The sequence below is a fragment of the Xyrauchen texanus genome, chromosome 36, assembly GCF_025860055.1.
Source record: "Xyrauchen texanus isolate HMW12.3.18 chromosome 36, RBS_HiC_50CHRs, whole genome shotgun sequence".
Taxonomy (NCBI): domain Eukaryota; kingdom Metazoa; phylum Chordata; class Actinopteri; order Cypriniformes; family Catostomidae; genus Xyrauchen; species Xyrauchen texanus.
In genome coordinates, this window is record NC_068311.1 from 13,037,866 (window position 1) to 13,109,954 (window position 72,089).

Sequence of the window (72,089 nt, forward strand, 5' to 3'; positions counted from 1 at the left end):
CTCCATAGTCCTCTGTTAGCGTTCGTGTTCCCTGTCATTGTTTTCACCTGCCCTCATTAGTTTGCCGTTTGCTTCTGTTAATCACCTTATTATCTTGTTTGAGTTCTGTTCTTTCATTGGCCCCTTTTCCCATGTTTGTGTATTTATACCCCGTGTCTTTGTTCAGTCTTCGTCGATCGTTGTTTGATGTCAACCCGGTGTGTGTTTCCTCCTCGAGTCCCCTGTTTTGCTCACGTCGTGTGTAGTTTACTATTTTATGTTTAATTTCCCCATCGTGGGTTGTTCCTTTGTGTTTTCCTGTTTTGGTTCGTCTAATAAAGTTCAAGCTGCGTTTGGATCCGCATTTCCTCGTCTGCCTCGTTACTCAAGCATAACAGAACGATCGACCCACCCATGGATCCAGCAGTCCAACGTGCAAACTACCATCTGCTCTGCTTAAAGCAAGAGGACCGCCCCATTGAAGACCACATCCACGATTTCCTGAACCTGGCGAGTGTCTCAGACTTCCCGGACTCAGCCATGGTGGCCTTCTTTAGGGGCAATCTGAACGCGGCGCTGAGGGAGCGGTTGCCACAGGCAACGCACGGCTGGACGCTCTCCGCCTCTCAAGCCTCTTGAGCCTCCCAGGGCACCACCCCTCAAGGCACTCGAGTCGTCCAGGGCTCCGCCTCTCAAGCCCCTCGAGCCTTCCAGGGCTCCGCCTCCCAAGTCACTCGAGCCTCCCGAGCCTTCCTGGGCTCCACCTCTCGAGCTTCCCGAGCCTCCCAGGGCCCCGCCTCTCAAGATTCTCGAGCCTTTCAGAGCTCCGCCTCTCGAACCTCTCGAGCCACTCAGGGCTCCTCCTCTCGAGTCTTCCAGGGCTCCGCCTCCAGAACCTCCCGAGCCTCATACGGCTCCGCCTCCTTTGGCTCCGCCTCCCGAGCCTCCTTCGGCTCTGCTACCAGAGACTCCAGAGCCTTCTAGAGCTCCGCCTCTAGAGCATTCCATGGCTCCGCCTCCCGAGCCTCCCACGGCTCCGCCTCCCGAGCCTCCCACGGCTCTGCCCCCAGAGACCCCAGAGCCTACCAGGTCTTCGCCTCTGAAACCTCCTACGGCGCCACCTCCCTCGGCTCCGTCTCCTGAGCCTCCCTCGGCTCCACCTCCAGAGCCTTCCAGGTCTCCGCCTCTAGAGCCTCCTACGGCACCACCTTCCTCGGCACCGCCTCCCGAGCCTGCCTCGGCCCGGCCTCCGGGGCCTCCCTCGGCTCCATCTCCTGAGCCTCCCTCAGCTCCGCCTCCTGAGCCTCCCTCGACTCCGCCTCCTGAGACCCCAGAGCTTTCCATGGTTCCGCCTCCCTTGGCTCCGCCTCCTGGATCTCTCTCGGCTCTGCCTCCTGGGCCTCCCGAGTCATCCTCGGCTCCGCCTTCCTCAGCTCCGCCTCCGGAGCCTCCAGAGCCCCCCTCAGCTCCGCCTCATGAGCTTCCAGAGCCTCCCTCAGCTCCGCCTCCTGAGCCTCCCTCAGCTTTGTCTCCAGAGCCCCTCTGGAGCTCTGCCTCCAGGACCTGTCCCTGTCCGATGGCCTCCTCCCAGGCCCCCTGAACCGGCCCCTGCTCTACGGCCATCTCCCAGACCACCTAAACCTGTCCCTGCCCGGTCTACGCCTCCCAGACCACCTAAACCTGTCCCTGCCCGGTTGATACCTCCCTGGCCTCCTAAGCCTATCCCTACCCTGTGGACGCCCCCCAGGCCACCTGACCCGGTTCCCTTCACACACACCCAGAGACTGCTTGCTTGCCCTCTCGGCCTCCCTGGTCTGCCAGACTGCCCTCTCGGCCTCCCTGGTCTGCCTGTCTGCCCTTTGTGCCCCCGTGGACTGCCTAATTGTCCCTTGTGCCTCCTTGGTCTTTTCTAGCCCCTCTCTCCGTGAACATTTGTTTATTTTTTCTATTCTTTTGTTTCTTAGGACCATCTGGAATCCGGTCCTTTTGAGGGGGGGGGCTATGTCACGTTCCTGTGTTGTCTGCCCCGTGTTGTCTGTTTCACATGCCACCTTTCACGTTCCATGTCACGTTTCCTTGTTGTCTGCCCCGTGTTTTCCGTTTCACCCTTCACGGATCACACTCCATGTCATGTTTTCCTTGTTGTCCGCCCAGAGTCTCACTGTCCTTGTAGAAAACTACAATTCCCACAATTCCCGGCCTCCCTCACTGACTGCACACATCATTGTTCTCACCTGTGTCTCGTTTAGTCTTTATTGTGTCCTTGTGTATTTAAACCCTGTTTGTTCCTCCATTCCCTTGTCGGTTGTTGTATGTTGATATGTTGTTCTTGTTCGCTCGAGGTTCCTTTTTCATTGTGGATGTTTTGCTGTCTGTTTTACCCGCTGTGTGTTCTTTTGTATTTGAGTTAGTTTTTCCCCTCGTGGACTTTTCTTTGTGTTTTGCTTATTTGTTATTTTGAAATAAACCGCAATTGGATCCTTACCACCCATCTGCCTTCTCCTGCTTCCCGCACTCACAACAGAACAACCGACCACACAAATGGATCCAGCGGTCCAGCAGGCCAACTACCAGCTGCTTTGTTTGAAGCAAGGGGACCGACCGGTAGAAGACCACGTCCGGGACTTCCTTGAGCTGGCAAACATCTCCGACTTCCCGGACTCATCCTTGGTGGTTTTCTTCTGGGGTAACCTGGATCCCTCGCTGAAGGAGCGGCTGCCCCCGGCAACGCGTGGCTGGACCCTGCAGGAGATCGTGGAGGAGACTTTGCTGGTCAGCGGCTCGCCACTCACTGTGGGCGTGGCATAGGAGGACCCAACCTCACCTTCCGCAGTGGAGACTTCCCACTCGCCCATGGCTCTTCCCATCACGCCTGCCCCACCTGCCAGCGAGCAAACCCCCACACCAGTCGTTTCCCATGAGCCTGCACGGCCCACTTCGTCTGCCCGGAGGAGGAAGAGAAGACGGGCTTACCCTGTTTTACCTGCTGTGTGTTCTTTTGTATTTGAGTTAGTTTTTCCCCTCGTGGACTTTTCTTTGTGTTTTGCTTATTTGTTATTTTGAAATAAACCACAATTGGATCCTTACCACCCATCTGCCTTCTCCTGCTTCCCGCACTCACAACAATATGATAAATATTTTGTTACGTAGTCAAATAAAGAAAAGCCCCCATCGCCATTATTTACAGCAGGTGTTCTCACACTTCTATAGAATGAGATCTACTTTTTCATCATGTTAATGCAGCAAGATCTACATGTACAATAAAGGCTATACATTATCACCTTACCAACATTACAGTAATCGGTAATGACATTTTATGATTCTCAATACCGAAGAATGGAAGAATGCTTTCAAGTTTCGGGTAGCGTTAAGGGGTACACTCGGCTCTTAGGGAGTGGGGACCTTAATTTAAAAAGTTAAACCTTAATAAAAAGTAATTATTCAAGACTAGTAAACAATCAGTAATAAAATAACAATTAAAAAAAAAAAACAATGAATAGAAATTGATTAAAAAGAACAGAAACAAAAATACCAATTAAGAAAATGCAGTACTTTTTTAACAGCTTTAAAAGATTTTAACACCAGTATGAAGTATTCAAGTAAACATTCTGAATGAAATGCAACATAAACTACTACTGGTCTTTACTGTATGATTATAATACAGTAATAATTTCCAAAGCTACTAAAGTTACCAAGTCAAGAGCAGTGTCCTCTTTCTCGTTTTCTTGTTTGATTATTATACAAACACACTAGATGGCAGCAGGTCTATTGACTTACATTTACTTACATATACTTACTTTCTTAGTCCAACATTTTAATACAAATACGCAGTTTTTTTACATTCACTTTAGACACCACATGATTTTGCCGGAATTTAGACATTTATTTGTCTGTTCAGGAGTGCATTAGTGTGAGCATTTTCAGCACACATAGGCCGCCTGCCAATCAAACAGGGTGCAGCTGTTACTAGATCGCTAGCAAATTATAAAATTACATGCTCTGGATTATTTTCAGCAGCAGAATAAGAATATGATCTTTCTAATAAGTGACAAAGTGTCTGCTTGTCCAGTCGGGCAAATAAAATTCTCTTTTAAATGCCCCTTCAAAAATTCACTAGTCCCGGACAAGCGTTAATGTCGAGCCCTGATTAAAGAATGAGGATGACTTGGGAGCACAACCGGGATAAAAGCAAGCTCTCTCTGTTCCGCATCTCTTTTCTTGGTTTGGAGTTAGACTCAGTCTCAATGTTAGTGCGCCTCACAACAGAGCACGTGCAGTCAGTGCTCACGTGCCTCGCTCGCTTCAAGCCAGGCACAGCGGTTCCTCTCAAACAGTTCCAGAGGCTCCTGGGGCATATGGCATCCTCGGCCATGGTCGCGCCGCTCGGGTTGATGCATATGAGACCGCTTCAGCACTGGCTCGAGTCCCGAGATGGGTATGGCACTGCGGCACATACCGTGTGTCACCCCTTCCTACCGTCAGACTTTCAACCCTTGGACAGACCTCTGTTTTCTGCGGACAGGAGTCCCCCTACAGCAGGTATCCAGATGTGTCGTGGTCACCACAGATGCCTCTCAACTGGGTTGGGCGCCATGTGCTACGGGCCCCCAGTGAGCCTTCTTGCACTGGTGCTGTGCAAGGTCAGGGAGGACGAGGAACAGGTCTCCTTATTGGCCCACCCGGACCTGGTTCTCAGATCTTACGCTCCTCGCGACAGCACCTCCCTGGCAAATTCCCCTGAGGAAGGACCTTCTTTCTCAGGGAAGAGGCACCCTATGGCACCCACACCCAGACCTCTGGAACCTACATGTCTGGCCCCTGGATGGGACATGGAAGACTTAAGTGGTCTACCACCTGCAGTCATAGACACGATCAACCAAGCCAGAGCTCCCTCTACCAGGCAGCTGTATGCCCTCAAATGGTGCCTGTTCGCAATTGGTGTTCTTCCAGATCTGAAGACCCGCAGAGGTGCGCAGTTCAGTCAGTGCTTTCATTCCTGCAGGAGAGGCTGGAGGGGAGGCTGTCCCTTGCCACCTTGAAGGTGTATGTTGCTGCTATTGCAGCCCACCACAACGCAGTAGATGGCAAGTCCCTTGGTAAGCACGATTCAGTCTCTTCCCCCGGTCACTTCACGCAACCCATAGACGTGGCACTGACTGCATGAATGCCAATTTCTGAGTTTATTTTCATTACTCACTTAAATTATTATTTTAAATTTAATAAAGGATGCTTTAAAAATATAATGACAGGGTGTTTCATTGCAAAACGGAATGCGGCATAATAATCGTTTTATCTTGATTATCTTGTTTTCATAATAGTTGGAAGCCATAATAGTAATTGAAAATAAAATTCTATAAAAAATGTATTTGCCTGTGTAACGAACCCCGCTCCTCTAGTTCGCTCCGCTTCCTCGAGCTCTCACGCTCGCTCCCAATCACCAGAGTATTAGTTTCACCCGCACTCGTCCCAATCACTCGATTATTAGTTTCACCTGCACTGTTTGTTTTCCCCTATTTATACGCTGCCCTTTCGTCTCACTCGTGTTGGTTATTGTTTAGTTTACCCCTTCGCTTTGCCAGCTCTAGTGATCCCCTAGCTCCCCTGTCTATTCAACTCGATTGTCTTACTTGTTATACTGATTCTGATTTCCCCGGCTTCGACCTTATGCTTTCCTCGACCACTCTTTTGTAGATTTGCCCCGTTGCCATATCCTGATTCCCCGGCTTCGACCTTACGCTCCCCTCGACCACTCTCTTCTGGATTTGCCCTATTTGTACTTTTGCTTTGCCTGCAATAAACGCAGTTTGACTATACATTGTGACTGTCTCTTCTTGTGCGGGTCACAGAATAACCAACCGTACAGAAGACAGTCACAATGGAATCCATTGAGGATCTCCGCAGCTCGCTAGAGCGGATTTGCACGGCGCTTTCTGCCCAAGGATCTACGGTTGGGAAACACGACCAAGCGCTCACGGCCCAGGGACAGCAAATACAGGAGATACTGCATACGGTACGTACCATTTCTGATCAGTTTCAACCTGTTCCACCTGTGTCTGTCCCTGTACCCGTTGATGTTCCCACCGCATTTCCCAGCGCCGCGAGCTTTCAACCCCCCGAGCGGTTTGACGGTTCGTCGGAAGCTTGTCAGGGTTTTTTAATGCAATGTACTGTTTATATGACGTATCACCCCCTTTTAAGCACTGACAGTGAGAGAGTACATTTTTTAATCTCACTGCTCTCGGGGAAGGCACGGCAATGGGCCACTGCATTGTGGACTGCCGAGAGCCCCATTTTGACGTCATATGATCAGTTTTGTCACCAGATTGCCGTGGTTTTTAATCACCCGGCAGCTGGTAGGGATGTAGGCAGCCGCCTCGTGTTTTTGAAACAGACGTCACGCACAGCCGCTGCCTATGCACTTGCCGCGGGTAGCGGCAAGTGCACCCTTTTTCGCACCCTTGCCGCGGGTAGCGGGTGGAGCAACCCCGCTTTGTTAACTGTATACCGCCTGGGTTTGAATGACCAGCTCCAAATGGAATTGGCATGTCGAGGAGAATCGCTGTCGCTGGAGAACTATATTCAGCTCTCCATCACAGTGGATATCCTGCTTCGCGACCGTGCTTGTCGGAGCCCCTCTGTCGTCCAAGAGCCTGCTACGGGTCTCCACTCGCCTAAACTCGTTTCTCCCGAGTGCTCTTCCAAATCCGAACCTATGCAACTTGGTCGTGCCCCCCTAACTCAGGCGGAATGAACTAGGCGATTGACACAGAACCTCTGCCTATACTGTGGCACCCCGGGCCACCGGATTACCTCATGCCCGGCCGGTCCCCAGCGTTCCCACTCCAAAAGCCAGGTGAGAACGTCAGTCATTCTCAACATTACCCAGAAACAAGTCTGCCTCCCAGTAATGTTGAGTTTTAACAAGGTCTCCTTTTCTACCCCAGCCCTAGTTGATTCCGGGGCAGCGGGAATTTTTTAGACGATGGCTTGGTCCAAAAACTGTCCATCCCACTCAGTCCGGTCGTGCCACCTCTCAGAGTTAATTCTCTAGATGGGGCACCCCTCGGATCGGGTCTCATTTCCTTTCGGACCGTGCCATTGTCCCTCCAAGTGGGTTTGTTTCACACTGAGCTCATCCAGTTTTTTATTGTGAAATCACCTAGAGACCCTGTGGTTTTGGGCCACCCCTGGTTGGCGCTTCATGACCCCCACATTTCCTGGCGCATGGGGGAGCTGTTGCGCTGGACCGACCACTGTTTGTCACATTGTATTTCCCTTCCGGTGTTCTCCACCTCCGTAGAGAGCCCCGAAGTGAAGTCTCCTGTCTCCATCCCTCCTGAGTACTCCTCCTACGCTGATGTGTTCGAGAAGACCCAGGTTAGTCTCCCCCCACATCGTAGTGTGGACTGCGCCATCGATCGCCTTCCGGGGTCCCCACTCCCTAAGAGCCGAGTGTACCCCTTAACGCTACCCGAAACCAAAGCCATGGAGGACTACATCGACGAGGCGCTCAGTCTAGGCATCATTCGGCCGTCCACCTCCCCGGTGGCGTCCGGCTTCTTTTTCGTGGGCAAGAAGGACGCCGGGCTTCGCCCCTGCATTGATTACCGGGCCCTAAATAAGGCTACGGTGAAGTTCGCCTACCCCCTGCCTCTCATCCATCCGTCCCTCGAGCAGGTCAGTAAGGCTAAGATCTTTACTAAGCTCGACCTCAGGAGTGCGTACAACCTTGTACGCATCCGCAAGGGAGACGAGTGGAAGACTGCGTTCATCACCACCAGGGGGCACTACGAGTACTTGGTGATGCCATACGGCCTCGCCAACTCCCCCTCGGTGTCCCAGTCATTCATGAACAACGTCTCCGGGACATGCTAGACCTCTTCCTCGTCGTCTACATAGACGACCTTTTAATTTACTCCACCACACTCTCTGAACACACCGTTCACGTCTCGAAGGTATTACAGAGACTGCGAGAACATGACCTGTTTGTGAAGGCAGAGAAGTGTGCCTTTCACCGCCCCTCCGTCTCCTCTTGGGCTACGTCCTGTCTGCGGGAACTATGGAGATGGAGACCGACAAGGTTGCCGCAGTCCTATCTTGGCCCGAGCCTAGTACGCTCAAGGAGCTCCAACAGTTCCTGGGTTTCGCCAACTATTACCGGCGTTTTATCAGAGACTTTGGCAAGATCGCCGCACCTCTCACGTCTCTTACACGAGGCAACCCGAAGTTCCTCACCTGGAACGCACCCGCCCAGCAGGCCTTCCAGGCCCTAAAGGAGGCCTTCACGACCTCCCCAGTTCTTCAGCAACCCGATTCCACTCTCCCATTCGTGGTAGAGGTGGATGCCTCAGAGGTAGGGGTGGGAGCTGTACTCTCCCAACCACACGGGACTCCCGCTAAGCTGTACCCTTGTGCGTTCTACTCCCATAAGCTGTCCTCCCCCGAACAGAACTATGACGTCGGGAATAGAGAGCTGCTGGCCATCAAGCTAGCCCTGGAGGAATGGCGCCATTGGCTGGACGGCTCTAGGTTCCCTTTTGTCGTTTTCACCGATCATAAGAACCTAGAGTACCTTCGCTCAGCCAAGAGGTTGAACCCTCGACAGGCCAGGTGGGCGATGTTCTTCACCCGGTTTAACTTTTTGGTTACTTTTCATCCGGGCTCCCAGAACATCAAGGTTGACGCACTCTCTCGTCTCTTCAACCATGGCTCGGAACCCCCAGGGTCGGAGACAATTCTCCCCACGTCGTGCGTCGTTGCACCCGTTCGGTGGGAACTGACAGAGGCCATCCTGCAGGCTCAAGGCGACGAGCCCGCGCCTCTTCAACCCCCCCCAACAAGATGTATGTACCCACCACTATTCACCCTCAGCTTATGCAGTGGGTTCATACTTCCCTTTGTTCTGGCCACCCGGGGATTACCCGTTCTACCGAGCTACTCGCTAGGAGATTTTGGTGGCCCTCACTCAAGGACGACGTCCACGACTATGTCCTCTCGTGTCCAGTCTGTGCCCAGTCCAAAACACCTCGTCACCTCCCTGCAGGACTCCTCCAGCCGTTGCCTGTGCCTGACCGCCCGTGGTCCCACATTGCCATGGACTTTATTACCGACTTGCCCCCCTCCGACGGCCGGACCGAGATCCTGGTTGTCATAGACCACTTCTCTAAGATGTGCCGCCTAATTCCCCTACCCGGGTTACCTAACGCGACACAACTGGCCGACCACATGATTACCCACATCTTCCGAAACTTCGGTACTCCCGAGGAGATCACCTCAGATCGGGGTACCCAGTTCACGTCTCGCTTCTGGCGGGCCTTCAGTGACAGACTGGGTATCCAACTCAACTTCTCCTCGGGATACCACCCCCAGACCAATGGCCAGACCGAGCGTCTCAACCAGGAGATAGGCAGGTACCTGAGAGCCTACTGCGCCCGGAACCAAGGCAGCTGGCACACCTACCTCCCCTGGGCCGAATACACCCAGAACAGCCTGGTCAGCTCCTCAACTCGTCTTACCCCTTTCCAATGCGTCCTGGGCTACCAACCACCCCTTTTCCCGTGGGAAGCTGATCCCAGCGACGTTCCGGCGGTGGATGCCTGGGCCCAGAGGTGTGCCCAGGTCTGGAGAGCCACCCAGGACCGGATACAACGCTCCACCCAGGCCCAGAAGTCTAAGGCAGATCGCCGACGCCGTCCTGCCCCCTGTTCCATCCGGGCCAAAGGGTTTGGCTCTCGACCCGAGACATCTGCCTCCGTCTCCCGTCGAAGAAACTCAGCCCTAAGTATGTCGGCCCTTTTAAAATAATAAAAAGAATAAACCCTGTCACTTACAAATTACTTTTGCCACCCCGCAACAAAATTTGTCCTGTGTTTCATGTTTCCCTTTTAAAGCCGGTGCACTATAGTCCCATGTTTCCGCCCACGGCAGCCCAGACACCCCCTCCACCACTCGATGTCGGAGGTCAACCCGCCTATATGGTCCAGGCCCTGCTAGACTCCCGACGTCGGGGTGGCGAGCTGCAGTACCTGGTCGACTGGGAGGGCTACGGACCTGAGGAACAGTCGTGGGTACGGTCAAGAGGTGTCCTGGATCAAGCTCTCAAGCTAGACTACCATCGCCAGCATCCCGATCGTCCCGCACCGCTTCCCAGAGGTCGCCGCCCGGAGCCGTCCGTAGCAGAGGGGGGAGTACTGTAACGAACCCCGCTCCTCTAGTTCGCTCCGCTTCCTCGAGCTCACACGCTCGCTCCCAATCACCCCCCTCTGGCTCTCACGCTCGCTCCCAATCACCAGAGTATTAGTTTCACCCGCACTCGTCCCAATCACTCGACCACTCTTTTGTAGATTTGCACCGTTACCATATCCTGATTCCCCGGCTTCGACCTTACGCTCCCCTCGACCACTCTCTTCTGGATTTGCCCTATTTGTACTTTTGCTTTGCCTGCAATAAACGCAGTTTGACTATACATTGTGACTGTCTCTTCTTGTGCGGGTCACAGCCTGCCCTAACATAGACTCATGAAGGCTCTAGAGACCTAAAAAAAAATTTTTATATTATATATATACTTTATAAATAAAAAACAAAGTAATACAGGCAGTGGCCCTGCGATGGATTGGCGACCTGTCCAGGGTGTCCCCCGCCTTTCGCCCAATGTTAGCTGGGATAGGCTCCAGCCCCCCGCGACCCTGTACACAGGATAAGCGGTTGACGATGGATGGATGGATGGATATATATACTTTATAAATAAAAAACAAAGTAATACAGGCAGTGGCCCTGCGATGGATTGGCGACCTGTCCAGGGTGTCCCCCGCCTTTCGCCCAATGTTAGCTGGGATAGGCTCCAGCCCCCCGCGACCCTGTACACAGTTTAAGCGGTTGACGATGGATGGATGGATGGATGGATGGATGGTAATACAGGCAAATATCAAGAATAAGAAGACTTGACTGAACAGTTTAGAGGTCACTGCCATCACATTACCTTTTTAATTAGGAAATCTATGTCCTTATCATCAAATTACAGCAATGATCATAACACACAAAGCGTACTTTCTGTTTGCTCTGAAGTTTTCTCATTTGTGGCATTGCTGCCATTTTTAAAATATCAAGAAGAATTTCCTTTGGGTTAAAACAGAAATACTTGTAAAATGATATGATAATTTAATGATAATTATGTTTTCTGTTGATTTAAATTTTCCATTCCATTAATTTTCTGCATACATATAGTAATTTAGAGTTAGGTAGAAGAATAGTGATAATATTTTCCTCAATAATTATAATAACAGTTTGTTTTCCCACTCTGGCTTGTTAAGCATATGTGAATGTGTTTTCAATAATAATAATAATAATAAATCTCAATGATCAGTAACATTTTTCACCTTGTACAAAACACAACAGAACCCCAAATTATAATAAAACATTTTTTTTTTACATAAGGCCTGTTTGATGCTTTAATGGAAATACATAAATATGTCCAAAAATGCATTATTGCACAAATGTTTTCTGGCAATTACAACAATGAAATTTAGCTAACATGTTTTGGAGGAGGTTGTAAACCCAGTTCTCAGGGACTCCAGTCGATACACAAGTTAACCCACTTTGTTTGGCAGCTGACCAAGCTCAATAATCATCTTTTCAAAATCAAGTGTGCTAAAGCTGAAGCTTATCAAGTCTGTGAATTGCTTCGAGATGACTGATGTTTGTTTTACAGGACTAACAATATTATTTATGTCACCTTAAAGAACAGTTACATTTATTATCGGAGTCGGCACAGTGCTTTGTGTTTCTATGTTCACAGGCTTCAGTAGAGGACAGACCTTACAACAGATCACTTTAATAACATCTTACCGATATTTTTTACATTATATGAGTCACATATTCATGCTTGACAATCAACTCTTTTCACCTTTTTTGTTTTCAACAGTGTGATGTGATTCAACAAGAATTCTACTTGTCCATTTCTAAAAAAATAAAAGCTATTCTACAAAACAACAGCACAAATGCAGCTCTGGTGCCACTAGGTGGCTTTAGACATCTATCAGTAGAATGACCTCAATGAACTAAGGACCCCATGAAATCAAAGAGTTTAGAGGCTTTTAGTTCATGTCTATTAGTTCTGAAGCCATGTACGGTATATGTTAGTGTATTTAAAAAAAGCTCTCATGGGGTCTTTAATATGTAAGTAATGGTATAACCACCAACGCCTGAAAGGACATGAACCCTCAATCATTTAAATGTGACACAATGTATTTGGTGAATGTCTAGTAAATCACAGTGGAAGCTCAGGCTACATTATTATATAATTATAATAATACATTATTATGTTGGTGACAAAATTGCCAAGGTGCAGATTTCCTATGTGTAGTGTGCCATTCACAGACAAGAAAAATGTGTCCAAAGAAGTGATTTGAACAGAAAAGAGATCTTTAAAATAAAATAATATAAAGTATTATGGTTACTTTATATTTTACTTTACAATAAGTTTCCATTCGTTAATATTGGTTAACAACATTAGTTAACACAAACTAACTGTGAACAATACATTTACTTTATTAATCTTGGTTAATGTTAATTTCAATATATAATACATTTTTAAAATCAAAAGTTGTATATGTTAACATTAGTTTATACACTATGAACTAATGTTGAACAATTGTATTTTATTCATTAGCATTAACAAAGAACAATAAATGCTGTAAAAAAATACAAGCCAAAACATTATGACCAAATTCTGTTGGTCCTCCGTGCACTGGCAAAACTGCGCCGACCCGCTGAGGTATGGTCTCTACAAGACTCCTGAAGGTGTCCTGTGGTATCTGATTAATAAATAAAAAATTAATCCTTGTCTGTCTCTTTCTTCTGTGCTAGCATCTTTACTATTCCAACCACTTTGAGAACTTGGCAGTCTTATACTGCAGATGTTGTTAAACTTTGTTTAAGTCGCTTTGGATAAAAACTCAAAACAATTTGGTGCTTGTAATAGTCACTCAGGTCTTTACTCCTGCCCATTTCTCCTGCATTCAAAATGTTGACTACAATAACTGATTGTTCGCTTGTTATGAGATAATGAATGTTATTCACTTCAATTGTGAGTGGTCATAATGTTTTGGCTCACCGGTGTACATTGCTAATTGTTAGTTAACTAATGTTAACTGAGAGGTAAATTAAACACCCACATTACACTCTGCTCTGGCTTTTCTCAATATGAACTTTCAAATTAACCAATTATTGTCTTATGACAACAACCTCAAAACAGTTCCCAAAACTATTAGTTACGCTCGTTTTGCTGAACTGAGTAGCTTTTCAGTCAGCACCAGAAATTAGATCTCAAATGAGTCATCGCAATCTCTTTGAGGGTGTTTTTTCCACCTTTGGCAGCATTAAAAAACATCTACGTATTTGTCAAAGAGAGCTTCGCTGATCATCACAAATAGTTAGCGGGGCCTGCAAAGACTTCAGAAAGTTTCGAAAACAGAAACAAAGTTTGAAACTGCTGTTACTGTTGCTTGTTAATGTTAACTAATTCACCCAGACGCTTTGGTTGCTATGATACGGGATATCCACGGAAGTAATGTGTTGTAGCCTAAGTACCAAATTTCGCAGATAGTTTGTGTTATCATTATCAACAAGTACTGACTGTAAAAATGTCGACAAAAGGGAAGAGTACTTGCTCTGGCCCTTACTCTGGATGAAGGAAATGCTTAAGCATATATTTTTTTCATATTAAAATTGTGGTAGTCCGGGAATGTCATCTGGAACAGACATGAATACTCAGAGACCAGCAAAAACTCCGTTGTTGTGAAATGTTCAGTCGTTGTTCGGTTGGTCGGTGTGATATTTGTCCCGCCCCACCTCAACTGTGATGGGACGTCTGGGTAAAAATTGACAGTAACGCGCTCTGTTTCAACCAAAGTTTAAAAATGTGCAACTCTCGGCGACCTCCTAAATCTTTTTGAACATTTAAAGTTAATTGGCTTAGTCAGATTGTTAGAAATCCGTATTCCATTTGAAACTTTATCCCCCCATTTTATAATACACTAGTTGTAATTATAATATTGATAAAATACCAGTAAAACGTATCGGTTACCTAACGTAACCTCGGTTCTCTCTAGATGAGGGAACGAGTATTGCGTAAGCTAGCTTACGCTACGGGAAAGATTCATCTTTTCTGAGATATTGAAGCCAAAAAATTATCCTTAATTTTTGTATCCATTGTCAACGCAGTGCGGCAGCTGCAGACCTTGAGCGAGCTAGCTAGCGAGCTCATAGGTTGCTCTGCGGCAACTGCTGCAGCCTATAGACGAGCTTGGGCGAACTCGCATCCAATGAGAGGCGTCCGCGCGCTCACTGCATCAAAGCCCGCCAAAATGGGCGTGACTAGAGTGCATATAAGCGTAGTTCGTAGGCTGGAACCCTGGTTTTCATTGACTGAAGCGAAAAGTCGCTCGTGGCGCGAAGCACGGCCGGCTACGCAATACTCGTTCCCTCATCTAGAGAGAACCGAGGTTACGTTAGGTAACCGATACGTTCTCTTCACGAGAGGTTCTCTCGTATTGCGTAAGCTAGCTTACGCTCACGGGAACCCATTGTCAACGCCGTGCGCGTCAAGCATCCACTGTATGAGCCCCAGGGAATTAAGGGGGACCCGGGGAGCCCTTATGAGTGGGGAAATAATATTTGGCCGGCAAGAATGCGGGTCATTCATTGTGTAATACATAAGCACATAGTAGGACGGGAGCGACAGAGCGGCGGTGCCGGTCTGTGTGGAATGTGTCCCATCAGTGCAGCTCACCAGGGGAGCTGTAGCGTGATAAACCGCTAGTAGTTTTGCCTGCAGAGCGGGCACTTCCATATTGTAAAATCTGACAAAGGTGGAGGGGAAGTCCATCCCGCTGCCACACATATGTCGTGAATGGAAATTCCGCTGGACCATGCCCACGAGGATGCCATGCCTCTAGTGGAGTGAGCCCTAATGCCCAACGGGCATGGCAGGTCTTTTGACGCGTATGCAGCAGCAATAGCGTCCACTATCCATCTAGATAGTGTCTGTTTCGAGGTGGCGAGACCTTTGGTGCGCCCTCGAGCGAAACGAAAAGCTGCTCGGAGCGTCTGAAAGCAGCGGAGCGCGCAGTATACAATCTCAGTGCTCTGACCGGGCAAAGGAGATTGGCGTCGCGTTCGCTATCCGGTGCTGGCAGCGCAGATAGGAAATGACCTGTGCTCTGAAAGGAGTACCGATCACCTTGGGAACATAGCCGTGTCTAGGCTTTAAAATGACCTTGGAGTCACTTGGTCCAAACTCAAGACACGCAGCTGACAGACAGCGCGTGAAGGTCTCCCACACGTTTGACTGATGACAGGGCAGTCAGAAAAGCGGTTTTGAGTGAAAGGTATTTCAAATCCACGGATTGAAGTGGTTCGAAAGGGGGCTTTCATAGTTTCGAGAACTATAGAAAGATCCCAGATAGGAACCGATGGGGGCGCGGGGGTTCATCCTTCTAGCTCCCTGAGGAAGCGGATAACCAGCTCGTTTTTACCCCATGACTGGCCGTGCAGGGTTCAGCGAACGCCGCAACGGCCGCCACATACACTTTGAGCGTGGATGGGGATCTGCCCTTATCCAGCAGCTCTTGTAGAAATACGAGCAGCGACGACACCCCACATGTCCGTGGGTCCAGGTCTCTGTCGGTGCACCATTTTGAGAACACAGACCATTTTGACGCATAGAGTCTTCTCGTGGAAGGGGCTCTAGCGTGTATGATGGTGTTTATTACTCCTTCTGGCAGAGCGACGGGTAGTCGTTGATCACCCACGCATGCAGCCCAGCGCTCTGGGTGGGGATGCCAGATTGTGCCGCGAGCTTGAGAGAGGAGATCTGCTCTCACTGGGATGGGCCACGCGCTGTCAGTGACAGCTGCGTAAGCTCCGGGAACCATGTCTGATTCTCCCAGCGGGGCTATGAGGAGCACCGAGTGACGCGTTTCCTGATCCTCTGCATTACCTGTGGCAATAGCGAGGCGGGAGGGAAGGCGTAAAGCGGGCGTCTGGGCCAGTCCTGGGCCAGCGCGTCCTCGCTTTCGAGAAAAATATTGGGCAGTGAGAGTTCTCTTTGGACGCTAAAGAGGTCTATCTCTGCTCTGTCGAATAGGCGCCATAGCGTCTGGACTGTTTGGCGTGCAGGGACCATTCCCCTGGGGAATATTGTCTCTGGACAGTCTGTCCGGGCCGTCGTTCAGGTGGCCTGGCACGTGCGTCGCCCTCAGCGGCGCAGGTGGCACTGGGACCAACTCAGTATGCGTTTTGTCAGATGGAAGAGGTTCCTGGATCTGACACCGCCCTGGCGGTTTAGGTAGGATACCACAGATCTGTTGTCGAGCGGACCAGGGCGTGGTGACCCTGAATGACCGGGAGAAAGCGCCGCGGCGTACTCGACCGCTATCATTTCCAGACAATTTATGTGAAGGAGCTTTTCCTGAACTGACCATAGGCCGAAAACCGGAGAGCCCTCGCGGACCGCGCCCCAACCCGTGTTGGACGCGTCTGTCGAGATGACTTTTCGGCGAGATACAGCTCCCATTGTCACTCCCGCTGATACCATTCGGCCACTGTCCAGGGCTGCAGAGCTGATATGCAGGTCTGAGTCACCTTGATGGGCTGGCGGCCTGTGGCCCAAGCCCGGCGAGACAGCGGGTGTTTAGCCAATGCTGAAGCGGCGCATGTGCAGTAAACCCAGCTGAAGTACTGCTGCGGCTGAGGCCATGTAACCTAGCACTCTCTGGAATTTCTTCAGAGGCGTGAGGCTGTTCATCTGAAAAGATGCGGCTAGTCGCTGAACACGGCGTGCGCGCTGTGTAGATAAGCGAGCCGTCATTGCCACGGAGTCTAGTTCTATTCCCAGGAAGGAAATGGTCTGACTGGGCTGTAGTGAGCTCTTGGTCCAATTGACTGCAAGACCCAAACTGTTCAGATGGCTGAGGAGAACTGCTCTGTGAGACAGAAGCTCCATATGTGACTGAGCCATAATCAGCCAGTCGTCCAAATAGTTCAGAATTCGCAAACCCTGACTCCGCAGGGGTGCGAGCGCCGCATCCATGCACTTCGTGAAAGTACGGGGTGCTAAGGACAGGCCGAACGGAAGGACGGTGTATTGATAAACCTGGCCGTCGAGGCGAATCTCAAGAATGGCCTGTGACGGGGATTTATCTGAATCTGAAAGTATGCATCTTTCAGATCGAGAGAAATAAACCAGTCCCCTGGCGCACATGCGCGAGGAGTTTCCTGATTGTAAGCATTTTGAGCGGTCTTTTGCAAGCACCTTGTTCAAAACCCTGAGATCTAATATGGGTCTGAGGCCGCCGTCTTTCTTGGGAACAAGAAAATAACGGCTGTAAAGCCCCGACTCGCTCAGAGAGGGTGGCACTTTTTCTATGGCCCTTTTGCACAGAAGGCTTGCTATTTCTGAACGAAGCATGCACGCTGCTTCCGTGTTCACAGTGGTTTCGAGCAGCTCTGAAGCGAGGGGCGGCGATCGAACTGTAGCAAATAGCCCTGTTGTATTGTGCTTAACACCCACTTGGATATCCCTGGAATAGCTTCCCACGCTTTGAAGCGTAGCGCTAGAGGGTGAATGGCCAATTCAGCTCTGATTGCCGCACACAGAGCGCTGAACAAAATGTGTGAGCGCGTTTAGTGTGTTCATGCATGATTGCTCGCAGACAGCATGAACAGGCTGTTTTGTGAGTGACTTCCGATTGGAATGAATGGGGAAAGAGTCACATCTGTTACGTGATCGCTAAGCATAGTCATGGGCACGGGACTTACACACAGAGGAATGGTTGCTGGCCGTGTAACAGAGCGGGCAGAGAATGGGCGCACGCACGCATTTGTGGGCGCATTTATTGACTCTAGCGCTCGAGCGGTTCGTAACCGCTTTATGTGAGCGTGCTCTGGTGGGGACACGAGACATGCAGTGCTTGTGTGCAGAAGTGAACACTGGATTGTGGGCACATTTTCTACACATAGGGCTGGTCATGTGACAGAGCGGGCAGAGAATGGGCGCACGCACGCATTTGTGAGCGCCTTCATTGACTCTGACGCTCGAGCGGTTCAGTAATCGCTTTATGAGAGCGTGCTCTGATAGGGGCACGGAATGTGTTATGCTTGTGTGTAGGGGCGAACACTGGGTTGTGGGCACTTTTTCTACACATAAGACATGTTTGCTCTTTACAAGATTTATTTGGGTCGCCGTGAAACGGCGTTTGAGTGCAGAGCAAGCGGGCAGTGTCACCGGCTTGTTGGCTGCTAAATTCACCACTGTAGTAGCCTGAGAGAAGGGGACTGACAGGGGGTAAAGCTTTGACAGTGGTCCGCCGCGGCGGGACTGAGCCGTCGTTTGTTCAACACAGTTAGGAAGACTTCGGCTGCTCGGGTTTCAGCGTTACCTTAGATCGAGGCCCGCGGGGCGGCGGTCTGCGGCGGCTGTCTGAGCCTGATCGAGGGCGGCCGCCCTGTCGACGCTGAGAAGTCTGAGATTGTTGAACTGGGCGCTGTGAAGAGGCTTGTGCAGGAGGCTGATCACGTGAGCGGCCTGCAGAGGAGCTAGCGCGACGCGGCAGGAAGAGGTTCATGGCTTGGGTGGCTTTCTGGACTTCTGAGAAGCGGTCAACAATGCCACTCACCGCGGAGCCGAAGAGACCGGTTGGAGAGAGCGGTGCGTTGAGGAACGTGGAGCGCTCTGCTTCTCCCATGTCGGCTAGTGTTAGCCATAAGTGTCTCTCGGTCACAGTCAGCGAGGCCATGCACTTCCCTAGAGCTTGGGCTGCAGCTTTGGTAGCCGAAGGGCGAGGTCTGTCGCGCTCGTAGATCAGTAACAGCCTCTGGGTGCCTGCCTTTCTCATCCCACTCCCGAAGAAGGTCTGCTTGTAGGATCTGTAAAACGGCCATTGAGTGCAGAGCAGATGCGGCTTGGCCGGGCGGCGAATAGGCGCGGCCAACATAGGCGGAAGTCGCTCTGCAGGCCTTAGACGGGAGCACAGGCTTGGAACGCCATCTCGCGGAGGGCGGACAAAGGTGTGCTGCTACCGAGTCCTCGACCGGGGGGATGGAGGAGTAGCCTCTCTCAGTGGCGCCGTCCACCGACCGAGGAGGCGTGTTAACTCCCCTTCGACTCCGGCGCGGGTCCTGCTGGATTCCTGGGCTGAGGAGGAGGCTTGGGAGCCTGTCCACTCCTCGCTGCCCGAAGCCATGATGGAACAGCGGCCCTTATCCTCCGCTTTGTCATCCGAGATGGCAGCAGTGCGGCCGCTCGGCGGCAACTGCGCGTCCCGGGGGGGCGGGGAGGGTGAAAGCGATGCTCGAGGGAGAGGCTCCGGCGAGGCAGTCGCTTCAACCACAGTTTCCGGCAGCCTTTGTGAGCGGCGCTTCTTCCTGCGCGGCTGAGGGTAAGGCGGCGGCGGTTTCTGCTTTGACCGCTCGAGTCGAGCCCGCAGGGTCGACATCGGTAGCTCCTCGCAGAAATCGCATCCGCCCTCAGTGAGGGCGAGCTCTGCGTGCCCCAGTCACAGGCAGAGAGCGCAGATGATGTGGCGGTCTCCTGTGCTGAGAAGGGCGCGACATGAGGCGCAAGTGGAGCGAGGCATCTTGAAAAAGACGCTCGTACTCTTTTGTGAATAGTTCGTGAGAACTAGCTTGCTTAATAAAAGGATACGTCGTCGGATGGCGTAGCTTCGCAGGATGGCTGAAGGTGGCTGAGACGGCCGGCTTCTTCTAGCGCTGTCCACGCTTGCTAGATGCCCCTCAAACGGCGACGCGGCTTCCAGGTCAGCGATGCGGAGAGCTTCGCTGAAGAGATGAAAATCAGGGTTCCAGCCTACGAACTACGCTTATATGCACTCTAGTCACGCCCATTTTGGCGGGCTTTGATGCAGTGAGCGCGCGGACGCCTCTCATTGGATGCGAGTTCGCCCAAGCTCGTCTATAGGCTGCAGCAGTTGCCGCAGAGCAACCTATGAGCTCGCTAGCTAGCTCGCTCAAGGTCTGCAGCTGCCGCACTGCGTTGACAATGGATACAAAAATTAAGGATAATTTTTTGGCTTCAATATCTCAGAAAAGATGAATCTTTCCCGTAGCGTAAGCTAGCTTACGCAATACGAGAGAACCTCTCGTAAGAGAACTGTCTGTAAAACATCGCCAGGCCTTTTTATCATGGACTTTGATTTTCAAGCATAACTTTTCACCACATAAGTATTATATATGAAACAATAAGCATATATTATATAAACGCAAGTCGTTGTTTCTGAAACGTTTGATTATGGCATCATATTGATGGATCAGTTATTTAATTTAAATTGTTTTCTTTTGACTTACAATGAGTTTCTGGCACAGTATACAATTCCTGTAACTCCAGGGGACTATGCAAATATTTTTGGTGCAATATCTCCTGAAATCCCCCCCCCCCCAACATTTTGATGAAATTTTCGCCCCTGCCTGAAATATGTATGCTGTTTAGACATCAGAAAATAAGTAACATTCAACAATGGTCCCCACCTACTATAGTAAGTTCTTATGTAGGAAATATTAGTTTTTCCCTTAACAGATCCATTAGCTTTATTTCAAAGAAATAATGTGTCTCTGCCTTTTATTTACACATATTGGAATCGTTTGACAGATTATATTTTGTGGAATAAGGTTTGGCCTATACCTAATCAATATTTAATTACAATCAAAGTTAAGGAGGTATCATTCAAAATTATACATAGAATTTACCCAATTAAACATTACTTTGTAAAATTTAAAGGTGATATTGATTTTAATTGCATTTTTTGGGACAGTTGCCCTGAAACCGTGGTTCATTTATTCTAGCACTGCCCATTTGTTAGACATATTTGTAAAAACATTGATGGAGAGTTTGTGCTGTTTTAGAAACATTTATTAATTGGTCTTCTGGAGAATTATAGAGACAAGCACAGTCAGAATTATGTAATCAATTGTATTCTTTTAATGGCAAAATTCCATATTCACAAATGTAAGTTTTCCTGTAAAAATAAAAATCATTCAAGAAAGAAATAGAACTTTAAATGGACTCAATCCGATTTTCCATTAAGCAAAAAGCAGTTACAAATTTGAAAATGTGTAAATGTTTGAATATTTTTTATGTAAATCTACATTAAGCCCCCCTAGTGTGCATCCATTTGTTACATTTATGTTGTCTTTTCTTGTATACTCTAATTATTGTAACACTTTTTTTGTTGTTAATAATAAAATATAATAATAATAATAATTAAAAAATGATGCAGGCCTCACGACAAAAACGCTTAGGTGGACACGCGGCCTAACAGACTGAAGAAGAACGCATTCATTAAGTAACTTTGCACTGTATATTTGTGTATTTATGCCCTCGGGGCTTGCCGTAGAAAGCTTTATGACGTTTTAGTGAGAAAATTAATTGCGTTCAATAAACACACTGTTTCGTCTGTGATTGCTCTGATTTCTAAATGTTATTGTCAATAATCCCAATTCTACTGTATTAGTATCGTATATTGTTGCTGGAATCTTATCACGTCGCGTCTGGTTAAGACAAGGTGTTAAAGAGGTACTTATCTCATCGCCATGAGGATGTGCTAAACTATAAAATAACTCACAGATTTTATTTTAAGTTTATTAATATTTTAAACAGTTGTAATTAAGCCAACTCTTGGTCCTTTCAGTCATTGCGATTGGTGCTCTTCATAATTGGAAGGGCCAGATTACTCAAAATTGAATCATTGATAACAATTTACAATAAGGTTCCATTTTTAACATAAAATAATGCATTAGGTATCAATAACAAACAATTAGCAATATATTTTTTTACATCATTTATTCATCTTTTTATTAATCCATTTATGAAAATACAATTGTTCATTGTTAGTTCATAGTGCATTAAGTAATGTTAACATAATCAACTTTTGATTTAAAAAATGTATTACTTTGTTGAAATTAACTTTAATCAAGATTAATAAATGCTTAATTAGTATTGTCCATGTTAGTTCAGGTTACCTAATGTTGTTAAATACTGTTAACAAATGGAACCTTATTGTAAAGTGTTACCAAATCATTAAATAAATATTTAAATATATACAGTAAATAAATAATTAAATACACAACTTGGTACTTATTGTACCAAGCTCAGCCATAGCTGCGGTGTAAAAAGAAACACCTTAAATCACAAACTAGAAAGTCAGAATAAATCTATTTTAAAAGATAATGCTCACTGTTATTGTAAGGCGTGCTGATAACTGTAACCCGCAAACATGTGCTAAAATTAAATACAAAGGACATTTAATTTAATAATTTTATAGTTTTTATTATTATTTCAGTAACACTTTACAATAAGATTCCATTTAGTATCATAAGTTAGCTACATTAGTTAACATGAAATAACAATGAACAATACTTTTACAACATTTATTAATCTTGGTTAACTAAGCAATAAGGCATGAGAGGCCGACAGGCTGTGCTATATTGAGAATATAGTTACGGCTGTAGGCACAATGCAAGCAGAGCAACCCTTTCAGCTGTGACTATGTTCACAATATGGCACAGCCTTGAGTGCCTTATTGCTTTTATAAAACAGTCACCACATAATAAAAGTATTAAGGGCACATGTTCATTTAAGTTTCATGTAAAATCATTAAATGGCATCCTTCCATCAGAAAATATAGTCCCTGGCAGTAAACATAATGTTGCAGGGCAACAAGAATAACTGTCAACTATGAGTGCTGCAGAGTGATACAAATAGAAGATTCATGAAGAGGTCAGAGCTCAGCTTTATCATGAATAAAGCACAGCTGTTAACCAATCCGCATCCAGGACCGGAAATATCAGTTTTATGTTAATTTCTTCATATTATAATACATTTTTACTCCAAAAATCTATGTTAACATTAGTTACATTACGATACTTAACGCATTAACTAATGTTAACGAATGGAACATTATTCTAAAGTGTTACCATTATCTCATCATGTATTACATGGTTTATTCAATTTTTTTAATATTTATTTAATTATATAATTTTTACTGGTCCGCCATATGTGTATGCTATACAATGCCCCTAAAAAGCATTTAGAATTTTTTTTACGAATATTATTGCATTTAACAACATTGCGTTTTGTTAAAATATCAAACCAAGATGCATCTTGAAATAAAATCTGCTTAACCTTTTCTAGCAACTTGCTTTGCTTTTCTTGGCATTTTTGTGATCACTTTTAACTAGTCCCAAGGTCATTTTTAATGAATGTATAATTCAGCTCCCCTCAATACATATAATTATAGCACACGTGCACTTTTAAATCAAAACATTTCACAAAAAGAAGAATGTGAGGTTTTAAAGTATAAAACATTGAAATACTGTTCAAAATTATGACACATTAAAATAGTATTTGGACACTTTCTAGTTCTTAAATGTACATGTCCATAGTTAATGAAGAATTACAACTGTGGATACTATAAAAAGACACCTGTGCAAATTTCAGGGGAGTGGACTTTATAGAGTGCATATACTATAAATTAACTTGGGATAAAAGTAATAGCAAAAATGGCAAGTAAAGTTTGCTCTGAGAAAAGGTCTAGCAATCCTAGATGCCACTTTGTTTGGTAAGTTGATATGTAACGCAATACCATCCATTCTTTTTAAGTGTCCAAATACTATTTGGTGCCACTGTATGGATGGTTATTTTGGTGACTTTGCTGTTGTTTGTGTGCCTTACCTGTGAATATTTTACAATGTTCACTTTCAACAGATTATCCTCATGCAATCATAATGTTTAAATTACATTGTGCTTATTTACAAAGTTTTAAGTTGCTCCGCAACATTGGCACATAATAGAACTCGTCTGGTTTTCAAAACGAGGTATAGCGGTAGATAACAGATACTGTAACAAAAAAAGAAACAAATTAAGTGGGTCACCATGTGTGACTATGGACATCCAGTGATTGTTCTAGTGTAATATGTTTTAGGAATATCCTTTCAAAAATAAAAACATTAAGATACAGGTATTCTTATAAAACCATTTCACAGAAGACACTATTTGTGCTAGTGACCTCATATACCAAGATTCCACCATGATATCTAGCTTTGTTATCATCTGCTGCAATCATCCAATCAGTGGCCAGAATTCTGTTATTCCTTAGAAAATGGAACTCGTCAGAGTCACTTTCAGCAGTAGCTCTCAGAATACCTCACTGCTCCCTCTCCACCACACTGGGGCAATGCTGGCACATCCAACCCGTTCAGAACCTGCTTTCGGGCATAGATATAGCAGTATGCTTTGCCTTTCTTGGCTCCAGGGTGGTAGTGATGCTGAATGTTTGGTTGGATAGCTGTCGGTGTGTCTTCAGAAGACAGATGACTGCCACTGTCCAGAGGGCAGTCTGGAAAGCAGGGTGGGTTGTGGTTGCACTGAGGTCCAGCACCCCCCCGATGTGTGTTGCTACCTGTATTGCGTTGATCATCTAAAATGCTTATTCCCAGTTTCCATCGCTGCCATTTCTTTTTGATTTCTGACTGCACCTGTAATAAGACAGGAAACATAAAATTGTGGACATTTGAAGGAATACAAAAGGATTGCACAAATGCTCCACCATATTAAGCAATTAGTATTAAGCAAATTGTTAACTGTAGATTAGAAACACATTTAGAGAACATGTTGCAGCAATCAGTGGTGTATATACAAAGTGGTGTCTCTACATTAGAGGCATGTGGAGCCATGCCCCACCAGATTTGGCCGGTGTGTAATATGTCTGGCATAATCATATTAATTATCAATTAATTTAAGCGATCATATATTTTTTCCGCATCTTAAACTTGTTTTATGTCCATTATACAAGACAACAGTATATATTCTTTTGAGAAATTCTACAATTATTAAGGTCTGTTAAGTTAAAGCCATTTAATCTAATTGCCTTTGCATGGGGCTAGCCCATTGTTACCTTTTTATTACTGTATTGTTGTATTGGTGCATACAAATTATATTTTTTATATTATAAATTAAATAAAAAATTTCCTTGTTTTCATTTAGTGAAAAACTTGATTTTTATTTCATTAAACATTTTGAATTTAATTTCTAATCAAATAAACAAATATCAAGATATGTTTAGAATATTGTCAACAACCTGAAAAATATTGAGATATAATATTTTGAGCCATAACACCCCATCCCTGGGGTCCCCAGATGGTCAGTTGTTTGGGGCCTCAGAAATCATTGTAGGATATGAGTAGCCAGGCAGAAGGAAATTAAGAAGAATTATGACAAATTACACCAAGATGGCCTATAATTTCGCAAAATTCCTCTAAGCATTATGTAGCTAGAAATTTAGACTGGTGCCAAGGAGTCTGAGCTGGCCTGCATCTGGCCAATGTAACTGTCATAAAACAATGGAAGGGGTCCATAAAACCCCCAAATTTACCCCAATCTCCTACAACTGGCAAGCACATTCCAGAGAAAAACTGTGACCATGGAAGCCTGGGGCTTCCAGAAATCACAACAAGCTCCTTTGTTCTATTCATTCAGTCAGAACACACAAACACTTAAAATTATATACTGAATGACCATCACGTGACAGTCAGTGGTTATACCCATCACATGCTTAAAAGTCATTGTTCAAGACAGAGAGATGGAACTGGATCCGAACCATTGAACTGTTTTAAGTTGGACAATTTTTACAATGCATGTACATATATTATGAACTATAAATATAAAAAATACTCCATTGTATTATTCTACACTTCTCAATGCACATAACCTCATTTTAATATGCTAAGATGCATCACATGATGCATATCTGTGGTTAGAATCATAGAATGAATTATTCTGACCTTGTACATTCAAGATGCCCAATTATATAATGTATAATAATGTATATTCAAATGTTAATGTGTAGTGAAGTAACCATAAAGAGAAAGTACGTCATGTTTCATATGTAAATGCTTGCCTGTTTATGTAGAGAATGTTGATGTTAACAAATGTCATGTCTCTTGCACTGATTTTATTATATAAATGTTAGGATAAAATGATGTTCACTTTTGATTGGGAAAACTGACACACCTTAAGAACAATGACTCATGATTCACCTGAAGAAGGAGGGATAGAGAGATGATCACGTTATCTGAAAAGCCATCTTTGATTGGATTAGAGCATATTCACGGTGTGGCCAAACAGAAAGGGTTAAAAAGACCAGCCAAACCTCCCTCAAAAAGTTCGCTTCTCGCTATGTCTTGTGATGGGAAGTCGTGAGTCTCTCTTGCGCTCTTCAAGCACCGAAATATTCGGCATCCAAAAATAAAGATGGAGAACAACCAGAATTTTCTACGAACCCAATCAAAGAACCAAAGCAACGAAACACAAGTACACCTCCAGACGTTTGCTAGAACGTGCTGGTGTTTTATTTAAATACTTTGGGTAGCCCGATTGCAAATCTTCTCTATTATAGATCATTGCCATTCACCTTCTGTTACAGCTTATTAACCAAATTGTTTTTATGTTTGTGAATGTTATTTCAGTTTTTATGTTGTAGATTAGCAATAAAGTCTTGTTTGTATTCAAATAGGATTTGACTGTGGTATATTTTGATAAATAATCTTGTCAATTGATTCTTAAAGATCTTCGCTCTATGCTCGAACAATATTTCAACATATTTGGGATATTATTTCAATGGCCATGAGAATAGTATTACTCTAAAGAGTTAACAGAGGGGCCTGAGTAGCTCAGCAAGTAAAGAAGCTGACTACCACACCTAGAGTGGCAAGTTTGAATCCAGGGCATGTTGAGTGACTCCAGTCAGGCTTCCAAAGCAACCAATTGGCCCAGTTGCTAGGGTGGGTAGGGTCGCGTTGTGTTAATAGCCACCCATCTTCGTGGTCGCTATAATGTGGTTCTGGGCGTGGTGAGTTGTGCGTGGATGCTGCGGAGAATAGCGTGAGCCTCCACATGCGCTAGGTCTCCACAGTAACGCGCTCAACAAGCCACGTGATAAGACGGGCAAATTAAATTAGTCCTCCACCACCCAGATTGAGGCGAGTCACTATGCCACCATAAGGACTTAGAGTGCATTGGAAATTGGGCATTCCAAATTGAGGAAAAAAGTTAACAGATGCATCATATCAGCTCAGAGTGGCTGAGTGATCAGACGTACACCTTAATTCTTTTAATATTCCCCAAATTAATCAAGATTCCCTTTTAGCTAAATTCCTTCCATTAGGAGTTGGAAAATGACACAGGCATAAGCATAAAGTCACAAGCTAATCATTATGCAAATGTCCTACATCATAACCCCACTCCTGTTTACATATTGAACTTCTCATAACTTCAGGGCTACTTAAGCATTATCAGTTATGGCACATTGTCTTTTTTTGTCTATTTTTCTGAGGGGCTTTAGAATGAGAGTGAGCTATGTGACTAATCAAAATATCTGCTGTGATCAAAAAGAAAATGGCACAGATGTTTATCAGTTCTCATTTGTGATTTATGTTTGATGTACCAGTAAATATCTGTGTAACACACTTTAAACTCAAAAGGGCCTCAATTATGAAACACAAGCTGAACAAATTTCTGTGTAAATCTTTTGTAAAATGATTCTTATGTAAACTGTCACACTGAATTGAATGTGAAAATGTATGTAAGAAACTTGGATGGTTCACACAGAAAATTCAGAGGCTCATAATTCACAGCCTTTTGGCATTAACAGGAGCTTTTTATATACTGTATTACATTTGTCACACTTCGTTTTTTGTAAATTCAAAGAGCCTTGACTTACCTCTTTATTGACAAAGCAGTACAATATGGCCACCAGAAAACCCTGTGAGACACAAACGCTACATTGGAAAATCCATGGATTTGTAAGTACACTTTGCAAACAACACATTGTAAATGTGTTGTAAATGTGTTGTGACTCGGTCTGTCTCTCTTGATTCCTTTAGTTGTACCTGAAAAGAGTTGAAGAAGAGTTCAAAGAACAGGCTGACATTGCGAAGTACGCCCTCAGTCTGTTCCTCTGTCATCACAGCAAACACCACCTCATGAATCCCTAACAGGGGAATGAGGGTCAGTGTGGACTTCGCTAACCTGATGGCCCAAGAACACACAGATTATCCAAAATTTAATCTATATTACTTCAAAATATCACTTCTAATGTTACAGTCAGAATTTGGGAATTTATGAGCATTTCTTTGAATTCAACTTTTGAGAAAGTATCTTCATTTCTTTACAGGTACCAGTAGTTCTGGTCCTCTGATTTGATTGTAAAAGTTGTATTCTAGATGTGCTTATATTTTTATTACAGTACTGGGACACTTCACTATTTGTATAATTTTGCTTGGTCTTGTTTGCCAGCAGAAAATAATAAATAACTGTCTCTATAATATATACGTTACTTGATATTATCTTCTTGTTTATAACACTGTTGTATAAAAGTAACATCACAATCACAATTAAGAATACATTCAAAATAAATTCTAAACAAACTAGTTCTTTCAATCTAATTAACCTCTATCATTGTTTCAGATACATGTATGTGACGAGGAGGAGGGCGTGGCCAGGCTGTGAGGGTGCACATCCGGCACTAAATCAGCAGATCATTGGGAGTGCAAGATAACGTTGAGCTGGAGACACCAGTTCAAGAGAGAGAGAGAGAGAGAGAGAGACACGCGGTCTGTGTATCATTAAGTTTTATGTTGTTTTAAGTTGAGTTATATCATTAAATCTTGTTTATAGTTCAGCCGATTCCCGCCTCCTCCTTGCCTATCATTTAAACTGTTACAATGTAATTTTACAGTATTCATTAGATTCCAACCAATGTCTTTCCCACTATCCTTAAGCAAAATTTAAACTTGAAGACTAAAAATAATCTCTGGTGGGATAAGAACGGCTCTCTAAATCACCTGCCTCAAAGCTGAAATTTCAAGCAGGATAAAACGTTTCCTTTAAAAATTTTGATACATCAAAGGCTTGCAAAACACAGTTAATGTAACCTATTTTAAATCAGAACTACTGTATATTTTTGGAGGAACAAGGAAAGGCCAACATTTCAGATGGTTTTTAAGGAGTGATTTTAAATGTAACATAATAAAAACATAACAAACATGCAAAACAAATGCAGCTCATTTGATCATCAGAAAAATTATTATTTAAACATGTTATTAAAAAATATAGTCCAAATTCTTACCTAAATTTATAATCTGTATATCTCATCTGATGTGCTTTTAATTTGGAGATGAGGATCTGAATAATCCTTATAAATATGAAAAAGTTCACCTGCAAAATATGATTAATTTCTTGTATTAAATATTTTAAATTTATTTTATTACATATAAATATTGCATGAAGAAATTTAGTATATATGCACACAAAAGTGTTCATCCTGGAGAATGCAGCAACTAAAAAAATTAATTAATTAATTTATGCATTAGCAATTCACCAACATAATTTTAACTTAGCCACATCACTGCAGGATCCTCCAAATTCAGTGTGACAGATACATGTAAGAACTAGTTCAAACCTAACCGGAAGACTTTCAGCATATACTCAACATGCTCTAGAATAATGAGTCACCCATGCATAATGCATGAGGGAGAGTAAATTTAACTTATTTAAATTGCAAGTACTGTATGAGTTGTAATGTGACACTATAAAAGAACTGCAAGAGAAGTCTACAACTAAAATCTAAAAGTGCAAAACTCCTAGCAATGCTGACACTGCCATGATAATCTTCTAGCTATACTAGACACTTCTATCAAAGATAGAAAAATTTTAAGAGAAAAGTGTAAACATTTTGGCCCTGTGGCACAATCAAAACATTGCTACATTTGTTTGAGCATCCGGACCAGCCCGACATAGCAGCATTGGCTCAACCAAAAGTCTGGGTTTGTGGCAGAACTATTGCTCGACCAATGGCAGATGAGTGTTCAGGAACCTCGATGGAAAACATGTAATTATTGTTGCTTTTCTGTTTGGTGCTCTAGTAGCAAAGAAATTACGCTTTTCCCTATAAATGAAGACAATCAGAGAGAGAATGCAAATGCTTAGAGACAAATTAAGGCAAAAACAGTGCAATACTTACTAAAATTGCCAAAAGTATTGGCGTCCGAATGATCCACCAATATCCTATATTTTCGTTGATCTCCCAGCACCTTGAAAGAGATTTAGGCACAGTTGTTGCACTCATTTGTTTTTTTTTAATTAAATGAAAGAAAGCCGTATTGCATCAAGATTACTGTGCACCTTACCTTGTATTCTCATACAGGTACCGCATAACTATCCAAGGCACCACAAAGAGCACAGGTGCTCCTATCAGAAGAGATCAGATGAAATACCAGATGAAATACCAGTATAAATAATTTTCATACTGGTACATTTTCAGAAGTGTAGTGATATGTGTTTACGTACCCCAGCCGACAAAGAGGTACACACAGAAGTAGCTGTTTTCTGAGAAAACCATCAACACCAGTAGATTGTGAAGATACAGACCTTCTACCAGTAGCCAGTAGTAGTTGGCTCCAACACAGTACTGCATCACGACCTGGGCCACGCGGCAGCCTGACATAGCCTGTAGGTGTTTAAAGTGGGTTTACGAAATCAAACCAAGTACATTTATAGTTTGTGGAATTTCTGCAGGTTTTGATATGTTTCCAAGAGTTAGTTCATCCAAAATGTTAAATTCTGCATTATTTACCCCTCCACATCACCAGTTTACATCTTGTCACCAGTATGACTTTCTTCCATGGAATACAGTTTCATCACATATCCATACAATGAAAGTGAATGGTGACTAAGACTGAACATTCTGGGCCCTATTTTAAGAGTACTAGCCATAAGACAATGGGTATGGCCTGGAAGTTTTGGTATTTTTGTGCAAGGATGTGCTAATTCTAGGCACAAGTGGGAAAGTAGCATAGCGCTAATGGGCTGGATCAAGTGCAATTTAATTATGAGGTTCTTCTCCGGCACCGTCTGCATCCTATTATATGCAGTAGTGGATTTACGTTCCATTCAATTATAGAGAATGTAAGTTCAATTCATTTATATCCAATACACCCCCAGTTTGCATGCATACACCAACGGATAGCACAAACACTCCCACTCAAGGACACTTGCAATTTGCGCTTGCACGAAAATTGCACTTAGAATTAGCGCTCTCATGAAAATTGGATAAGAGGTTGTGCACGGTTGTAGTGCATATATATATATATATATATATATATATATATATATATATATGTAAATATTTTTGCATGTGAGTTTGCATTTGTTTTTAGGCGCTGTGTTTGTAGGTTTATCGCTACATGTTCACTTACCTGGTCACTCAGAACGGTGGAAAAATCTTTGTTGTCTCTGAACACAAGAGCATCTTTCATAAGAAGTGCATCCCTTGTGAGGATGGACACGGCTCGCAGGATGAATGAGACAAACAGGTTGGTGTGGATGTAGTTACGTGTACAGTGGAGCTTCCTACATAATACACAAACAAAAATGTATCAATTTTGAACCTTCTGGGAAGTAGTGAGAAGCAGCCCCATAAAATAAAAGCTAAAACAGGGGAAAATGTATTAACTGTGACATTTATCCATAAATATCCTAGGATGATACTTAAAATAACAATACAAGAATATTACAATTGCAGCTGACAATGGTGGTAAAGAACCTATGATGCCACAGTAAACAACAAATAATATAGAAAGATCACAATGTAGAAAGAAATCTAGGCAAATAATCAATATAAATCACACATTATAAGTCTTTTACAGTGATCAATATTTCATTATCAAGAGAAAAAAGAAGCATCCGTGCTCAAGAGTATGTGTTAAAAAAAAAAGCATTGGTTGTCAACACCATTCTGGTAGTACAACATTAAATATAAAATCCAATGTCATATCACAAAAAATGCAGACAGATGGACTGTAAGGGAACTTAAGAATGCAAAGAGAGTTGAAATGACACATGTTATATAATGCTAATAGCTACACATTAGATTATGATCTCATGTTAAAATGGAACCTAATATGACTATATACGGTAATAATGAAGCATCCGCAACCACATGCTGTTTTTTTCTCATATACACTGATGTTTTCTTCACTTTTAACGATCATTCTGACCAGTCAAGTGTTCCATCTCATGGGGTCTTTGTACAGTGAGTGCCATTGTTATTGTGCTTTATTTTTACTTGTCTTATGCATGATAGAACCATCAGGGAATGTTTCAGTTGAAGCAAGACTGTCACTCACCTGAATATGAGAAGTATCACGAGCGCTAAGGACAGGCTGATCAGAGACAGAGAGTAACCGACTGTGTACATCACCCTAAAACAGGCCAAGATCAACATCTGATTCTCCTGTTAAGACATACATAAAATGGCTAAAAGAATAGCACAATACAAACATTAACCATCTCTACGCTGTGGTTGTTGTTAAGGTACAACTAACATCAGAGGGCATCAGTTTACAAGCAGAACCATGCTTTAAATGAACCACATGTTGTTATAGGGCTGGCCTCTCCGAAATAACTTTTTCTGATGTCTTGTGTGTGAACATGAGACCAATTGCACTCTGTGTTAATGAAATAATTTACAGAGTAATTCATTCTAAAAACTCTCAGACACATCTCCACCCTTCAGACCTACCACATTGACACACAACAGTACACTCTGCCTCAGACAATGAGTAATAATGACAAGGTTTATATTCAAGGATCACACAACTGAGTAATAACCAACAGTATAACTCTGACTATGAGCAAGAGATAAACTCTGGCATGGCTATAAGCTTTGAAAATAACAGTACAGCTCATCAAGTGAGGCGTGGAGAGAAATCTGCTTACCGAGTGTAATGTGATTAAACTTCTTTAACAATACATTGATCAATATACCAAACATTTCATGCTCAGACAAACAAAGTCCTAGTATAGAGAACTTGCATGAAAAATTAATTATGTTTTTAGCTTGCTTTGTTATGGGTTTCTTTACCTGTGCTATATGCTGGCTGCCATCTGCATTGCATTGTGAGTGGTCTCTCCAGGTGCGACTGTTGTTGACGGTGAGCCACTGGCCATCTGGACCGCATTCTCGCAACACAAATCCATTGTGCACTACAGAAGGAAGTAATACAGTAGATTACACATTTTCTAGTTAGTCTATTTCGAACAGGATTTTTCTAGATCTAATGTGAATGTCAATCTGAGAATAGTTATATCAATTATGCTTGACCAGCTTCAATGCTTCAAGTACCTTAAGATTTAAACTTGGACAACTTGAAACTTCAAAACTCATCCTGCAGTGTTTTTTAAAAACACATAGCATTTAAATCATGTGGTTTGTTAAGGAGACGTGTGCTATTCATTTTCTTAGTTGACCATAAAACTTAATCTACTGTAATAGAGATTTTGGGTTGGGCTCTTTTGACTCGTGCGTCAGGCTGATTGAGGTCCAGGTGTGCGCTGTTCTAGCCCGGCCCGCCCTTCTCCGCTCAACATTCTCTCATCATTTACTCAACCTTATATCGTCTCAAACTGGGATAACTTTCTTTCTTCCATGGAACACAAACTAAGATATTTTAAAGGAGATATGATGTCTGTTTTCATGTACCAAAAAAAGACAAAGCCAGTATAAAGGTAATCGATACAATCGGTTTGAGTGGGAACAGAGTAAAATATCATTTGTTTTTACTTTAAATGTACTAGCAGAACAGATGTGCCAGAATGTTGTTGTGAATGTAGTTGTCCAACAACTGACTAGTTGTTAGTGGGATCAACTACTAACATTCATATTTATAGTGGTGGTGTTTTTAATGGGAGGCAACTCAAATGAATTGAGAGGCGCAACTTCTTCGAGAGTGTTTTTGCATGATGATAACTTGCTGTGCTTAACAGTGAATAAACAGTCACTATGGTAAAACCATATGCTTTAGGTTTAGGTTTAGTCCTTTTATGTGCTGCTGTTACAGCCATCAATGCACTGAATCATTACATTTCAAGGCGATTACTGTCGGATGTTAAATTCTATGCTATGAGTATTGTTCCCATATTTGTGACACTGCTTAAACAAGTACTTCAGTAAAAAAAGTTTTAAATTGCTTGATGTTGTGAACTAGATTTGTACCCGTAATCTTATTTTGCTGCTCTGGGATTTTGAAAGAGCAGCGAGGATCGCCCTGAAGAACTGCATTTAAATTGAAGCTCGTCATTCTGCATTCAGGATGTGCATAAGCAGTTTTGTGCCGCTCTGTGCCTTTCTTATTTCTTACTTTTCTTTGATACTTTTGTGCAGTATGATGTTAGTGTTATTTAGCCTTTTTATTAGTTGAATATCCATTTGATACTATGTTAAATTGCTACACCCAGTGTCCATATATCCTTCTGAAACATCTGATTGGTGCATACCTGTCAACATTTGGGTAACAAAATCTGGGAGACCTCAGAGCGCCTCAGTGCTGGATGGCAGAGGCAGGCTAAATATGTAAATCATGGTCGTGCCTTGAGACTGCAATGGCAAGATGTAAAGTAAAAAAGGAGTTACAATTTGGTCTGTTCTCACCCCAAGCCGATTGGATTGCTTCAGAAGACATGGATTAAACCACTGGAGTCCTATGGATTACCTTTATGATTACTTTATGTGCATTTTGGAGTTGGAAAATTTGGTCAGCATTCGCTTGCATTGTATCCATTCAAATATATTTGTTAGTGTTCCACAGAAGAAAGTCATTCAAGTTTGAGAAGAATAAGGGTGAGTAAATGATGAGAGAATTATCATTTTGTCTGAGCTATTCCTTTAAGTGCAGGTAAACAGGGTTTTTTACAGAAGATATAGAATTAAAGATATATATGGAATGAAAGAAATAGAAGCCTTAATGACGTTGACACTGCAATCTAACCACTATGCTTCTGACCACAAGTGGAGAGCTGTAGTTCCAACCACACAACTTTGCGATGCTGTTTGGGAATGATCGTTTGGAATGAAAACTTTAGTTTTAGAAAAACCAACTACATAGAAATGCCCTAGCAACACCATGCATAATGAGCGGCAGGTTTTGCACTGACAGCAACACTTACATGTTCTTCAGAAAATTCAAAATGATAATTAAATTATAATCGTAATTAGAATTCACGGCAGTCATACCTTGATCATACCAAGGCAGATACCAGGGACAGGGCACTTTGACAGTTGTGTTTGGCACTCCATCTGTCCAACAAGCGTACATATCAAACATGCGATTGCACAACAAGCCTAATGGAAAGAATAGATATAACGTGAATATGACGTTGATGAAAATGATGAAGAAGACATCAAAAACTATAAACTACATATAGTATAAAAAACTGTTCTTAATGTCTTGTTGCTGAATTCCTCATTAGAACCTTATTCACACTACATAGGCAAGCAAATTTATATTGTTAGGACCATAACAAACATTTAGAGAGGATAGTGAAACGTTCCTCTCTGTGTGTTTATCTCTCTTTGTATACATAGTAAATCTCAACCAGCTCTGTTTTCCGCTGTTGGTATAGAAACACATACACACAAGCAGATGTGTATGCACACAGTCATGAATGCATTGATCTGATGCCTACCTGGGGGTGTGGGATCTGAGCTCATCTTTACAAGGCACTCGTTCCGATACCTGTTCCATTCTTGCACTGTGTCCTTCACTGTCTTCCCACTCACACTCTGGAAAACATGTACTAAAAAATTAAGCTAAAACTTTCTCCGAAAATTTGCTTCAGACATTTGCCAGTGTAAATGTCGCCACGGCAAGCATAAAACTGAAACTATCAGCCTTATCGTTGAGCCCAGTTTCTGTTAAAAGTTAATTAATAACTCCTATTGTGTATTGGCCTCTGCCTGGTGACTATACTAAGTAAGCTGGTGAGTTCGATATGAGTTCCTAATTACTTCTGATGCTAAACGTAGTTGTTGATCCATACAGTACCTCATGTCTGCACAAGACAGATAGAGTGAAGAGGAGGATGATAGGGGTGCTCTTCATCACTCAGACAGGTAACGGGGCCAAGGGCCAGACATCTTAGTTCTGGGCCCTCATCCAACCAGACCCTGAGTAGCCCATTCTTTCAGACCAGTGCACCACCAGCTGTGCCCTTCAGACCCAAAGCATAGCAGAGAAAACCATAAGGGGAATGTGACAGCTCAGAAAGAATTAATGTCCAGATGGCTGCATTATACATAACTCTGACGTCAATATTCATTAACTAAATATCATCAAAATAATGATCGATTCTAATGACATAAATATTTGTTACTTCCTTTATTATGTAGTATGCATTTTTTTGCCCACTTCCTGTGTCTAAAATTGGCATATTTTAATTTCCAGGAGGAACACACTTGACTCGACTGCATGTCCTATCACAGAAACTTATTGTGTGGATCAGTGCATGCTTATTCATTAGGTGCAACACATGTCATGAGCAAAATAAACACGGGATCGGATTTACTGAATGGATAATGGTGACTTCCCCTGCAAGTGGTGAGCCAGGTGAGATCTGGGCAAGCTCGAATATCTCATCGCATTGGCCGAAAATGCTCACTTACTGTCATCTGAACTAGTCAGTGTCAAAGGGAAACCACGTGAGAGAAATCCAAAGTGACAACCGCTGCAGTGAAGCGAGGTGGCTGGATGGAGATATGTAGTACTAACAACTGTAGCACACATCTAATTTCTGGTAGGTGAACAACATTTTTTCTAATTAATAGTAAGTTTGATAGGTAGAGTTTACCTGCCTAATTAAGTCGAAGTATTCCTTTACGGGTTCTAAAGTGACTATATATCACTCCCATTATATTGAATGAAGCTATGCAAGTCATTTACATTTACAGTCATTTAGTAGACGTTTTTATCTAAAGCAACCTACAAATAAGGCAATACCTAACAAGCAATTTGTCAACAATATCTGCAGTATCGCACTGCCAAGAGTAGCCAGAGTAGTATAGAAGCTACTGCAGAAGAGACACACAAAGAAAGGTTTTTATAATAAAAAAAAACCTTACCTTGTGTGCAAGTCATTGCAGCATTAACAGCTTTATTGGTTGTAACAGAAGCAATCCAATATTACCTTTCCACTGAGAAAATAATTGTGAGCATCTAAACTACGATACCCTTTCATTGTCTCCCTTTCTGAGACGCACTCAGTATCAACAATACATATGCATAAGTCACTTCAGGTAAATGTTTAATGTTCTTTGACAAATTTGTTGACTCAGAGTCTTATTTAATGATCCAGTAGTGACACCTCATTGTTTATTTTCAGTTTTTGCAAATATCTAATTTGTTCTGTTTTAGCTAGACTCTAAAATTACAGGCTAGTCATATTATTTTGACAGTTCTATAAAAATGCTGCTACCAGAAATGCTTCAGAGCCAGACATGCGCAGTAGTGTTCTAATTCCTTTATTATAGTTTATATCCTTGAAATGGTCTATATCTGTATAAATAGTGTCTTATAATGCATTGGCAATGTACTAAGTTATAGAAACTTAAAATGCAGTGAATCTAAAAAGAAACTTGGGGGAGGCAAACCAGGATTACAGAATAAAAAAAGGTCCCCTATAAAACATATTTTTCTATGCTAGAAATTGGTAAACTGAGCTCTTAAGCAGTTAATACAGACATAAACAGTTACTTCTCTCAACAGCTCAATCGATGACAGTTCAAAGCGTAACGTAATTTTACCACTCTCCCAGATTACACCTGATTGAAGTCTCTTCAAGTCTGCATAAAGGGAGCAACAATAAAGGAAGCAACAATTTCCTTTATCCAGATGATGTCTAAATAAACAAGTGACCCAACAGGCAAACATTGTCCTGCTAAATCATGTACAGTACAATCAGCTTGGTGTTAAATTATTTACAGTAGTTTGTGGTGTTGTGCTTAGCAGGTTGGAAAATGTTGAGGGTACAAACACTTCACATGAAGTAGTGTTGCACCGGAAGGAATTTCGAGAAGAGGACATTCATATAATCACTCTAATCACAACAGTTATAAAAACAGCCGCTTACCTCAACTTACTTTAACAACTCTTCCGGCATCCTGTCTCCCCTATCAACTTCACCTTTAATTCCAGTAAAATCCAGAGGTAAAACTTTGACTTTGATTCAACCCTGTTTTATATCAACATGCAAACTGGTAATAATGTATTTACATTTTTCATCAAAACTAAAGCTCTAGATGTTTTTCTAGTTTACTGAGATAGGAATATTTAGCAGATTAGAGGTGGTGATTTTGATTAATTTCATTCCATTCACCAAAAAAATTTGTTTAGATACGTTCACTAATTCATTCATTGACAATTTCTGTAAGATATGCCTTTTGTGCCTGTAGATAGTGCCAAATGACCGTCTTTTAATTAATTGCACTGAACCAAATGCATTAATTCTTTTGTTGCCCCAAAATGGCAACAAAAGCATATCTATCATACTGTGATCTGCTAAGCATGACTATTTATCAAGCTATACAAAAAAAAAAAACAATACTAACCTACAAAATAATTATGATTTTCAATAACGTCCTTATGTCATTGTAATGTATGGTCATCACTCACTTTTATTTATAAATCAATCCGGCTCCTTTTCTTGTTGAACGAGATTGACAAACTAAACAAACGACATGCAGCTCCTTTCGTACGCTAACGAGTTTACCATTACATATAGTATCAGTTCGTTCCAGACTGTCATCTAGTTCAGACTCATATTACTGATTGGTTCAGTGAAGGGCATTTTCATTCAGAGGGGGAAACCAATAATATGCTGCCTCACAGCCTGCACTCAAATGCTATTGTCTTACGCTAAAGTCAGTATTTACAGGCATGAAAAGTAGTAGACCTCACTGACTTAAAAAAGGAGAGACATCAGTGAATGAGAAATATGAGTCAGTGTATGGAGGTGAATGAGAATGAGTCGCTGACTTAAAAGATTTGATAAAAAGACAGAATGGATCACGAGCAAACATTACTATAGCTGATGACATCGGTCTTGATTAATACAGTGGTTGAGTTGCCATATTTTAGACCATGATGGTTTACAGCAGATTTAAAAAAAAAAAAATTAAAAAGAAATTTCTAGGTGGGGTGTACGCCAGGACTCCAAGATAGATTTACTCAACAATTTATTCCTGGAGGCCAAAAACACATCATCAGCACAATTCTGCAGTGTTTATATTCTCTGACCTTTAAATAATTTTTCAATTAATTCTTAGAATTATATTTAACCCAGAATATACACTTGTTCCACAGCCAAAAATATATTTACTCAAAAATTAAAGCCTGCACACTGAGAATACAGTCAAATGACTAAATCATACCAGTATACTTTGCCAGCTCCTATGGCACATCAACTAACATTTCTCAAGCAACCATTTAAGGACAAGAGGCCGGGGGTAGAAAACATTCCTCTGTTAAGCTGGCAAGTTTGTTTTATTCAAAAGCATGTTTGCTTAAATCCGACAATTAGCAGCTGTCACAGAGCCAGACTCTTCTACAATCTGTTAATCAGTCAAAACTTCTGTCAGGCAAGTCAACCATGATTACATATGGCCCCACTGATTAATACTGCACTTGTGTTAACATACAATATATCACAGTGCAATATGAAAAAACAGTAGGCATGTCATGAAATATCAATATATTGATTATTGATCGGCACAGTTTTTTATCGATTTATTTTTGAGTCATTGATATATTAAAATTAGCCGACATTTAAATTAGAAGCCTAATTGCTTTTCAATTCACTCAGTTGGCCTCTACATTATGGCGTAATTGCATTGGAGACCACAAGAGAGTTATATAACATTTACTAAAGCTGGTTGCAGTCTGGAAATGCACAGGTACACACAGGCTGACTTCAGAATTGAACACTACCCATACAACTCGTACTACTTCTGCCATGTCTATGGCAGAAACAGTAATTGTATTATGGCAGTATGCAACTCCGTACTCAGCGACACACACATCAGGATGAGCTAACAGCAGATGACAGTCCAAAGTGAAAACATTTTTTGTACTTCTTTGTGACATTGATGAGTTTGCAAGTTAGTGTGTGAAACTGTTGTAACTGAGCAAACTTAACGATTAGAAATGTCAATGTTTAATATGCAATTTCTCTGTATGTAGCCTTGAATGGGTCTTTCAGTCAAACCACAAAATGACATACTTGTAACTGAAAACACATTGTGTAGGCTATATGAAAGATTGAAATACTGTATTTTCCAGAAATAAAGTCACACCTGAATATAAGTCACACTTGGTTAAAATCGCATTGTTCAGAGAAATAAATTCTGATGCAGTAAGTATCTGTATAAGTCTCTGTATAAGTCACACTGACAGAGGTTATAAGTGGCAGGTGTTAGGACCCAAGAGCAGCCACCCAAGTCCTGACTTCAATTCATCAAAAAAGTCAGACATGCTCTGTTATGAAGATTAAATTACCTCAGGAAATACAGTTCCCGCACTTGACATTGCGTTTGGGGGAGTGCCTTCTTTCACGGCCTAGTTAAAGCCTCTCTAAAATAACGGCAATATTCTAATATTGGCTATGGGGTTTGAGCCCCTCCTTTTTTTTTGCGCAAAGCTGACCACTATATAAGCATGTGGACAAACACCCTCAGAATTTATTCCTTCAAGACAGTGATCATCTCTTGTCTAGACCCCTCTACCCTTCGATAAACACGAGTTCACGGCTACGAGAAGACTCTCCGCTCCCCTGCAGTGCTCCGGCGAAAATCCCTCTGCCTCACCGGTTGACGCTTTGCTGGTGAATGGGCCTCAGCATCCTGATTCCCCGCAGCAATTTGGCAGGTGTTGCGAATCCTTACAAAGCAATTTCTTATTGTATATTGTGTGAAATATAAATATAAATATATGTTTATTTATATATTTATATATCTATAAGAGTTGCTTACGTGTTTGTGTCTTTATAAAGAAGTCGTTCAGTAAGTGTTCCTTTTGCAAGAGGCACATCCCACCGTCAGACAAGCTTGACATTTACTGTCTGATGTGGGTGCGAGGAAAGACAGGGCCACAAGGTTGAGCTGGATGAATTTGCACATGCCCTGCGAGCACCTCAATCCCCACGTGACGCATCTTTGCTGATACATTATGTGTGACTAAGCTTGCTCAGCACTCCATGCAATGGTGGCGCTCAAGGTATTTCAAGCCTTGCTCCTCAAGCAAATGGACGAGCAAGGCTTCGATGCAGAGACATTCAAACAGCTCTACACCACTACAGACTTAGCACTGTGTGCCACAAAGTCACTGACCAGGCCATCAACAAGTCCATGGGCAACTTGGTAGTTCTGGATCGACATGTATTGCTGACCCTTACAGAAATTAGTGATAAGGAATAAGCCACTCACTGAGCTTATTCACAGAGAGTCCTCTTTGGTAGCTCTGTGAATACGTTTGCTGAGCATTACATTGCGACTCAGCAGCAAACGCAGGCTATGAAATATCAGTACATCAGAGTCAGTTCGCCCACGCTCTGTTTCGAACCAGTGCTCAACTAAAATCCCCATACCTGATGCCTCGGCAGCAGCCACCGGTGAATCCACACAAGCCGTGGCGCAAATGGAAGCAGCAAAATAAGAACAGGCAGGCTTTGACCGATCCTGGATCTGAGACATTTGAACCATGCACTCACAAAGCACCTGTTCAAAATGATTACTCCGAAATGGATCTTATCGCATGTATACCCACACGATTGGTTTGCATCGATAGATTTGAAGGATGCGTACAATCAAATCAAATTGTACAACATCGCAGGATTTTTTTGAGATTTGAGTTCGAGGGAACAGCATATCAATTCAAAGTCCTGCCCTTTGGACTGTCTCTGGCTCCTTGCATTTTCACAAAGATCAGCAATACGGTTCTCACCCCTCTGAAACTGAGTGGCATGTGCATCTTGAACTACCTCAACAATTGGCTGTTACTGGCACAATCAGGCTGTTATGCCAGCACAGAAACTTACTGCTTCAACATCTAAACAGCTTGGGCCTCAATGTGAACAGGATGAAGAGCATGCTCTCCCCCAGTCAACTAATCTCCTTTTAGGGAGACTCCACGATCGGGCACGAAAATTCATGCCATTTTACAGTGTCTGTCTCAGTTCAAACTAGGGAGAACACTTCCAATGAATCTGTTTCACAAAGCATTATGGTTTACGGTGGCAGCATCCGTTGTCATTCCATTAGGTCTCTTACACATGAGACCTCATCAGACTGGCTCAAGTGTCATGTGCTAAGACATACTTGGCGCCATGGGAGCATGTGCATCACTATATCCCACTGCTGTATGGCTGCTTTAACACCTTGGACAGCTCCTGCCTTTTACCAGTGATGTGTCACGCTGGGGCAGATTGTCAGGTGGAAAGTGGTGACTACGGATGCTTCCAAAACAGGTTGGGGGGGCGGTGTGCAATGGACGCCCGACTTTCGGCACCTGGACAGGTGCGTAGAAAGCATGGCACATGAACCGCCTAGAGCTGTATTCTGTATTATAGATCAGCTGTATTCCTAGCCTTAAAGGCTTTTCAGTCAGAAATAGCAAACTATCATGTCCTGGTTTACTCAGACAACATGACAGTTGTGGCATATATAAATCGCCAAGTTGGAATTCATTCACCGCCACTGTTGAGACTGGCATGCCACCTCGTCCTATGGAGTGTGCATCATCTCCTCTCCCTGGGAGCGACATGTGTCCCAGGCTGTCTAGATTACTGTCATGCCAAGGGGTGATACCGGGCGAATGGAGACTTCATCCTCAAACTGTATTGAGGATGTGGGAAATATTCGGAAAAGCAGAAATTGATCTATTTGCCTCAGTGAGAAATACCCACTGTCCCCTCTGATACTTGAAATCCCAAGCTCCGATGGGAGCAGACGCAATGGCTCACAAATGGCCAGCGAAAAGCAAATATGCATTTCCCCCCGTGTGCCTGATTCACTCTGTAATATGCAAAGCCCAAGAGGACAGAGAAACGATTCTATTGGTTGTGCCAAAATGGCCCAACCAGCTATGGTTTCCAGAAATTATAGAGATGGTGTACAAGCTCATCATGGGAAAAACCGATGAGGAGGGATCTACTCTCTCAGGTGCAAGGCACTATCTGGCATCCCGAACAGAGCGTGCTAAATATGCCAGAACTAACGCATTCAGTCATGAACACCATTTTACAGGCCACAGCACCATCCACGAGATGCCTCTACAAGCTAAAATTTAATATGTTTAATGATTGGTGTCTCTCACATGACAAAGACCCAGTAAACTTCCCCATACATGAAATTATAATATTTCTTCAAGAGCGATTAGACGCAGGATTCACTCTGTCAATGCTCAAAGTGTATGTGGTAACTATATCTGCGTATCACGCACATGAAGCCGGCCCCACTGTAGACAAGCATGATGTAATCTCAAAGTTCCTTAAAGGAGCAAGATGATTAAACCAACCTCGGCCGGCTACAGTCCCGACTTGGGACTTAAATTTAGTCCTAAAAGCTCACGCAGGGCCCCCCTTTGAGCCTTTGGACTCTGCTATGTGCCTAAGGTCTTAACCACGCCCTTCTGAGCACAGGTGGTTTACCTTCAGGCCTTCTTCCCTCCTCCATTTTATTCGGATGAGGAACATTAATTGCATTTGTTATGCCCCTGCGGACGCTACAAATATACATTGAGCATACACTCCAGTTCAGACAGTCTGATCAGCTCTTTATATGCTATGGAGGACTCATAAAAGGAATGTCCATCTCCAAGCAAAGACTTTCTCACTGGATTGTCGATGCTGTTGCCCTGGCTTATAAGTAGCAGGGTAATACTTGCTACTTACTTGGTATTAAAGCACACTCAACTAGAGGCATGGCCTCCTCATGGGCATGGACGAACAGTGTGTCTTACAAGACATATGTTTTGCAGCAGGACGTTCTTCTCAAAACACATTCACAAGGTTTTACAACCTAAACATAACAGCTCTCTCTGTTTAGAGCACTTGCTATTTCATTGAACAAATATATACACTTATGCTCCTTCCTTTAAGGATGAGCTCCCCATCTTTTTACACAACTGCCCTGAATTCAGGCCATTGTAATTTACCATAAGTCACAAGCTTTTACATTATTAATAAACTCCCTTCCCAACTGGGTTCATGAAGGAGTTCATTCATACTATATGGCAATAGTTCATATATTCATTCCGAGTGCTCCCCTCCTGGCCCAACACAAAGGTCACTCACTGCGGCATACTCATGTCGGTCGCCATCCCAAGAGACTGCGGCGCATTTTGAAATTTGTGATGAGTGGCATGATAGGATTCTGTTCCACATTTGCATTAATAAATGCAATGTCAAGTGTACTGAGTCATAAGGGAATGTTTCGGTTACTTAAGTAACTTTGGTTCCCTGTGACGAAGGGAACGAGACATTGCAAACACTTAACAGTTACACTACAAGACTCAGAGTTCTTGAGGTATGAGCGATGTTCTCAGTCAGAGATTCTGAGGAAATGGTGTTTGTGCACCTGGTTTTATAGCGGACAGCTTCGCACCAAAACAGGTGGGGCTCAAACACCATAGCCAATATTAGAATAGTGGTGTTATTGTAGAGAGGTTTCAACTAGGACATATAAGAAGGCACTGCTTATATTTCGAAAAATACAGTACACAATACATCATCCAGTGCTGGCTTGAGTAAATAAGCTTTGTCCTTTGAAAATTATTTGGGTCAAATTTAATGAAAAATTATATGAATTGCACTCTGTGGCACTGCAGAATTTTGACGCTGAGCAATAAGGGTGTGTGCATACCTTTGTAGAAAATTATTGTTTTGGATATAAGAACATATGTCATCCGCCATATGCATTCGGGGTGCGCCCCCCTTTAATTTACACTGCCGTTCACACTTTACCAAAGTTGTGTTGACAAATATGTTTGAAAAACAAATATTATTGTGCAACAAGCAGACCCATTTTTATCTGAAAAAATTCTGATATATATCAATGATCATTGGGAAAATCTTCTGTTTATCAATGTGTGAAAAAGACATTGATCCCAAGCCTAAATAACAGTGTTGTACACCTGGAAAAAAATACATAATTATGTAGTAAGCTGTGATTATCTACTGGTCATTGTATTAAGTGTTAGTCTGGTGAAGACCTGTTTCTGCACTGTGGCTGAGGTAACACTTATCTTGGTTTCTTCCTCTTACACACACAAGAGAAATGACAATAAACCAACTTGACAACTTGGCATGACATCTTAATTTAGTAGCACGTGTATTTAATGTGACATACAGTACACATATACAGGGACAATACCCTGGAAGCAACCTGGGTTTAAGTGACTAGCTCAAGGGTACAAAGGATCACTACCTGTGGGGCTCAAACCAAGACAGCAATTGGATGGTTAGCATTACACCATTAGCCCCAGCTGGTAGATGCCAGAACTACAACATATGGTGCTATAAAGCATGTTTCCTTATTGACGACGATTCAAATATAGCCATATATTCTGGCAAAACACACATTTTCAAGTAACAAATGCACCTTCAGAGCATGTACTTCCAGGGGTTCCTGTGCCATAGTAAAGAATCAGAATGCTAACATATAGTTATACACAGATTATTTCACTGAAATACCAAATACAAAGTTTATGCATCTTTTTTTTACCCTAAATTCACCCCAAAGTTTGTATTTAAATGGAACGAGAAATAACAAAGGCGAAAACCAAAGACAGTGTTGAAAACCTGCCACCATAACCAATCATAATCAACATTCCTTAGTTTCCATTCGCACAACAACACTTACTGCTTTGGCAACTGGGGCAATGTTTAGAATTTTGATAAGAACAGACCGATCTTAGCTAAAAAAAAAAAAAAGTCAACTATCTGTTTCCAATTTCACTGTGAGACCAGTCAGGTTTCTCCTAGCATGCTCACCAAAACCTACTCTAGACTAACACATCTTACGTGTAGTCTATGCACTAAAATTAGTCTGAAAACTTCTAATTTAGTCCAAATGTAACTATAATTTCTTAGTAAACGCTCTTAAAAAATTGTCTTAGCTAAATTTTGTCAGCTTACTAATAGTCTGCTGAGAGCACATTTCAGAGAGCACATCTGAGCAGTTTTAGCACATTTCAGAGCTATAAAAGGAAATATATTTTCCTCATGCCTTTATTTACACCCAGAAAATCATCCCAAATAAAATCTTGCAATAGCATCTCATAACAACCCTGCATAGTTGCAGCATTGTGAGTGAAACAGAAAGAGGAGAGAGTGTATACATTGCTTTTTTCCAAGGCAATGAAACCAGACTCTAACACCTTACGTTTCACTAGAGGCCTACAACTGTGTGTCACTGATAAGTGCAACACTAGATGAACCTTAAAAGCAGCTGCAACATTAGCGCAGAAAAGATTAGCTAAGGTTATATGCTTGCTTACATAACTCACTGCCTGCTCGCAACCTGCCCTCAAATGTACTAGAAATCATTTATTACTCAGGTACATGGAGAATGTGTCTGTTACAGGTCTGCTTATGGGGCACTTTTGAATAGATTTTTGAGAATTCAGGCTTTGCTTTAGATAAATAAGCTTTACACCAAGTTTAAGATTGACAAAGTTTCCTACAAAACAATCTCACCAGCATCAAGTGCAAATTGACCAGAGTGTGCAAATGGTATGAAATGACAAAAACATAACCAATGGAAATACATATCTTCTCGAGTACAAATTATGATTACTCAATCAGCTGAAGTGTGCAATTTTTTCAATGTTAAATTTGTTTCTCCTAGTCCATCTTAATTTGCAGAGACAACTATAAAAAGCCATTTATTTGTAGGTTGATTTCCTTTAAAAGTTTAAACACAGTGGTGCTGGTCACACAATGGTCACACAGCTGAAGACACTTCTATTCAGACAAGCTTTCAGTTGACTTAGCTATTATGTTGTATGCTTTGTATAATGTTTCTTAACTGTTCAAATTGTTATTTTGCTACATGTAAAGCACTTTGTGATTTTTATCTGTGAAAGATGCTATATAAATAAAGTTTACTTACTTACTTACACTGGAAATCAACGTGTTGCTTCCGAAAGTTAATATACCCTGAAATCAACCCCATTATGTTGACTTACTAACAAGCACCATCCCCCGTCTGACAATTTTTGCTCCAACTCAACACATTTCCCTTAAGCGCTGATAGTGTGTTGAGAAAAAAATCATCTGAGAACCAAGAGTTTTCACGTTCAAATAAACAATGGTGAGCACGATTTGGATTTTGCATTTTTGCTAAAAAATTACATCTTTACTCCACTGATGTTTAGATTTAGGGTTTGGGGGGTATTCATTCCTGTTCGCTACAACCTTGCGTTTGGCACCACTCTGTGGACATTTTAATTACATATTAATGATAGTAGTAAAAGATTCAACAGCTTTTGCAACAGATCCAGCTACGTGAAGGATGTAAAATGTGTGCGGTATCATATTTCAGCCTGTTTCTACATATTATTAATGTGCACAGATACGTAACACTATATTGGCCGTCAGATAAAGTTCACAGTGGTTTGCAGAGGGCATTTTTGCTGGTTTAGTTGCTCATTCAAAACAGATTAAACAACCATCGATTTGACCCCTTGCTAGTTTGATTTAGATGCAATACAAATCCCCAAAGGTCTGCAATGTGTTTGATGTGTAACTGTTGTTCCCCGTCTGTCTCACTCGACGTTGTGTCCCTCAATGAGGCACCTTTACAGCCTGAAGTGGCGACTGTTTGCTCAGTGTTGTTCTTCCCGTGGTGAAGACCCCCAGAGATGCGCAGTTAGATCAGTGCTTTCCTTTCTGCAGGAAAAGTTGGAGGGCCGGCTGTTGGTTGAAGGTGTATGCAGTGGAATGTAAGTATTTAGGGAAGAACGATTTGGTCATCAGGTTCCTGAGAGGCGCGAGGAGGTTAAACCCCCTCAGGCCACGCCTCGTTCCCTCTTGGGACCTCTCTGTGGTCGTTCGGGGCCTTCGGGGAGCTCCCTTCGAGCCCCTTGAGTCAGCAGAGCTAAAGGTGCTCTCTCTGAAGACCGCCCTCCTGACGGCGCTCACCTCCATCAAGAGAGTAGGGGACCTGCAGGCATTCTCTGTTAGCTAACTGTGCCTAGAGTTCAGTCCGGCTTACTCTCACATCATCCTGAGACCCCGACCGGGCTACGTGCCCAAGGTTACCATGACCCCTTTTAGGGATCAAGTGGTGAAACTGCAAGCCTTGACGTTGAAGTGTCTGGTGCGTGCTCTTCGCATCTACTTGCAAGCTACGTTACAAGCTCCGAGCAGCTCTTTGTTTGCTTCGGCGGACAGCGGAAGGGAAGCGCTGTCTTCAAACAGAGGATTGCCCACTGGGTCGTCGATGCCATCACAATGACATACCACGCCCAGCACGTGCCGCCCCCTGCTGGCCTACGAGCCCATTCTACCAGGGGCGATGCGGCTTCTTGGGCGTTGTCCCATGGCATCTCTCTAGCAGACATATGTAGAACCGCGGGTTGGGCAACACCTAACACCTTTGCGAGGTCCTATAACCTCAGGGTTGAGACAGTTTCATCCTGTGTGGCCAGGTGTATCGCTTGTGCATAGCGCCTTTCCCCTCCCTTGAGGCAAAGACGTGCGCTCTTTCCCCAGTTGCGTTCACAGGAAGTGTGGACCCTGGACGTTCTTCCTCCCTAGCCTAGAGGCCGTCGAGTCTTCGGAGAGGCTCGCTGCTGCCCCGGTATGGGCATCACTAGGCCCCCGTACTGAGGTAAGTGCTCCACATGTGCTGGTTGTCCCCTTCGGCAACCCTGTGTGATGTATATCCCGCGAAATGGTTTCCATGCCGGTAAACCGCGTCTTCCTTGGACAGAGGGCCCTCTGCCCTTGGTCGCCGTGTTTGTAGTAACTCCTCCCCGCTTGGGTAGGATCTACCACAACGCCGCTCCACACGATGTGCTTCCGCTCCTAACCGGAAAGACCGTGCGTGTATTCCACCTAACCCCCCCCCCCCCTCGGGGCCGGGTGTGTCCTCCCCAGCTTGGACCATATATTTGGCTCCCAGCCAAACGATTTTGTTCCTTTTAAAGGGGAGAATAATAGAGAGAAGGCCCCGGCTGGGCCAGCCAGTCCTTATACTTCTGAGCATTTAGCCGTTCCACTAGGTGCAGGGGACCGCTTCATGCCAGTGTGTTGGGGTAGTTATGCGACGGCTTGCTGCGCTGGCTACGAGGCACACAGAGGTCTGCCCGTCTCGCACCGCCAGTCTACGTAACTCGGTTCAGCTCTTGTGGCGTTTTCCATTGGGACCCCTAGTGTCAACTCATCGACACAATGTCGAGTGAGTGACAGACGGGGAACGTCTTGGTTACTGAGGTAACCTCCCTTCCTTGATGGAGGGAACGAGACGTTTTGTCCCTCCGGCCACAACACTGAACCAACCGCTGAAAGCACCAGGTCTTTGGCTCGGCTCCTCAGTGCAATACCTGATGTGTATTTGCAGCGTCACTCCTTTTATACCCGTATGTCTGGGGGAGTAAATGCAAATTCCACATGCCAATTCTCATTGGCCTTTTCTCAAGATCACAGATGAATGGACTACGCAGGAGCGACCCCTAGTGTCAACTCATCGACACAATGTCTCGTTCCCTCCATCAGGGAACGGAGGTTATGTCAGTTACCGAAACATTCTCTGCTCAGAGATCTGGAATGTAGAATGGGCAAATTTGGAGTATTAAACCTCTAAAACAGGGGAGACAGAGCAGACCTCTCCATCCACTGCAGTAATGGCCTGCTCTCCCAACTTTCAAAGAAGCTTGTTTAGCATTCCTTTACTATATATTTCAGTGTGATCTATGGCAATCCAAGCCTTGCCTTGTTATGATTAGTTTTCCCAAAACCAGCTGCAAAGCTTTTTAAACTAGGATGGGTCAAAATGATACAGAGGGATATTCTATTAGCTGTATCAGTTTATTTTATGTCTATGAATTTGTTATACATCCTCAGTAATCTGTGCATTCCAGATACTGCCCGTTCTCTTCATTTATAATTATTCTTCATTTTTCTGAAACAGTCATTAATTGCAGCAATGGACTCGCTTGTGCTACATCTTTTTTCGCCTAAATGTATATCACATCCCAGCTATTAAAAGCTTTACAATGGAATACAGAATACAGATAGAACCTTATAATACTGTAAGGCTAGATTGTGTGTTCCATGAGGTTCCACAGTAGTATAATGTCCAAAATGAAAGATTCCTCCATTTGATGTAAAGTGATTAAATGGGTAACACTCCACAATAAGTTATCATTTGTTGACATTAGTTAACAACATTAATTAACATGAACTAACAATGAACAATACTTTTACTGCATTTATTTATCTTTATTCATGGTAATTTTTATAGTAATAATAATTTTTAGTAATACATTTTTAATCTTAAAAGATAACATTACTTAATGCACTTTGAACTAACATGAACTAACAATGAACAATAGTATTTTTATTAACTAACATGAACAAAGATTAATAAATGATGTAAAAAAAAAACATTGTTAATTGTTTGTCCATGATACTTAATGCATTTACTAATGTGAAGAATGAAACCTTACAGTAACGTATTACCATAAATGTTACAGGTTTTAACTGACTGGGAGTGGGAGATGCTTTGCCAAAGCAATGGTGCAAAACACAACGTTAGAGATCTTTTATGTTATTGGTCGCCACAATAACCACAATAATTATGGGACACCACAGTCTAGATGATTAATGGAAACACTGAGCTAAAAACAATACATTGTAAATACTGTATATTTTCCATTCAAATCTTCTTTTTGCTTTGGTGATTTAATTACTAAAATTTTTTCTTATTTTTAATGAGATAATCATGTTTCACATTAATTTATGGCAAGTTCATCATTTTAAACTGGATATATACTGGACAATCATTCACCCATTAACTAATAATTTACCGCATTGCATTATACTGTACATTCACTGTCCCAAAACACAATGAGTATTTCACTGTGGTCAATATTACAGTACATCATCTGAAAATAGACAGTATCATAATACATTTAAGTAGTTTCCATTTCAGGTGAATGCAAAGGCGAGCGAGAGCACAGCTGTGGGAACATTCTAGTTGTTGTGGTCAGGATCAGCCTGACACAACCAGAAGTCGTGAAATAAACTTTTAAAATAGCCCTGTGCAACGATTCAGGGATAAATCAAGGACCCTCTGATCAGTAAAAGCACAAACATTCAGAATAAATATTTAAAGACATTCAAAATGTAGTTTGTAGTGAAACAATTTGGCAATAGCTACATGAGCAGAATGAAGGACATTTAAAAAAGGGAGGGCAGGGTCAATGAGGACAATGCTTCCACCAGGTCTCATGACATACTGTATTTCTGTCTTTCCAGAACTGACTGACAAACAGAGGATTCTACTAACCAAATGTATAACATGCAAGGATACATGGATTCGATCCTGACCTGACCTGACCTGACTTTTTTTAAATATCCCAATTAAAATTGTAATTGAACGTGACAGCCAGTGATCACCATGCATTTTTGATGTATGGAAATAAGTTTAAACAATTTTCCGTTTAAAGCATGCACTCCACGGAGGGTGTGACTTGATTGGATGGACCAAATTTATATTTGCAAAATGCTGATTTCTGCCAAAGCACTTTAAACAAATGCTGTTTTACTTACAATAATCATGCAACTTTATGATAAAATTGCCTTTACAAATATTTTTTCTAGAAGCTGCATTCAAAATCCACTTGGATCAAAAATTGGAGGGGGGCAAAAATGGACATGATACTTTAAGTGTCTGCACTCAACTGTATGAGCGTAAAAGACTCAAGGATGGGTCAGGATTTTGTAAACAGTTTTCACTTTTAAGTCCTCCGGAAGCCATCCACATAAACATGCAGTCCTATTAATAATAATGATTATGATTTAATGTTGAAAACATTAGCACTGTGTATCTTTCTGCCTTCCCTGCTGTAGTGTCAAGGCCTTTCCATTTTTAACACTCACCTAAAATGAATGGGTTCATGTTTGCACTCAGAGATTGTCAGTCATGACCTCTTAATTCCAGTATGAGAGGGAAAATAATATGAATAGCAACTATAAGGTAAGAAGTTTGTAATCCTACAGTATATTTAGATTAAAAAAAAAGCTGGGTTACAAAACCTTGCTTTATGAATCATTAGAAAAGACAGACCCATTCTCTGGAAACTGTCCCGTTAGTGCCTGAAACATTTGGGAATATTAATTTGTTTGTTTTTGATAATTTCATTTGAAAAGTTTACCTCTGTACCTTTAACAAATCTTATTTTCTGGGTTTTATTTCAGGGCCACAACCACTACAATGAGATGAGATTATTGGTCAAACAATATGTTTTTTTTTTTTATATTGGTTATATTTACAATTATATATATAAATACAAATATTACCCAAGACATTTCCCAGATAGCACACGTACATATCCAAGATGTCTGTTTTAGATCTTTTCATCTGGACAGCATCACAATCTAATTAGCATCTGCTAAACATCTTAAAAAGATCAGATTTACAAATATTCTAATCATAATTTTCTCAAAGAGATCTGCTGAATGTCTTATTGACATCCGAGACATTCTCAATGATATGTCTTGTAGACTTATATTATTGCAGATGAGCAAACAACATTTAAAATACATCTTCCAGATGTAAACACAAACATCAAATAGATGTTTGGGTTATGTACGTGTGCTATCAGGGTTCTCTTTCATTTCTTATTTCACTTTGTGAAACAATCATTCAGCCCTGTTTCATTCAAAATGTTTTAAAGTTAAATGAAATGTTCGAAGTTTAGCTAATAGTAGGTTTAACTAGTAAATGCCATTGCACCACATAACAAGATTCACAGTAAATATTTGTGTTTTATGTCAAGATTTATTTTTATTTTATTGATTTTTGTATATACAGTATATATATATATATATATATATATATATATATATATATATATATATATATATATATATATATATAAACTGATCACTGGGATTTTTGTAATAGAGTTGAAATATTTGACATTTTAAACATTTGTGTCATCTTAGGTCATTGCCATAAATCATATCAATCATATCACCCAAAACCAAATCGTTCTGTAGGCTGTATTGATTTTGCATTGAATGTTACCATGGTTTCTTTTTAAAACCTGAAAGTCATTACTTCATTTCTATGCAGGCTATTCGTCATGTCTTGCTGCTGAAATATGAGAGAAATTGCCTCGTGTGTTTTAGTTTTGTTGCACGTGCTTAATTGAGTTCACACGCGGTGCAGAATGCCAAAGCAAACTGGTGATGACGATGCGCTGGAGCGCGCTTTTACGCGCATGCTGCGCAGCAGGGCGCACAAATCTAAGGGGAGCTGTACAAATAAATATCGTGTTAACAGCTGTGTCATGTCATGTTAAATTACAGTGTGAGATACACACAACTGACAGCTTCACGGTCAAATCTTAAACTATCGGAGTGCCAGAACTACTTTGTAATACACAATGTTAACACAAACCATAGCCTGGTCATGACCATCATGGTCGTTCACTTCACTTGCACTTGAATATTAACATTCTGTTTCATGTGGGTTACCATAACACACGAGACACGCTATATACATTTTAGATTAGGACAATATCGTTTTCTCCTTATTAGTTCCTTTGGCTGAAATGTCATTAGGCTCGAGAACAAGCTTGAAAGTCAGTCATATCATTTAATATGACGAATTCACCTGACTACATTACATTTATACCAACGAAAGTAATCTGAAGGGTTAGATCAAATAATAGAACCTTAGTGGCCGTTCAGACCAAACGTGTTCTTGCACTGAAAAGCCAAAAAAACGGAACAGAACGCATCGAGACGCGCCTTTTTAAATCGACAAAGCCTGTAAAAACACGGCCTTCCTTCATAAGACGCTGAAAAAATAAACAACGAGACGTGGCACGTCACCACTTTTTACAGTTTACAGATTATTTGTGAGCAATCTCCTCCCAAACTCAACATAACCTAAAAACTTATTACACAGTCATTTTAAATGTTGGGCTGAAAAACAAGACTGTCAGTGCTAGAACTGTACACAAACATCAGTAGAATCTGTTTACACATATGCACTGATTTCTAATATTTATATCATAAACATAATCGTTCTAAATATTTCACTCGTTACTTCAAACAATACATAAGCTACATAGGATACATACAGACGATAGGCTACTTGCCTTGCCTACATAAAGTTCAAGAAAATAAAGTAGGCTAATTACACAAAAGACACTCACAACACAAAACGTAATTTCATCCAAAAGCGTCTTACCGTTTGGAGAAACATCTTAATCTTGAATAATAAGAAATCTTCCTTTTTATTTAGTCGAACTGGGCAAACCCACTTTCCTCAGTGCAGTAAATTAGAAAAGCTGTTCCGCTCTACTTCTTGGCGATACTATTCATTCAATATGTCTCATATTCCAAAGTCAGAAGAAAATGAAACTGATAAATTCCACACGTCCATCACCTTGAGCCTCTGTGCGCGAGTGCACACATCAGAATGAACACGCGCGCACCAGACTGGCTCACCTATTAAACCGCTGTGACAGATGAATATTCGTGTTCCTTAAAGGTACAGGAGCCAAATATGGCGTCATCCTACATGACTACAACCTCATGTGAATGTTACAAAAAGAATGTGGCTCCTTTCTGAGTTACTTTTGTCAGGAACTACAACATCAATAAATAAACCAAATTTCAAATCAAATGTGCTTTAAAGAAATGTGAAGGAAGCTTTGAAAATTACATTTTTAAATACTAGTGACAGTGGACAAAGAGGACACAAAGTGGAGGAAGCAAATAAAAGTAGATAGCCAGAGACAGATAGATTAAGAAAGTGTCTGGTGTATGCAATATCCAATAAATACTCTGAAAATAGGAAAAATATCTCAATAAAATGAACTTTTGACAATAAAATAATAAGTGAAACATATAACTCATGTGGGCCCGCACACACACACAATCACTCACGCTCACCCCCTCGTTACAGGCCTGTACCATTGCTAGTGTGCGTTGGGGCCACAAAACAAACAAAATAAAGATTGAGTACCATAATTCCCTTTTAGCTCTAGCGTCCTCCAAATTTGGGAAACTGGGTTGCTAAACAGTCTTTGTGTCTGATGCGTAATCAGACATGCAGCTGCCTCACCAGTCCCTCGTAGCCAGAGGTGCCCTGAACCTCACAGTGATTCAGGGCGCTATCTGGATCTCCCTCCAGGCAGTGTTTCTGAAGATTTAACTGTGTAACTGTGGTTAACGATGATGGTTTCTTCAGCAAGCATCTATAGTCCATACTGCAGTTGTGTATTAACAATACTTGGCTGATGTATGCTTCTATTCAGAACTAACTTGTCTGGGACCGGTTCCACCAGCTATGGGTAAGTTACAACTTAGCCTAGAAGTGACATAATTGGGCACTATGTCACAATTTACACGCTAGCGTTGCACCATTAAACTTAGGTAGGCTGTAACCCAACGTGTGAACTAAAAATTTACGGAAGACTCCGACCAGGAGTAACAGTTGGAATAAAAAAGCAGAATGATTTAATGACATCATTGAGCTCATGCTTCACGTGACAGACTATAATCCTTTAGACATATGATGATGTTGAGATTTACACATGTTTACTTTTACGAGAGAATATTATTATGTTTTTTAATTGCTTTTTAGCCGCTCTTCAGCATGAAACTGATCTAACCGTGCATGTGGTGGGTCACCCAGTGTCAAGTTTTATCACATAACATTTTTTAATTATATGATATTAAAATGAATAAATGTCAGTTTTTACAACCTGATATATTATTATTAATGTATTGGCCTTATTAATTTTAGACAGTTTCTGAATAATGTTATTTATATAGGCTAAATAAACTATATAACAAATCTACCTTTATTACTTGTCGTATTTCAACGGGAATATAATTTATTACAGCTGATATTTACCTGAGCAGACAAGGCTTGAACATCAACCGTAACAAGATAAAACTAAAATGCATGGCTTTTTAACACTTCTGTGTCAAATTTGCTTATTTATCAAAAAATGTAATCATCATATTATGCGACTAAGCATTATTTACAGAGAGCTTACGACCTACTAGTTAAGTCTTGCCTTAAGAACAGGTGGTGCAACCAAATTAGGCACTGACTTAGTTACCCACTCCCACACAGGAAACAACAATGCAAAATACATACACAAAAAAACACATACTAAATCGCACTGTGGTATTAATGTGGTTAGTTTGTTTAGCTATTCCTGGAATGGCTGATTTGATGGTTCATCCTGCCAAAAATAGGTCAAGTATTATCAGCCATCATTAGCGGTGTTAGCATTCTGTCTTTTGCAAAGTCTATAAAGCACCTCTCCAGGCTATGCAATGGCATTCCAGGTACTAAATCATTATTAAATCAGTAATATTTAATTCTAATGATATAATATTACTGAAAGAGTATTGGAAAGTATTTGGAATCTTTAAAATGTTCAGATTACAGTGATATTACACAGTATAACAAAATGTCAAACTGTAAATTGTAAAATGCTAGACCTTTTCTTAGAATTAACTTAACTTTTCTTTGCCATTTTTTGCAGTTTCTTGTAACTTAAAAATTAAGGTAATTTTTAGTGGCTGTATGTCAGTTTATAATCATCACATTTGTCAGTTATGTGGTCAGATGACAAAACAGCAGTTGTTTTATAATCACTGGAGCTGCTTCCTAAATTAAATGCTTTTGCGTTTGTTTTGTTTGTCTGTTTGTGTGTTTGTTTGTTTGTTTGTTTGTTTTTTTGTTTGTTTGTTTTAAAAACATAAGGCATGCTACAATATGACTGTAGTCAATTATTTGAAATAAAACATCTTAAGGTTTGTTCTGTCAGCACTGACAGATTTTGTACAATATTTGATGACTTAGGGAAAAAAATGTAAATTATGTCAAACATATGCTTTGAAGATGAACAGATTTGTTGGCGGGCGGGTTTGATGTCAATCAGCTAAATTAGGTCACAAAACAGCAAACAAAGATTTGGCTATTATATTCATGTTAATCAAATGACCCACTTTCCACCATGCTAAATGTTCAAGGTTTTTTTTTTTCTTTTCCTTTTGGTAATTATTAGCAATTGTGTCAGCAGTGGTATGTGCTTGAGATTCACCTTTAATTCACAGCACAATTACTGGGGAATTTGGTAATAATGTGCCAGCATATTCTACTTTTTAATTTGAGATAGTATCAGTTTAGTCACTGTTGACATAGAAGGTATGGCATCCTTACTTCCAACCCTACCATTTTTTCAAGCAACTTTTCAGGTTCTTGTGGAAGTGTGTCTTGTATTCTTAAATGTGTAAACACCACACAAAGAAATTTGTCACCTGAAAAAAATTAGTATTAAAATACTAATACGCTACCATAAAAGTAGTCTATACAACACAAAGCTGTTGTATGGCCCCAGAAACTTGCACAAGTCAAATGGGCTACTGTTATGATGACTTTATACTTTTATGGTGCTTTTTATTATTTGTCCTTTTTTAATCTTGACAGCTTCTGCTCACTATAAAATGTTATTGTATGGTATACAGCTGTTTAAAATATCTATTTTTATGTTCCAAGAAAAAGTAACATCATATGGGCTTTGAACAACATAAGGGTGAGTAAATGAGTGAGTAAAAGTACATTTTCAAATTTTAGGTGAACCACTCATTTTACTGGTGGCTCAATTTTGAGAACAGGCCTGACAAGGACATACTCAAAAAAAACATTTAAATGTATTTTATTTTTTAAAAGAAGACTCTTAGGAGATGCTGTTAAAAATTCACAATTAATTAAATTATTTAATTAAGATTTTAAATTATTACCTAACAATATTTGCATTAAAAATATATGACACTGTCCTTGCCAAAAGTCTTACCATGCTCTAGTAATCTGAGGGTGATAGTGCTCTACTTAATGTTTTATAGATAATTCTCTTAGACTATGTCAAGTGAATTTTCTAAAAAGCTACTTCAAAAGACTGCCAGATTACCAGATTTATTCAGTTCCTTTACAATATACACACATTTGCTCTTTTTGTTAAGCCTAATATGCTGAAAACTACTCTGTTTATGTTTTCACATTGACAATTATGAATGACACACGACTCACATACTGTACATTAAATATTGTAAATTCAAAATGATGAATTTCGCCAAATGGTGAATAGTTTGTACCCTTGTAAATTATTTTCAGTTGGTACAACACTTCTATCATAAAATAGTGGGCAAATATTGCATGTTTACATCTTACATGACACTAAAGGCCCAGGCATACTTTGTTTTTCCGACCATGTTGCCTTTCTGAAAATACTTTTCTGACTGTGAATAAATAGGATTGTGTTCGACGCATGTGCACTACAACTGCTTTGTGACACTCTTTTAGTACAGTCAATGGCTAGCACGTGAGCAGACAACGCGCATAGCCGAGAACGCATGGACGAGTCAAGGGGTGCTTCTCCTTTCCTAAAGGCCAAAGTATACTTTGTGCATCCGCATTGCTGATCACTCCACGCATAGTATGTGTGATGCAAATTGCGTAATCACCACAGGCGCTGATTAGATTTTTTTTCTCATCTGTGCATGCGCTGGCCATTCACTGAACTAAATGAGAACCCCCTTTGCGGGTTCAAGCACACTCAACAAGAGAGGGAACTGGACAATGGCACCTCCCTAGCAGACATCTGCAGAGCAGTGGGCTGGGCAACACCAAATACCTTTGCGAGATTCTATAATCTCAAGGTTGAGTCGGTCTCGTCCCGTACTAGGTAGGACCTACCACCGCGTCACTCCCACATGTGGCTTGACAACCCCTGTGAAGTATTGGCCACATGTTACCTCCCCCCAGCCTGGGTAGGATGTGGTCTCCGCAGAGAATTTTCCCCCTGAAAGTATAGGAACGGAAAAGAACACCTTCCCCGAATGTTAAGATAGCCCCAGGCGCTTTTTGCTCTATGACAAGAAACATAGAGAGAGAAAAGGACGCGGCTGGCCAGCTTGCTCCCATGATAGTCATGTCGCTTGTTCTCCCCTCAGGGGTGCTGGGAACCCAAGAACTGTACATGACACTTTGTTGGGGCATTGGAGAGGGTTACATGTGGCCGATGCAGCTGCTTCTAGCACGCAGTAGCTTGCTTGCACCTGTTTCAGCAGTTCACGTAACACGGTCTAATGCATGGCATTTTTAAATGGGACCCCTTGTGTCTCTACATTCGACACAATGCCGAATGAGTGACAGAAGGGGACATCATGGTTACTGTTGTAACCTCTGTTCCCTGACATTGTGAGACATTGTGTCCCCCTTGCCACGTCAGTAGACCTACCCCTGTATACGGCTGAACCTTACTCTCGGCTCCTCAGTGAAACCATTGAATGACAGACGAACATCCACTTCCCTTTATACCCGTATGTCTGGGCACAGGACATGCAAATTCTGTCTGCCAATTTCTCATTGGCTTTTTCTCAAATCCAGAGGTATGTGAGGCTCTCAAGAAAGACCCCTTGTATCACTACATTCGACACAACGTCTTGTTCCCTCAATCAGGGAACGGAGGATACAACAGCAACCATGATGTAATCATGTAATCTATACAGCTGCAGCGGGTTAATAAAGGCCTTCTGAAGCGAAGCGCTGCATTTTTGTATGAAAAATATCCATATTTATAACTTTATAAACTAGAATCACTGGCTTCCGGTAATGGCCATCCACGTGTTCACGAGAGAGTCGAGTTCCGGCATATAACGTAGGTGTAGCATAAACTCCTGTGAGAACTGACGAACGCACTGGATATATGCTGCATACCATTCCCAGGGTCACCGGTAAAATGTTTTTTTTTTTTTTTGTATGGGCCTTTTAAACAGGGTCCATTGAGTAGGCTGTACCATAGAGCAGTGGTTCCCAACCCTGTTCATGGAGGCCCCTCAACACTACACATTTGGGATATCTCCCTAATCAAACACACCTGATTCAACTTATTAGTTCATTAGTAGAGACTCTAAGACTTGAATTGGGTGCGTCAGATAATGGAGATATACAAAATGTGCATTGTTTGGGGTCCTCCAGTAATAGAGTTGGGAACCACTGCCATAGAGGATCTTAGTGGTTTTCCTGCTAGTGTGGAACAAAAATGGAGGAAACTGTCCAAGCCGCTCTGTCTCCAATCACAATTCACTTTCAGTGTTTAGAAAAGAATGACAATGGAAGTGAATGGGGATCAGACAGGGACAGAGAAGCTTGGTAATTCTGCTAAATATCTTGTAATGTATTCCACACAATCAAGAATATATTTCAAGTTTGGAACAAGGGTTGAATGAATGGAATTGCGGTGAATTAATGTAGACAGAATTATTGTATTAAAATATTCCTTTATGCTGTTCAACAATTCTGCATACCTTTTATTACCAAGACCATGTAGGTAACAGGTTTTAAATTTTGCCCCTCTCATCTGGTCAAAAAGACAAACCCTTTGCAAAAATTTGCAAAAGTTATTTTATGGGCCAACCCATCGATTTACTGTGACAGCTCCACCCTATCAAGCAGGGTGGCATGAACCAAACCCAGTGTGACTCATCAGACATATCACTATTTCCCAGAGAGAATAGACATTTGTGTGTAATTAGTCCACATTACGATCCATATTTAGCCATCTTTAAGATAAACTATCCACATGCATTTACTAATAGGCCGATACCTCTGATTACACATTTAATACACATGATGTGCTCACAGTGTGTAATCACAGTTTCCAGTCAAATTCCTCATTGTCTTCAGTGTTCCAGAATTTGATCTATTTGGTCATTTTTAATTTCAGTAACTTAACTTATACAATGAAAACTAAGTACTCACACTGACATCCTAACAAATGTCCAAATGTAACTTATTATCTATAAAAAAAAACTTTTTCTATCTTCCAGCAGTGTGTTATGAAGGAAAATGCATAAGGAAAACAATCAAATCTACACTGGTTTGAGAAATAATTTTCAACAGGTGTGGCCATAGGGTAAATCAGTATCATGGACAAACTTGTTTTTTTCCTGACAGGAAACATTTCTATAATATTATGTCATCTACAATTGTTTCACTGTCCGAAGCCATGGCCAGAGCAAATAACAGGAGCACCATACAAGGTCACGAGCAAATGTGATAGACAGGTGGAGGACAGCCAGAGTTAAAGACATGCTGCAGAAGCTATATAAGCAGACACAAGAGGCAATAAACTTGAATCACCCAAATTAAAATGGGAAATTAATATACAGTTTTCATAGACAGCAAATAGATTCAATGGGGACAAATGGAGACATATGCAAAGGTCTCCTGCTTCTCAGATTTGTTTTCTGAGAAAAAGATCCCAGTCTTCTAGAGCTTCAAAAGTCACATTCTATTCTCAGATTTGTCAAGATATCGCATTCTGCCCCACCAGGCAACAATAATAAATGAATTATTATTCAGATTTTTGTATAGCTCTTTTTTAGCTGTAGATCTTACTGTATGAAAACTATTGTCTATTTGACAAATATTGTCTATTTTTCTTTTTGAAGTTATTTGGAGAAACTTCTGAGAAGTTGTTACTCAAATTAAATATTAAACTAATAGAACTAAAAACTTTTTTGTTTAGACTAGTAGCCTACCCATTGATAGGAAGGAGTTTATTTGTGCTGCACTTTTAATACTGAACTTTCATATGTATTGAGTGGAAGAGTAAGAGAGGAAAAACAGGAGTAGAATCATTCAATCTTTTCATTTCAATCACTTGAGTGGAACAAACTCTGGAGTAAAACTAGAGGGTATATATACACAAAGACCGAAATGAGGGAATAGAATACAGGTGTGGATGATGAGCAGGTGGGAATGATGAGGGCTGTGAATTCTGGGAAATGTAAAGCAGGAGAAAACTTTGAAATAAGAGTCCTTGAAGACACATAAGTTGGATAGACTGTGACCCCCACCCCACCCCCCTCTGGGACAGACGTTGGTACCAGATCACGCACCTGATCAGACTCCGTGAAGGTCTATGGCTTCGAGTCTGCGATGGGCTCTGGCTGTTGGTCCATTGGGGGCAAGGCTGATGGCTGGCTGGGCTCTGACTCTGGGACGGTAGAGGCTACAGGCTCTGGGGCAGTCGAGGCTACAGGCTGTTTGACTGTGGCAGGAGTAAGCTCTGGCTCATAGACCGTGGCAGGCGTTGAGGATGGGGGTAAAGGAGCTCAGCATGGCATTGACATATTCCTAAAAGGAAATGTTCTCCACTTGCAGAAGGGATGTTGGGCAATGAAAATTCAAGACCATTCCATAGATGGAAAAGAGGTAGGGGTCCGTAATAGTGGAGGAAGTGACTAGTTCCTACAGAATTTGCAGGTATAATCCAGGAGAGGAAGGTTTAAGAAGTGGACCGGTTAGCTCCATGACTATCTTAGGTCTGAACTTGTAGGAGAAGAGGATTAGAGGGATTGCTAGAATGGAGGAGGATGTTAGGAGGAACAGGTAAGTGATTCAGCCTTCTTTGTAGGTCAGTCCTTCTGTAATGTTGGGTGTCTTAGAGTGGAAGAGGAAGAGAGGAAACACAGGAGTAAAATCATTCAATCTTTTAATTTCAATAGCTGGAGTGGAACAAATGCTGGAGTGGAACAAACGCTGGAGTGGAAACCATAAAGCTTAACATCAAAAATGTACAATGCAAAGTAACACTTCAAGGACTGACAAAGGAATGGGCAAAACTAGAGGGTGTTTATACACAAAGAACTAAATGAGGGAATGGAATACAGGTGAGGAGGATGATGGGCAGGTGGGAATGATAGGGGATGTAGTGCAGGAGAAAACGTCAAAAAAAGAGTCCTTGAAGACACATGAGGGAGACAGACTGTGATACATGAAGTACTTTCTATTTGAGCCATTCATGTGTTCTAGGCTTTATATTGCTAAATAAAAGGCATGTACAGCTTTACACTTGAACACTGATTACACAAGCAATTATGTAAGGCAAAGCACTGTTGCGGAAGCGGTAGCTATCATGTGAAGTCCTAACTCGTGTAAAGACCTGACGAGTCTACCTGCATGAGTCCACAGAGCAAGGACATTGATGAGGCACTTATGTATCACTTTTATTACTTCTATTCCCTGTTGTTTTAGTATTTCTCCGCCTTTTTCATTTTCTCCTGCTCGATGTACTTTCAACACATTTTCACTGTCACTCACACTTGCCATTTCAGAAACAGGAGACGGTTTCTCTACTAAACCTCTCTATTTTCTATCAGTCTTTGGAACTTCCAGTCAGCTGTAAACAAAGCTGATATTTTTATTTAAACCTCTGTCCTCTTTGTGTGATAATAACACCTGTGAACTACATGCCAAGACCATCAGGTAAAATTCATTTATTTCCTCTCTGCTAACATCTTCACCACTAAAACATCATTCTATCAAAACAAAATCATCAGAACTTCTGACTTCTGCATGCTCTTCAAAATTTTCACATGTCTCCTCTGCCCTCCTCCCTTTAACATCTTCTCTAACAGCTGATTATCTCTCACTGCAGCCTGATGATCCTACAGTAGCTGCATGGCTCTCAGCCTGCCTGGTAGACATCTCGTGCGTACCATCTCCAACTCAACCTAGCAAAGACAGAACTTCAAATTTTTCCAGTAAGCCCAGCTACTGCATACAACAAAACTTTACTGTTCAACTAGACTTTTCAAGGATCACACCATCCAGGACAGCCAGAAATTGTTGGGTTGTGTTTGAAGAAAAGCTAAACTTCATGGATAACATCGTAAAGACAGCTCGATCATGCAGATTTGCACTGTACAACATTATGAAGATCAGACCTTTCCTATCTGAGCATGCTCGTATCCAAGCTCTTGTAATATCTAGACTGGACTACTGTAATGCTATTCTGGCAGGACTTCCTGCATGTACAGTCAAACCCGAGCAGCCGAGTCGCTAACTATTTTCAAGAAATATCTAAAGACACATCTCTTTTGTGAGCAAATGAGCCAATCCTACTAATGCACTGACTGTATTCTTCCTACTTTCACCACTGTGAATATTTTATATTGCAGCACTTCTCATGTTATTGCCTCCTTATGACAAATTGCTTTTGCTGTATTCCTCATTTTTAAGTAACTTTGGATAAAAGATTCGGCTAAATGAATAAAAGTAAATGTAAAGTTCATTGAGTTTCCTAAGCCATGAAGGGCAACCTCTGAGCATACAATTTTCCTCTAGGCAGTGACTACTCAACTGAATTATAAGGTGTCACAATAAGCTGAGTTATCAAACTGTATCAGTTAAAGAGTTTAAAACACAACAATAGTATTATATTTAGACAGTGCAACGTAACAATGCACTACTCACTTGTCTCTCTTACTGACAATACAGATGTCGAAGTATGCATTAGAATGCAGTAACAGTTCTGACTACTGTAAAGAAAGCACCTGGGAAGCATTTCACATTATGCAACTGTAAGTAATAATTCAGATGGAAAGAGAAATACATGATACTGTACCAACCAGTTTAGCTGAGGATGGGCTTTTAAAACAATATTTAGAGAGCAGTGCATAAAAATATCCAACTAAGGAGCTGTTCTGTTAAAAGCTAGTATGGCAAACTTGCAATTTTACTTAGCATTGCATCCATTTCGGGAGTCAATGACTATAAAGAGAAAGAAATCATCAAAGTACTACAGTAATTTATTTAGGAGAATATAAAGATTACAATTGATTACAATTATTATTATAGTTTCTCGCTACAGTTTATAATGTGGTTAATTAGTTATTTAGAACTGATTCAGCATCTTCATGTAATTTACTTAGTTTCACTCCCCCTTGAAAAACTGTAGTATGCCTTTTTGTCCATGCTTATTAGCTTAGAAGCCATCTATATGCTGGTGTACTCCTAAAAGTTGATGAAACTGTACTTTAGTAAATATGCACATTTAAAATGTACAGTCTTTCTCTTCTGAGAAAATGGAGCAAAAATATTGATGACTCATCTTGAAGCTAACAAGTACTGTAATTTCCGGACTATAAGCCACAACTTTTTTCCCACGCTTTGAACCTCGCGGCTGAAACAACGACGCGGCTAATATATGGATTTTTCCCGCTTTCAAATTTTATTTAAAAAAACATTCTGTGACGTGCTCAGTTTTTTGGCAGCATGAAGCTTTCATTAGACCAATGAAATTGCCGAACGGGTTAAGGTCAAACAACTTTTTTGTTTACTGTTTAGATTAAATCGAGCGTGCTCAAACTTCCCATCATTCTGATTACGGTAGTCATTTTGTCACCCTCATCATGGCAAAGACACAGAGAAATGCATATGATGCAGCTTTCAAGTTGAAGGCGATTGATCTGGCTGTTGGAAAAGGAAATAGAGCTCCTGCACGGGAGCTTGGTCTTAATGAGACGATGATAAGACGTTGGAAACAGCAGCGTGAGGAATTGACTCAAAAAAAGACAACTAAAGCTGAGGCTATTCAACTCCGACACCGAAGGAGATGACTTCAGTGGTTTCATGTGCACAAGAGGAGGAAGATAGTGACCAATGACTTTCTTGCTAGGCTACTGTTTACTGCTAATTTTTTATTTTGCAGCGGGAGCGTGGTCAATTGAGAAACTTTATAAAATTGATTGTAAACATTGCTGTGGCCATTAAAAGCCTTACCTGGAACATCAAGTGCCCTGCTTCACGTGTACTTCTTGGGAAAACTGTCACACTGGCACCAGTGTGACAGTTTTCAGCACTTGATGTAAGAGCCCTTACCGCTTTTCTCTCCCTGACGGGCGCTTGACCACGCCCCCACTGCCACACCGTGTTTCGTTAAAGCCTATTTATTTTTTTTACAAGCCGTGTTTCGTTAAAGCCTGTGTAAAGTTAATTTGTTTCAATGTACCGGTAGGCACCTGCGGCTTATAGACACGTGCAGCTTATTTATGTTCAAAATAATATTTTTTTTTAAATTCAGTGGGTGTTATATTCAGGTGCGCTCAATAGTCCGGAAATTACGGTAGTGGTTCACGGCTGTAATGTGACTAAAACCTATTGGCTATTTAAAAAAGGGGCAAACCCTTCAATATGTCCTGCCCAAACCTACAGTATGTCAACACATTAAAGAAAACGGCATTTGTCAAATTATTTCATGGGGTCTTTAAATGTATATAAGGAAATTAGGACAAAAATACACTTAATTTTGAGTTGAGTCTACTGTACATGAAAAATGATCAATGTGTCTCTGTTTCTTGGCTCACCGTGTCCTTAAGGTAACCAATTCTTTTGTTTTTTCTTGATTCATTTTAAGCATCCACTCTGACATCATAAACTATAAGTAGTCTCCTAGAAATGTCCAGAAAAGCAGATCCAAAAGTGGAGTTTTTCACTTAGTCATGGTGAAAAGAAGATAAATTCCTTCTTGCTTATCCATAAATCAGCCAGAAGCAAGAATTATTCACATCAAGCTCTATGGTGGTAAAGCTCTGTGAACAGCACAAGGGCATGAGCCACAAATAATTGTTCCTATGGTATAAAATGAGACAGAGACTCATAAATCTATGCTTGTCACATCCAGCATGACTGGGAGCAAATCGCTCATATAAAGACAGGCAACAATGACAATATGATGACAATAACCTCACTAGTGCAGAAGTTTTCATAACACATCTCCATGATTAAAATGACAGACATTTGTGGATATGTGATATATCTGTGTGTAAATGAGAAGATAGAGAATTGTTGTGCTCTCCTTTATCAGTATAGGAATAATGACATCATAGATTTGTTTTAAGTGGTTAATGAGTAATATTGTTTGGTTCGGTGTCTTCGAATCATTCACTGCCCCCATGAAATCATAATTTGAGTTTTGTGGCTTTTAGGTTTGAAGCCATCTAATTTATATTCCATCTACTTTAAAAAGCAGAAAAGGCAGGTTTAAAATCACCTGAGAACATAAAATTAATTAAGAAATAAAAAGAATTTTTTTTTTTTAACAATGCAGTGTATTCACTAATCTGCAGTGCTAAGTCAGAGAATGTACAGGTAAACAGATGGACTTTAAGTCTGGACTTGATTGGGACTAGAAACAGGTGACACAGTAGTTGTTATTTTTAGGGGGAAACTACCATCCATTACACAAGAGGTGTAATTGTTAACTCCTTAAAAGAAATTCTCAATTTACAGCTGAAATTAAATCCATGAACTCCAGTTCTCCTAATTGAACCGACACACCTAATCCAACCCATCAGAGTTAAAGCTGGCAATTTAAGTGGTTTAAACGCCTGGCTTGTAGTGTTGGGGACAGGGATCGCTCTCAGGGACAGGTGCTTGGCTCCTACAGTTGAGGTCTACTCTCCACTAGCTGACACGTTCTACAGGGCTGCCAATAAAAGTAACAGTGGGGCTTTAAGAGGAAATTAACTTACAAGAAATATTCTTTGAAAATTCTCAATCGGTTACCGTCATACATTAGTGTTGGCAGTGGTATCCTGATGCTAAAGATTGTAGGTTAGTAACACAATTCCAGAACAGCCATATCTGTGATGGTGATGTCCATGATATAATGCTGTTTATTGTGTATTCTTGATGAACCTTTGTCAAGCAATAACAGAAGACTTAAAAACATGCTGTATATAAATTATTTACCAGTTATGCAGAGAGCAATGACCAGAAGTTAAGACAAACAAGACATTGGTGTAGAGTACACTCTGAAAAACTTATAAGGGACTATTCTCAGGAAATTTGGACCATGAGACACATGGCCATCCACAAACAATGGCCCTATTTGATGAGCTCAAAATGAAAAGTAGATGAACAGTGGAGCCAGAAGTATTGATCAGCAGACTTTCTGGAGCAGTGATTTGTGTTAATATCTATTCCTAATGAAGGCAAGGCTAAAGAAAGAATCAGATGAAATGCAATGAAGAAATGCACAAGAAGATTCAAGAAAGAGTACATTCCAATTTAAACAAAAAGTAGATCACAAGGAAGACTGTTAGCATCACCATATACAACCGTGGCCAAAAGTGTTGGCAGTGACATACATTTTGTGTTTAGCAAATTGTTTCTGCTTCAGTTGTTGCGGTGTTGATTCACATTGTTTCTAGATTATTGTGCAGAGTGATCAGATGCATTTTAAATAATTGCAAAAAGCTTCATTGGCCATTTACTTTATCACAAAAACCCAAATTTCACTGTTTTTTGGTCCTGGCACAAAATGATCAGCTCATTTCACTAATCATATCAGCAGCACCTGGGAAAGTGTGAACGAGTACTATTCAGATGAAATCACTTTATCACTCTGATTGGATTATAAGAGCAGACTGTTGCTATAAAAGGAGGGAAGAAGTGCTTCCAATCATTGCGTTCTTGTTTGCAATGGTTACCTCTAAAGAGAGACGTGCAGCCATCATCACTTTGCATTAAAATGGCCTCACGTGCAAGGAAATTGCTGCAAAGAATATTGCACCTGAAAGCACCATTTACCTGATCATGAAGAACTTCAAGGAGAGAGGTTCAACTGCAGTGAAGAAGGCTACATTACGTCCCAGAGTGTCCAGCAAGCGCCAGGACCGTCTCCTCCTGAGGAGTCAGCTACAGAATCGTGCCACCACCAGTGCAGAGCTTGCTCAATATTGGCAGCAGGTTGGTGTGAGTGCATCTGCACGCACAGTGAGGCAAAGACTTTTAAACAATGGCCTGGTGTCAAGATAGGCAGCAAAGAAGCAACTTCTCTCCAAGAAAAACATCAAGGACAGACTGAAATTCTGCAGGAAGTACAAGTATTTGGTGATTATCTGTGCATTTTCCAGCATGATGGAGCACAATGTCACAAGGCAAGAGTGATAATGAAGTGGCACAGAGATCATTACATGGTAATTTTGGATCTGTGGGCAGGCAACTCCCCGGATCTTGATCCCATAGACAACCTGTGGTCAATCCTCAAAAGGCGAGTGGACAAACAGAAGCCCACAAATTGTGAACAAATCCGAGCACTAATAAGTCAAGAATGGATCACCATCAGTCAGGATTTGGCCCAGAAACTGATATCCAGCATGCCAGAGCGAATTGCAGAGGTTATGTTTTTATTGGCACCAATTGCCAATAAAAGCCTTTAAAACGTATGAAACGCTTATCATTGTTTTCCAGTATACCATAGAAATATGTGAAAAAATGATCTACAAATACTGAAGCAGCAAACTTTGCAAAACACAACATTTATGTCATTGCCAATACGATACATATGATACATTTTCAAAGGGATAGTTCACCCAAAAATGAAAATTATCTCATAATTTACTCAGCTTCCTGCCATCCCAGGTGTGTAAGACTTTCTTTCTTCAGCAGAACACAAAAGAAGATTTGGTAGCACTTTATTTTACAGTACAGTTCTACATTTACCTACTATATAATTACAACAACGGTAACACTTTAGAATACTGTATCTTACTTAATGCATAACTAATAAGGAATTAGAAGCTACTAATAAGAAACTACTAAATTCGCTGTATTGACTCATTTTGGGAGTGTAGTAATTCCACGAAATGCGTATTGCATTTCCATAGTAATAACATTAGAAGTAAGGAAGAAGAAAGGGCCACAACCTGAATATTGTAATGGCTAATTGTTATGATATTATTGTAATTGTAATTAATCGACTGTTCATTAATAGTTACTCAATAGTTATTTCTCCTGAAGCTGAATTAGTAGATAATTAAAAGTAGTTCATCAGGAGGCATGACTGAATTCAATAGTTATTGATTAACTAATTGTTACTTAACACAACTATAAAATGCTATTATATACTGATTAGTTAACACATCTTCCTTAGTAGTTAATAGTAGTGACTTAAGTGTTAATGAAGAATGACCTATTAGTTCTGCAGTAATTCCTTATTTGTTATGCATTAAGTAAGATACAGTATTCTAAAGTGTTACCACAACAACTATAGTAATTACTAGGTACTAACCCTAAACCTAACCATAATCCATATGAAGTACATGTAGTTACCTAATATTACTCAGTACTTTCTAGGATAAGTACACTGTAAGTATCCTGAAAGTAAACGTACTGTAAAAAAAAGTGCAACCAAGATTTTAGCATAAAAGTAATCCATAACTCCAGTCTTAATCCATATCTTCATATGATAGGTGTGGGTAAGAAACAGATAAATATTTAAGTCCTTTTTACACAAAATTTCCACTTTCACCTTCAGATGTGAAAGTGAAAATAAACAGGCACAACATATGCATTTCAGATGTGAAAGTGAAAGTAAAATTGGAGATTTATTTAAAAAAAAGCATTTAAATATTGATCTGTTTCCCACCCACACCTATCATAACACTTTTGAAGATATGGATTTAACCAATGTCCAATGTCTTTTATTTATCTGCTTTTGGAGATTTTGATTTTTGGACACCATTCACTTCCATTTAAACATTTTTTTTTTCTAAAAATCTTTGTTTATGTTCAGCAGAAGAAAGAGAATCATACACATCTTGGATGGCATGACGGTGAGTAAATTATGAGATCATTAAAATTTTTGGGTGAACTATTTCTTTAAGTTTGGCATGAAATGTTGTTAGCAATCACACTAAATTGCAAAAAATGTCCCAGATTAACCTAATTCACCTTATATGCATAATGACAATAATACCATATACCATGTCATGTTTGCTTGCCCATTTGTGAGTTTTATCTCTTTGAAATAGGATTTTAAAATAATTTCATAAGCACTTCAAAATGAAGCCATTAAAATGTTGTGCTCTGCTTGTTTACTTTCAAATACTCCTGTCTGGATGAAACAAACATGACAGTTCAAAACACCAAAAACTGTTAAAAAAAATATGCTAGCACGTGCACAAGGGTGTGGATTTGTATTGAACATTGTACATGCTTGTTTTGAATACTGGGGTGGGGGTTACCTCCCACACCCCATTGTAATCCCAACCATTCTTTAGTCTAGACCATAATCTGAATAAAGAGAAAGTAAAACAACAAAAAGCTCCTGATCAGAAAACGTCTAGCATGTTGCTTAATCAAATTGTCTAGAATGGCTTTAGTTCAGCTGTTGAAAGCATTAAGTCTAATGAGCTTAATATCAGTAAATCTTTACAAATACTCAACATTCCTCTTTTACTTCTTTGTAAATTTGAATTGAACTAATTCTTCCCCCAATCCTTAGTATTTGCCTCTGTTAAAATTCCAAACAACTATGAATCTCAGATTTGTGAATGTCCCATTGATGAAGCCAGTGTAACATTTGCAGACAAAACTTACAGTAATTGTGTAAATATCTATAATTAGAACAAAATGTAATCTAACTGAAAATTCACAAAGTTGCTATCCTGTTAGCACAGTGATATGTGAATATACAAGAATGTTGATGTGTTAGTCACTATATCAGGTAGTGTGTAACAATATTCAGTAACAGTTTACAATACTGTTACATTTGTTTACATTAGTTAACAACATTAGTGTAACAAAGTTTGTGATGGGGGAATTTAACAATCTCATCTCCTTATTTCACTCTCCATTCACATGCTGGTGCTCAACCACGCCTCCACCACCACATACCCTGCCCGACTCAAGCCAGGGAGACCTCCGGCCTATCAAGTTTTGGAGAGAAAGTCCACAACAGCCATCTGTGCTCCTGGCCTGTGGACCACATCAAACTTAAAAGTCTGAAGAGCCAGATACCAACGTGTGATCTGCGGAGAGGGTGAAAGCCTGTTCTAGGAGGAAGTACTGAAGGGTGACGACTGCCCACTTGATGGCAAGACACTCCTTCTCAATGGTGCTATACCTTGCCTCTCTCACCGAGAGCTTCCAACTGATACAGCACTGGGCGGTTCTCCCCCTTGACCAGCTGGGACAACACGGCTCCCAACCCTCTCTCCAAAGTGTCGGTCTGTAACACAAAAGGGAGAGACAAATCAAGAGAATGTAACATGCAGGGGCTCCCTTTCTATTGAGATCAGTCAGCAGGCTGGTGAC

General features: G+C 41.4%; 1 protein-coding gene across 1 annotated transcript; it reads right to left on the reverse strand.

Annotated features, from left to right (window-relative positions):
* Nucleotides 1-21,996: 21,996 nt before the first annotated feature.
* Nucleotides 21,997-54,432, reverse strand: LOC127629977 (gastric inhibitory polypeptide receptor-like). The gene is made up of 14 exons (XM_052107327.1): nt 54,363-54,432; nt 35,929-36,094; nt 35,570-35,666; nt 35,118-35,225; nt 32,970-33,091; nt 32,233-32,339; nt 31,303-31,456; nt 30,395-30,554; nt 30,235-30,295; nt 30,069-30,138; nt 29,175-29,263; nt 27,937-28,075; nt 27,768-27,809; nt 21,997-24,525 (listed from the first exon to the last, which is right to left on the reverse strand). The coding sequence occupies exons 2-14, from the start codon at nt 35,983-35,985 to the stop codon at nt 24,172-24,174; spliced, it is 1,560 nt and encodes a 519-aa protein (XP_051963287.1). The 5' UTR covers nt 35,986-36,094; nt 54,363-54,432; the 3' UTR covers nt 21,997-24,171.
* Between the last annotated feature and the right edge of the window lie 17,657 nt (nt 54,433-72,089).

Excerpts from the sequence above, each read along its gene's own strand:
- LOC127629977 (XM_052107327.1), bottom strand. The coding sequence starts at position 35,985 with ATGAAGAGCACCCCTATCATCCTCCTCTTCACTCTATCTGTCTTGTGC. Across the intron at positions 30,296-30,394 it reads GTACCTCTTTGTCGGCTGGG|GAGCACCTGTGCTCTTTGTG; the intron begins GTACGTAAACAC and ends CTCTTCTGATAG. Across the intron at positions 27,810-27,936 it reads TCTTCTTCAACTCTTTTCAG|GGTTTTCTGGTGGCCATATT; the intron begins GTACAACTAAAG and ends TGTGTCTCACAG.